This window comes from Leucopleurus acutus (genome assembly GCF_964270905.1).
Source record: "Leucopleurus acutus genome assembly, chromosome: 14".
Lineage (NCBI taxonomy): Eukaryota > Metazoa > Chordata > Mammalia > Artiodactyla > Delphinidae > Leucopleurus > Leucopleurus acutus.
Window position 1 is genome coordinate 84,480,445 of NC_139156.1, and position 72,089 is coordinate 84,552,533.

A 72,089-nucleotide genomic window follows, 5' to 3' on the forward strand; every position below is an offset into this window, starting at 1 on the left:
ATTCCCATGTTGGCTTATCAGCCAAAACTCTTCATTGTGTTGTTTCAGTGCTTTAGGATTTTTTTCTTAAGATTTTATTTTTTTAGAGCAGTTTTAGCTTCGAAGCAAAATTGGGGCGGGAAAAGTAGGTAGAGTTCCCACAGACCACCTGCCTTCACACATACACAGCCTCCGCCATTATCAACGTCCCCACCAGGTGGTACACTTGTTACAGCTGATGAGCCTACACTGACAATTCATAACCACCCCAAATCCATAGTTAAATTACAGTTCACTTTTGTGTTCTATGTTCTAGGGGTTTGGACAGATACATGATGACGCGGATCCATCACATGGTATCATACAGGGTCTTTCCACTCTCCCCAAATCCTCTGTGCTCTGCCTATTCATCCCTCCCATGCCCAGCCCCTGATCCTTCCCGTCTCCATAGTTTTGCCTTTTCCAGGATGTCACATAGTTGGAATCATGCAGTATGTAGCCTTTTCAGATTGGCTTCTTTTTTTTTTTTTTGGCCGCACCGCATGGCATGTGGGATCTTAGTTCCCTGACCAAGGCTTGAACCTGTGCCCCCTGCATTGGAAGCGCAGAGTCTTAACCACTGCACCTCCAGGAAAATCCCCAGATTGGCTTCTTCCACTTAGTTATATGCCTTGAAGGCTTGACAGCTCATTTCTTTTTAGTGCTGAATAATATTCCATTGTCTGGATAGACCGCAGTTTACCCATTTGCCTTCCGAAGGACATCCTGTTTGCTTGCAAGCTTTGGCAATTATGAATAATGCTGCTATAAACATCCATGTGCAGGTTTTTGTGTGGACATAAGTTTTCAACTCCTTTGGGTTAATAGCAAGGAGTGAGACTGCTGGATCATACAGTAAGAGTATGTTTAGTTTCATTCATCTATCTACCTACCTATCTACCTACCTACCTACCTAATGGTTTTACCCGTGTTATACGACTGACAGTTTAAACATTGATTATAAACACGTCTTGCTAATTTATTTATTTTTAAGCATTACTCTTTTTTTTTAAATTTAATTTTTATTTTTGGCTGCGCTGGGTCTTTGTTGCAGTATGCGGGCTTCTCACTGAGGTGGCTACTCTTGTTGCGGAGCACGGGCTCTAGGAGAACGGGCTTCAGTAGTGTAGCATTCGGGCTCAGTAGTTGTGGCACATGGGCTTAGTTGCTCCGCGGCATGTGGGATCTTCCTAGACCAGGGATCGAACCCGTGTCCCCTGCATTGGCAGGTGGATTCTTAAGCACTGCGCCACCAGGGAAGTCCTAAGGTTAGTTTTATAAGAAAATGCCAAGCTGTCTTCTAAAGTGGCTGCACCATTTTGCATTCCCACCAACAATGAACAAGAATTCCTATTGTTCTACATCCTCATCAGCATTTGGTGCTGTCCGGGTCTTGGACTGTGGCCATTCTAATAGGCTTGTAGTGATACCTCATTGTTTTACTTTGCTTTCTCCTTGATGGTATATGATATGGAGTATGTTTTCCTATACTTATTGCCATCTGGGTATCTTCTTTGGTGAGGTGTCTGTTAAGGTCTTTGGCCCATTTTTAAATTGGGTTGTTTGTTTTCTTACTGTTGCGTTTTAAGAGGTCTTTGTGTATTTAGGATCAACAGTCCTTTATCAGGTGTGTGTTTCACAAATATTTTCTCCTGGTCTATAGCTTGTCTATTAATTCTCTTGACATTGTCTTTTGCAGAGCAGAAGTTTTTATTTTTCATGAAGTCCAGCTTACCAATTATTTCTTTCATGGATTGTGTCTTTAGTGCTGTGTCTAAAAAGTCATCACCACACCCTAGGTCATCTACATTTTCTTTTATCTTCTAGGAGTTTTATAGTTTTGCATTTTACATTTAGGTCTACGATCCATTTGGAGTTAATTTTTGTGAAGGGTACAAGGTCTGGTATGTAGGTTCATTTTTTTGCATGGATGTCCAGTTGTTCTAGCACCATTTGTTGAAAAGACTATTTCTGCTCCATTGTATTGCCTTTGCTCCTTTATCAAACATCAGTATGTGGGTGTATTTCCGGGCTCTCTATTCTGTTCCACTGATCTACTTGTCTATTACTTCACCAATACCATACTGTCTTGACTACTGTGGCTTTATAGTGTTTTGGAGTTGGGTAGTAACAGTCCTTCAACTTTGTTCTTCTCCCTCATTACTGTGTTGGCTATTACGGGTCTTTTGTCTCCTCTCCACATAAACTTCAGAATCAGTTTGGTTTTCCTCATATAGATGTTGTTAGAGTTCTACCTATTTCCTTTTTGGGGGGATGCTAATGTGAAGGGTATTGTGTTTTTCATTTCGAATTGCACTTGTTCATTGCTGGCACAGAGAAAAGTGATGGGCTTTTGTATATTAACCTTGTATCTTGCAACTGTGCGATATAATCATTTTATATAGAGTTTGTGGACTTTTTGGATTTTCTACACAGATTATCATCAGCCAACACAGTCAGTTCATTTCTCCCTTCCCAGTCTGTGTACCTTTTATTTCCTTTTCTTACTGCATTAGCTAGGACTTCCAGTACGATGGTGAGAGGGGACCTCCTTGCCTTGATATTAATAGGAAAGCTTCAACTTTCTCACCATTAAGCAGGATGTTAGCAGTAGGTTTTGGGTAGATTTTCTTTATTAAGTTGAGGAGATTCCCCTCTATTCCTACTTTACTGAGAGCTTTCATTGTGAATGGATATTGGATTTTGTCAAATGATTTTTCTGCATCTCTTGATGAAATCATGTGATTTTTGTTCCCTGTTGATATGACGATTACATTAATTGATTTTGGAATGTTGAACCAGCCCTGCATACCTGGGATAAATCCCACTTGGAAGGATGTAATTCTTTGTTTACATTGTTGGATTCAATCTAACATTTTGTTGAGAATTTTTGCATCTATGTTCACAGGAGATACTAGTGTGTAGTTTTCTTTTCTTGTAATGTCTTTGTCTGGTTTTGGAATTAGGGTAATGCTGGCCTCATAGAATGAGTTAGGAAGTGTTCTGCTTTTGTTCTGTGAAAGAGGCTGAAGAGAATTGGTATAGTTTCTTCCTTAAACGTTTGGTGGAGTTCACCAGTGAACCCGTGTGGGCCTGGTGCTTTGTGTTTTGGAAGATTATTAATTATTGGTTCAATTTCTTTAATAGATATAGGCCTATTCAGATTGTGTATTTGTTCTTGTATAAGTTTTGGCAAATTGTGTCTTTGATAGAATTGGTTTATTTCATGCAGGTTATCAAATTTGTGGGCATAGAGTTGTTCATAGCATTCCTTTATTATCCTTTTAATGTCCACAGAATCTGCAGTGATGCCCCCTCTTTCATTTCTGATATTAGTAATTTTATGTGTATATTTTTTCCCTTAGCCCGGCTAGAGTCACTGATTTTGCTGGTCTTTTTCGAGGAGCCGGCTTTGGCTTCGCTGATTTTTCTCTATTGATCTCCTGCTCTAATTTTATTACTCCTTTTCTTCTGCCTACTCTGGCTTTAATTTGCTCTTCTTTTTCTCATTTTCTACGGTGGACACGTATATGATGGTACTTAGACCTTTCTTCTTTTCTAGCACATGCACTCAATGCTATAAATTTCACTCTAAGTACTGTTTGTGTTGAATCTTCCCAAATTTTGATAAGTTGTGTTTTTTCATTTAGTTCAAAATATTCTTACATTTCCCTTGAGATTGCTTCTTTCACTCATGTGTTATTTAGAAGTATGTTGTTTAATCCCCACGCATTTTGGATTTTCCAGTTAGCTTTCTGTTACTGATTTCTAGTTTAATTCCACTGTGGTCTGAGAGCAGACACTGGATGATTTCTATTCTTTTAAATGTGTTCAGGTGTGTTTTATGGCCCAGGATGTGGTCTGTTTTGGTGAGTGTTCCGTGTGAGCTTGAGAAGAATGTGTGAGCAGAGATTCTCACTGCTGAGAATCTCTAACTTTTAATTATGCAATCACCTCTCCTTTTCATAACGCAGCTGCAAAAAGCAGTGACAGCCTCCACCTCTAAGCCTGTGCGGGGCTATGGGTAGCAAACAGAGGGCGAGGCCGAAGGCGGCAGGGTGGCCACGACGCAGGCACCTACCTGTGCACCCTGCACTGCTTCAGCAGCCACACTCCTGTGCGCTCGGGGCCTGTGCGCGGCGTGGAGACCGCAGCTGTCTCAAGGCCGCATCTCCATACTGAATACCTGAGCCCATTCTTTCTGGGTCCAGCTCACCTGAGGACCAAGCAAGTCTTTAGAAAAAGTTTTCATGTTTCTGTGATCCCCACAATATATTAAGTGAAAAAAGCAAAGTGCAGAACACTGTGTATATACAACACAATTTTGAATACAGAGGAAAAAACACACATGTTTGCTTGTATGGGCATAAAAACCTCTTTGGACGGATACATAAAGAACTGGTAATAATGGCTGACTTCAAGAAAGAGCTCTAGATAGCTAGGGGACAGGAGACGGGGTAACAGAGGGTGACTCACTCTATCCTCTTCTGCACTTTCTGGATTTGGAATTATGTGAATATATTACGTATACGAAGATTTAATTTAAAATTAAACCACAAATCAAAAAAGATACCATTTTTCACTTATGAGACTGGTAAAAACCCACGTATGATAATACACCCTGTGGGTGTGGCTTTAGTGAAATAAACACCTTCATTCACTACTAGTGGGATGATAAACTGCTACAACCCCGATGGAGGAATCTGACAGCTTCTACCTAACTTCCAAATGCTTGTGTTCTTTAACGCAGCAAATCCACTTCTGGGAATTTATCCTATACACACACTCACACACATGTGAAATGATATACAAAAGGTTATTTACTGCAACATTTTTTGTTACAGCAAAATACTGGCAACAACTCAAATGTCCAAAGTAGACTGGTTAAATAGATTATGGCAATACACAAAATTGAACACTACGTACACACACACATGATGTGTGCACATATACATTAGCATATATATATGTACATGGAAGTCTCTAAATACTGATTTGTCATCACTGGTAGGTAGAGTAAGTGCAGAGTTCATAGTATGCTAACTTTTGTATAAAAAGGAGGGGAGAAAATAATGGTTTTTGAGCCATATGAATGTACTGCCTCTTTAGAAAACTAAAATTAAAAAGTACTGCTGAAATGGATAAACAACAAGGTCCTACTGTAGAGCACAGGGAACTATATTCAATATCCTGTGACAAACCATAATGGAAAAGAATATGAAAAAATATATATATGTATAACTAACTGAATCACTTCGCCGTACAACAGAAATTAACACAACATTGTAAATCAACTATATGTCAATAAAATCTAAAAAAAAAAAAAAGTACTGCTGAAGAGTTCTAACATGTCCTTATAGTTTTCCATCTGACGTAACTATGATTTGGATGATCTCAGAAGAAAAAGATCCTAAAAGCTTTATATGAATGAACTCACACACACTGTATTTATGGGTGGACACCAAAGGGGGAGGTAAGCTAAAGAAAAGCTCGTGTTGAGCTTGCTAATACTTAACATCACACCAATTTTCATGACAACTACTGATGCTCTAGTCTTTAAAAATAACAGTTCTGTACCAGCTTGAGTAACTTTTTGCTGCTGTTTTCAGGTCAAAAGACCACACAAGGATGAAGCGGCCCTGTTCCTGCTGAGCCCAGCCCGCCGTCTGGGACCCTGGTGCTCTCCCACTACCTCGCCCGCCCCTACCTTCTCCGTCCGCTCCCCTCCCGCCTTCTCTCCTTTCCGTTCCTCTCTCTCCTCTCGCGTCATTTACTGAAACCTCTCGTTAAATTAACCCTCCTCCGGGGAGGCGCCAGGCTCCGCTTCCTCACCCCCTCTTGGCGCTCCGCTGCCTCCTGTCTTCTCCTTGTCATTCTGCTGGTAAAGATGACTGGTGACTTCCTACTGCCCGCCCCACCGGACACTCTTCAGCTCACGTCTTGGCTTATGAGACTTTCCTCTGATGCATTTGATAATGAACAACCCTTTGGCTGAAGCTCAGCTAAAGTGATACACACGTTCCCGGATCTCTTCATATACCTTCACATACCTATGACTTCCCCCTCCTCTCTCTCATCCTCTGGCCTCCAGGGCTTCGCTCCGGGCCACTGCCCTTCCCACTCTCCACTGATCGCTGCGTGGTCTCGCTCCTTCCAGAGCTGCCACTACTCCTACAGACTGATGGCTCCCAAGCAGACTCCGCCAGCCAGGAATTCTCCCCACAGCCTCCTGCATGCCTCCTCACGTTTGTTCCAGTGACGCTGCCCAGGGAACACTCCAAAACAGAAGCATCTGGATTCCCTTGAACCGGCTTGCCCTCTGGCTCTGCCATGACCCTCTGGGTCCCCGAGTTACCCAGGTGTGACACCTCCTCCCTTCCTGACCCCACCTCTCAGTCCCCTCCCCAGAGGCAAGGGCCCCGCCCCGCTAGTTAGCATCTGAGTCAGGACGCCACTGCCAAAGCGTTTCTTGGATTCATCTATGTCTCTTCATCTCCGCTTCCACACCCTCGATAAAGCTTTAATCAGGCATCTTTTTTCGGATTACTCAAAGATGCCTTTGTTGCTATCCTGGCCATCGGCCCTGGGCTCCCTCCAGCATGTCCCTGATGTGACCACCCACACACACGATCTGCCTCCAGCCACAATCTGACCACGTCATTCACGGCCCCCGCCCCTGAATGGCCACTCACCCCTACCGCAGTGCTCAGTCGTGGACGAACATCAGAATTAATCACACGAGAGAGCGTTTTAAAATCTGATGCTGAGGGCCTAATTCAGCATCTCTAGAGGCGGGTCTTGGAATTCAAACTTTTATGCATCCCAGGAGGCTCTAGCATACAGGCAGGGTGGAGACTCGGTCACCCTTTACAGGGTAAAGTTCTAGGTCCCGGATCACGATCCCTGGCCTGGCTGCTGCCTCTCCTCAGCCTTCTCTCCTGCCATTCCCCGCTGTGGTCCGTCTGTTCTAGAAACTTCAACTTCTCCCCCAGTGTCTACTCGCGCTGTCCCTGCTGGCCTCCCCTCCTCACACTTGACAGCCTGAGCTCGGCCGCCACCTCCTCCTGGAAGCCCTTCCTGATATCACCTCCTAAGCAGGTAGGTTCTCCTTCTTCGTATGCCCCAAGATCCTGTGTGCTTCTCAGTTACTGTATCGACCACACCGTATTATAATTATCTTTTGACTGCTTCCCATGAAAGAGTTTCTTGAGGGCAAGGGTTGTGATTAATTTTTTTCTGTATCCCAGCACCTGACAAAGAACAGGCATTCATATATTTGAATGAACCAATTAAAAACTGAATGTCCACATATAATTGCGGTGATACTTAATAAAAAGTAACTCTAATAAATGACAACTACATATTACTTTGTCAGCTGCCTAAATTAGGGGTATTGTAAATTTATTTTTACTGAAGCAACAAACAGAACAATGATGAGACAGGTTACTACTGAGGCACGCTCAGTGAGCTTCGGGAGTAAACTCTCCCCGATGCCTGATCTAAACCAGTGGCACCCCGCGAGGTGCCCATAGATCACATCAATCCACCACACACGACCGCTGGCCCAGCAGAACCCGAGGTGCTGACGGAGCGCGGACAAAGGTCCGTTCTTCCTGAAGTGATGGCTCCAACAAAGGCTGTGGTTCTAAAAGCAAACGCACCCTGACACCCTGACTCTGTCCCTTCCGTCACTGGGGCCAAGGAGGCCGCCGTGAAGGAGGCATGGGCTCCCACCTCAGCAGCGGACAAGACCTTCAAGCCTGTGAGTGGTGACTGCAGGTCGGCAGGGGGAGAGGCCACTCTGACCAAAGCACTCCTGGAAGTACTGAAAAGTGACACTACTGAGCTAGAGAGGAAACGACGCTAAAGGAAAGTTTATGAATGGAAAGCCTTTTACCTGATTCAATTTTGTTAAGTATTTTTCTCGCACACTGTACAAAGGCCTCTTCCACGTTCTCCCCGGTTAGTGCGCTCGTTTCCAGAAACATCAGCTCTAAAATCGACATCAAACAAAACACGAAGCCATATTTAGAAGACAATCACGATTATTCGACTCATAACTGCCAGCTTACTACACTCTTTAGAATAACAGACGAAACAAATTTAGTACTTAAAACCAGGTATTTCTGCAAATATGAAATCAATAAATGTCAAAATATTTTTTTAAATATTAGAAGAAATCTAACTTTTTCCAAAAAGTAACTAGTATTTTGTGCTAGCACTTAAATGTGTTGAAGAAACTAAGCAAGCAGGACGCTGGTAAGGAAGCAGGCTGGCTGAAGGCACCCGGCTGTTGATATAAGACAAAGTAGCAATTGCCTTTCCAATAGTCTCCACGTCACCACAGATACAACCTACAAGTGCTGACATCTGGTGTGCCGCCCTGACAGTGAGGGGATCTTCCACGAACGAGCCCTCTTCTTATGCACCAGCTGGTGACTCAAGCAGCAGAAGGCTGCTCTCCTTGCTTTTGGGAGCAAACCACAACCTCTCCAGACCCTTGTTTCCTTCCTTGTAAAAATGAGTTTCACTTAAATGACAAATAAATTCCTTTCGACCTTTAACATTCTAAGCGTGCATGTTTCTAAACAGCTTCTTTACAAACTCATGAAGGCTTCTGTTTATTTTCCTAGCAGAAACCCTGCTCGTTTGTGAGAGTGTAAGTGGGTGGTCCTGGAGTCCAACTGAAAGGTGATAGTAGGATATTTTAGTTGTTGATTGCTTCCAGAAATTAAAGTTATTTTAAAATGTCTGAATTCTTTTTTTTTTAAACCTAAGCTATGTTTTTCTAAGTATCTGTTTTCTTTTTTTGTGGGATAAGTGTTTTTTTTTACATCTTTATTGGAGTATAATTGCTTTACAATGGTGTGTTAGTTTCTGCTTTATAAAAAAGTGAATCAGTTATACATATGCATATGTTCCCATATCCCCTCCCTTTTGCGTCTCCCTCCCTCCCACCCTCCCTATCCCACCCCTCTAGGTCACAAAGCACTGAGCTGATCTCCCTGTGCTACGCAGCTGCTTCCCACTAGCTATCTACCTTACGTTTGGTAGTGTATATATGTCCATGCCACTCTCTCACTTTGTCCCAGCTTACCCTTCCCCCTCCCCATATCCTCAAGTCCATTCTCTAGTAGGTCTGCATCTTTATTCCCATCTTACCCCTAGGTTCTTCATGACATTTTTTTTCTTAAATTCCATATATATGTGTTAGCATACGGTATTTGTCTTTCTCTTTCTGACTTACTTAACTCTGTATGACAGACTCTAGGTCCATCCACCTCATTACAAATAGCTCAATTTCATTTCTTTTTATGGCTGAGTAATATTCCATTGTATATACGTGCCACATCTTCTTTATCCATTCATCTGATGATGGACACTTAGGTTGTTTCCATCTCCTGGCTATTATAAATAGAGCTGCAATGAACATTCTGGTACATGACTCTTTTTGAATTATGGTTTTCTCAGGGTATATGCCCAGTAGTGAATTCTTCTCATTCAGCTGTCTATAAGCAACCATTAATTTTACGTGTCATCCTTATGTATTCTATACGGAAATTCAGAGAAGTTTCAAAGGCATCTTTAGCCAAATGACTTAAATTTAATGTAAGTGAAATACAGCCAATTAGTCCAGTATGTCTTCTACTGCTTCCCTTTCTATTTACGTCTAATATTTCACTAACTTAGCTTCAAATTCCATTTTATAAAAGATGACATCATCTGATTAGGGCCTTTAAAGATTGTTATAAATTTCACTTTAAACCAAGACCTGTGATATCAAAGATCCTAGACTGAAAAGTCACCACAGAATGCTAAGAGATTAGCTTTTATCATCATAGTAACCTCTTTTTTTTTTTTTTGGCCACACCACGCGGCATGCGGGATCTTAGTTCCCTGACCGGGGATGGAACCTGCGCTCCCTACAGTGGAAGCACAGAGTCTGAACCGCTGGACCACCAGGGAAGTCCCTCATCATAGTAACCTTCGTGGGCAGAATGCAATAGGGTGAGACTATGTTAAATGCGTCTAATGCACAGTGAAAACAGCAGGAAGTTCCACACTTCCTAACTACAGCTGCGTCTTAAACCTCCAGCAGGTGTGACAGGTGCAAGGCCACTTGCCATTTTCCTGAGCAAACCGGGAGGCTTCTAGGAAAGTGACTTCCCGATCGGGGTCCAGGTCCTTCTTGTTCCCACAGAGGATGATGACGATGCTCTGACTCGCGAGCATTCTGGCATCTGTTAACCAATTAGTAAGCGCATTGTAGGTTTCTCGGCTGCGTAATATAAGATTGTGAAAATAGCACATGTATTTTATAAAGCTAGCAACTCTTTCCAGTCACTCACACCACTCACAGCGCTTCTACACACGCAGGGCAACGCCCACAACCTTTAAGGTGACTCAGATGACCTGATGCCCCAGGTGTACACCACACCAACAGGGTGCATTTCATCTTGTTTCCATGAAAATGAGGCAACAAGTCAGAAGCTTGCTGTCTGTTGTCTGCCCAAGCAGGGTCAGTATTTACTGGGCTCTCAGTTCATGCAACATGCGAGCAGGAACTAAGGCTAACTGCTGCCACTCAGTGGATCCATGTGATGTGCTGGTACTTCGCTTCACACGAATTTAACACACTGATTCTCTGTAAGGACTCTGTGACACAGACTCTTATTATCTCCTGTTTCCACAAGAAACCTGAGGCCCAGAGAGACTAAGTTGCCCAAAGTCACACAAGCAGCCAGTGGCAGAGCCAGGACTGGGTCAGGTGCATCCACCTTCAGGACTGTTTTCAGCCCTCATCTATCTAAGGATAAATCCCTCGTATATTCTAAGGACTGACCGAGGAACTGAATTTTAAATTTAATTGTGATACCTGGGTGATAGCTACACGCAGGACAGTGCACTCAGATCCTTACGATGGGCCAAGAGCTCTATGTGAACCAAATCAACCGCCCAACAACCTCACGAGTATTACGTGGTCATTACTCCATGGAACAGACAAGGAAACTAAAGTCCAGACAGCGGAGCACCTCGCCGGAGGACTCACACCGCTGGTGACGGCAAGTGGGCTTTGAACCCAGGCCGTCCCAGCCTAGAGCCTGTGCTTGATGGAGGTCCGTTACTTCTAATAATTTACCACACGCAAAGCTTCACTTTGCAAACCTTAAGGAAAGCATCAAAACATCATGTTAAGAAACATGACACTGGGGGTGCTTATCTGTCTGAAGCTTGGGAACATGCTGCTTTACATGGTAAAGTGGTGGAAGGGGCTGCTTCGAAAACGCCCAAGACCCCCAGGGAAAGGGCTGAGGGGCTTCCCGCCCCACAGCCCTGCCACCGACGTGCCCAGCACACCCGCGGGGAGGCTCGGACCTCGGGGAGCACAGGCCGGCGAGGGGTGTCATTACCTGGTGATGTCATAGACGAGCAGCGCCCCTGCCGCACCCCTGTAGTAGCTTCTCGTCACAGACCTGGAAGAGTTACAGGCTTTCACTTTCCACCACGCAGAGCCCGTACCCCTGGGCACCATCTTCCCACACAAAACACCCATTTTTGCCTTGGAAACCACAACATAGGGACGGAGGTGGCTTTAAAGAGAAATGATTCAAAGTTATCTGAACATGGGCCTGAAGGGCTGTCCTGCCTGAAATCGTATCACAGGAGCGATAGGGAGGTGGGGACGTGAGGCTGGGATGAGTGTCATCCTCCCTGGAGGGCATGAGGCTGCCCCGCACAACTAAGGGTGCCTTTGAGAACGTCGGGGGAGGGGCAGAAAGGGGGCATCACAGAGTCCCAGGGCACGAAGCCCTCGGCAGCCCCTCTGCTTGCCCGGGATCCGTGCCTTCCTGTGGACGAGGGACTGCGCGTGGCTGCGCCCCCCACGCCCGGCCGCGCGGCCTCACCTGTCTTCAGCGAGCCCCCACCCGAGCGCATCTCGCCCGTTCCCACAAGCTCCAGGATTTCTCCTGCAGTAACACACCTTCTCCCCTGCATCTCGACTCTCTCCCCGCGCGAAGACTTCCCCACTCACAGAATACAATGGGCTCCGGCACCTCCCATCTTGGACGAGAGCCAGGCAGGCGGTGCTACGCTCCCGCTGCCATCCCATCGTGGGCCCCTCGCGCACCCACACGTCTCAGGGGCTGCTTCACCAGCACCGCCTCCTCCTGCCCCGTGGACCCCGCGGCACCTGCCCTCCCCTGCTGCCTGGACCCCTCCCCCCGCCCCCAGGCCGCAGCCCCACTCCCTCCCAGTCTCTTCTCACACCAGCTACTCCGGACGGGACCGTTCCTCTGAATCTGCCCCGCTGGTCCTGGAGCTCCTTCCCCCAGGCTGGGTCCTGGGCTCTCCCTTTTTTTTACATCTTTATTGGAGTATAATCGCTTTACAATGGTGTGTTAGTTTCTGCTTTATAACAAAGTGAATCAGCTATACATATACATATGTCCCCATATCCCCTCCCTCTTGCGTCTCCCTCCCTCCCACCCTCCCTATCCCACCCCTCTAGGTGGTCGCAAAGCACCGAGCTGATCTACCTGTGCTATGCGGCTGCTTCCCACTAGCTGTTTTACGTTCGGTAGTGGATATATGTCCATGCCACTCTCTTTTCTCCCAACGCTCTCAACTCCAGTTTAATCCTCAGCTCAGCCTACTTCCGTAAGAGCCATCCGCCAGCCCGGCAACTCCGTGTGACCACAATGCATGCATCACAGTCAACATCTCAGGCAGAACTCTGGCTCCTGGCCTACAGGCCCCTCCGGGAGGCGGCCCCACCACCCACTCTGTTTACACAGCCAGGAATCTCTCCACCCACTCTGTGCCCATCACAAAGTGATGTGACGCAACGTGTCCCACAGTGGACACATCCGTCAGGACCCGTCTCACCAACTGGTCAGGTCCTACACCGTGCACGTCTCTACACCTTCACCAGCACCGTCCTGATCCGAACCACCAGCTCTGCCTGGAGCCCTGCCACGCGCGTCCCCTCTGTCACCTGTGGCCCTCAGCCCCTCCTCCAGGTCTTCCTCGAGGCCTGCAAGGCCCTGGTGCTCAGGGACCGGGGCTCAAGTTCAACCCCCAATGGTCAGTGATCGAATCGATCGTGCCTACGGACTGGAACCTCCCTAAGGACCCCTAAGAAATGGGGCTCAGACAGCTCCCGCCACCTCCCTGTTCCCCAGGCTGGGGTCTTCCTCTCTTGGTTCCTCCCTTGTGCTGGTGAAGCATATCCTCCTGAAGTTTCTAAGGGAGAACATATGAAAGGCAACCTTTGTTTCCCTCCATTCTTGTATAACTGAAGGTATTTCTGATTTTATTCTCACACTTAATGGAGAGTTTGGCTGAGTTCAGAATTTTAGGTTGGAAAAAATTTTTCACGTTGACTTTTGAAGGCAAGGCTTTAGTTATCTTCTAGCTTCCAAGCGTTGCTGCTGAAGAGTCCGGTGCAATTCTCATTTTCGATTCTTGATATGTGATTTGCTCTTCCCTCTTGGAATCTTTTGGCATCTTCACTTCATCCCTGGTGGTGTGAAATTTTATGTGGCAGACCTGGTCTGGATTTTTCCCCCCTCATCTGTGTTTGGTGTAAGGTGGAATCTTACAGAGTCTCATTCCTCTAGTGGAAAATGTTCTTCGATTGTTTCTTTTACTGTTTCTTCTGCTCTTCTGTCTTCGGGAAGGCTTAACTGGTAAGGCCTTGAGCTTCCTGGACTGACTCTGTATGATTTCTTATGTTGTCTCTTTTTTTTTTTTTTGCGGTACGCGGGCCTCTCACTGTTGTGGCCTCTCCCGTTGCGGAGCACGGGCTCCGGACGCGCAGGCTCAGCGGCCATGGCTCACGGGCCCAGCCGCTCCGTGGCATGTGGGATCTTCCCGGACCGGGGAACGAACCCGTGTCCCCTGTGTCGGCAGGCGGACTCTCAACCACTGAGCCACCAGGGAAGCCCTTATGTTGTCTCTTCCCTTTCTCAAGTTTACCGTTTCACTTTCTGGAAGGGCACTACTTTATTTAATATATTATTTTAATTTTGCTCTTTTTAAATTATAAGTTTGTTCTCATTCCCTGAACGCAATATCTACTCTTATTGGTGAGGATACTGTAGTTTTAGTTTCTGTCTATTCCCTGAAAGTTTCTATTTTCTTTATTTTGGGCTCTTTCTCTTATCCTAAAAACTTTCGTCAAGTGTCTGCTGATCCTTGGTTGATCATTTATATTCAAGAACAAGGATGCCAAACTCTAAAAGACACTCTTTATGTGTGGGCTATTCACTGTGAGATGGCTGGACAGAAATTGGGCTATTTCATTGGTGAACCAAAATGTTAGTATCTTTAAGCCTTTTCTTTGGGGCTATTTTTCTGCAGATAAGAATCGTTTCTCCTGCCTGAGACATACACACTTGGCTGCCAGCAGCTAAGGAAGAGGTGGGGGAAGAGGGTGAGGGTCAGCAGACTTTCACTTAATTTCTGTCTTTCCAGTCCTTGCCTCACTCATCCCTGCCCTCGGCTGGGCCTCTACCTTTAGTTTTTAGAGGAACCTCCATACTGTTCTCCATAGTGGCTGCATCAACTTACATTCTCACCAACAGCACAGGAGGGGTTCCCTTTTCTCCACACCCTCTACAGCATTTATTTTTTGTAGACTTTTTGATGTTGGCCATTCTGACCAGTGTGAGGTGGTACCTCACTGTAGTTCTGATTTGCATTTCTCTAATAATTAGTGACATTGAGAATCTTTTCATGTGCCTGTTGGCCAACTGTATGTCTTCTTTGGAGAAATGTCTATTTAGGTCTCCTGCCCATTATTTGATTGGGTTGTTTGGTTTTTTTTGATATTGAGCTGCATGCTGTTTGTATATTTTGGAGATTAATCCTTTGTCAGTTGGTTTGTTTGCAAATATTTTCTCCCATTCTGAGGGTGGTCTTTTTGTCTTGTTTATGGTTTCCTTTGCTGTGCAAAAGCTTTTAAGTTTAATTAGGTCCCATTTGTGTATGTTTGCTTTTATTTTCATTATTTAAGGAGACGGATCAAAATAGATATTGCTGCGATTCATGCCAATGAGCGTTCTGCCTCTGCTTTTCCTGCAGGAGTTTTACAGTACCTGGTCTTACATTTAGGTCTTCAATCCATTTTGAGTTTATTTTTGCATATGGTGTTAGGGAGTGTTCTAATTTCATTCTTTTACATGTAGCTGTCCAGTTTTCCCAGCACCACTTATCGAAGAGACTATCTTTTCTCCATTGTATATTCTTGCCTCCTCTGTGGAAGATTAATTGACCATCGGTGTGTGGGTTTATTTCTGGGCTCTCTATTCTGTTCCACTCACCCATATGTCCATTTTTCTGCCAGTACCACACTGTTTTTTTTTTTTAAATAAGAAAGTCCTTCTAAGTCTGTCCAAGGTACTTTCTCTTTTTAAAAAAATAAATTTATATATTTATTTATTTATGGCTGTGTTGGGTCTTCATTGCTGAGCGTGGGCCTTCTCTAGTTGCAGTGAGTGGGGGCTACTCTTCGGTGTGATGTGTGGGCTTCTCATTGCGGTGGTTCCTCTTGTGGCAGAACACAGGCTCTAGGTGTGCAGGCTTCAGTAGTTGTGGCACGTGGGCTCAGTAGTTGTGGCTCGCAGGCTCTAGAGCGCAGGCTCGGTAGTTGGTGGCACACGGGCTTAGTTGCTCCGCGGCTTGTGGGATCTTCCCAGACCAGGGCTCGAACCCATGTCCTCTGCATTGGCAGGCAGATTCTTTTTTTTTAAAATTTATTTTTATTTATTTATTTGTTTATTTTTTTGGCTGTGTTGGGTCTTCGTTTCTGTGCAAGGGCTTTCTCTAGTTGTGACGAGCAGGGTCACTCTTCATCGCGGTGCGCAGGCCTCTCACTATCGTGGCCTCTCTTGTTGCAGAGCACAGGCTCCAGATGTGCAGGCTCAGCAGTTGTGGCTCACGGGCCCAGCTGCTCCGCGGCATGTGGCACCTTCCCAGACCAGGGCTCGAACCCATGTCCTCTGCATTGGCAGGCAGATTCTTAACCACTGTGCCACCAGGGAAGTCCTACCATGCTGTTCTGATTACAATAGCTTTATAGTAATACTGTCTGAAGTCTAGTTATGATACTTTTTTTTTTTCTGCGGTACGCGGGCCTCTCACTGTTGTGGCCTCTTCCGTTGCGGAGCATAGGCTCCAGACGTGCAGGCTCAGCGGCCACGGCTCACGGGCCCAGCTGCTCCATGGCATGTGAGACCTCCCGGACCGGGGCACGAACCCAGGTCTCCTGCATCGGCAGGCGGACCTCTCAACCACTGCGCCACCAGGGAAGCTCTAGTTACGATACTTTTGAAGCAAACAATTATTGAGCATTTAAAATATTATACCTGACTTCAAGTGAAATGCTTGCACTGGGATTGAGTTTTATTTAACTGCATTTTGTAACTGTGAATATCTGTTCTGTTTGACTTTCTGTATCTATTCAAAAAAACACAACTAAAATATTAATCTACTTTCCTGCTTTAGTAGTTACAGAATATCAAACATGGAACCTATCTGCTGTGGACTGTGGTCATCATTCCAAACGTCGATCATGACTTCAGTGTAATGCAAGTGCTGAGGAGAGAATATTCTGTGGAATGTTTTAATGTAAAGCAAAACCAACCCCCAAAGAGGTTTTAAAAAATTCTCCTTTTAGGGCTTCCCTGGTGGCGCAGTGGTTGAGAGTCCGCCTGCCGATGCAGGGGACGCGGGTTCGTGCCCCGGTCTGGGAAGATCCCACATGCCGCGGAGCGGCTGGGCCCGTGAGCCATGGCCGCTGAGCCTGCGCGTCTGGAGCCTGTGCTCCGCAACGGGAGAGGCCACAACAGTGAGAGGCCCGCGTACTGCAAAAAAAAAAAAAAAAAAAAAAAAAAAAAAAAAAAAAATTCTCCTTTTAAAGTGAAATACAGAGAAAAGTTGTTTGTGCTACTACTTTGCCTTGATTTTAATCCAAAAGTAATGTGTGGAATATGCAATGCCGCGACCTCCTAATGTACCCACTAGGTCCCAAAGAATGAATTCGCTTCCAAATTAGGACACGTGCACTCGGAAGAGATTCTAACGTATTCTTTCGTAAATCAATGCTGTGTGGAGAAAAACTGACTTTTAGCTTGTCTTAAAGCTTCCAGAGGTGAACTTTCTAAAATCTGTGAGGGTGCGGGGAGGGAGGAGGGGACCACATACATTATGAGAATATAATTGATTATTTCAAACCCACTTTTCAAATATTTTTATTAAGTTAGAGAAAAAGCTACCTGAATCGCTCTTGGCCTGCCGTGTCCCATATCTGTAACTTTACATATTTACCACCAACATTTATTATCTTTGAGCCAAATTCCACTCCTATTGTGTGATTTGAGTCATCTTTGACTGAAAAAGAAAAAGAAATTTTATTTTAGAACATTAGGGAAACAGGCTTATAGATTTATACAAGTAACACTGAAATCAAGAGTGCTGTCAATGGAAAATGTAATTTACTGTCGCCATTCATTTCTCCAACAGTCAGATGCTAATAAGCACTCACTGTTTTAAACAGAATACACACAGTTCCTGTTCTCAAGGAGACAATAAAGCTTTTTCTCAAAACACCTAAACAAGCCATGTATTTAAAGCTGAGGCTTGGTGGCCACGCCATGGAAGACCACATCTACCTGACCACCGCTAAGGTTCTCGTGAATGGCAACTGCACAAAATACTGGGTGCCATCTTGGAGGGCTTACTGCCCAGTGACAGACTGCAACTTGGCCAACGATAGTTTCAACTATGCGGACGAACATTCTAAAGAAACAGAAGTAAAGGGAAGGAGAGGCACCGTGGCCCAAGAAAGAAACTTGATGCTCACCCAAGATTAAGGGACAAAGAAGAAAAGATAGAGTAAAAACCTCGGAGCAAACACACCCCAGCCCAAGACCCCTATGCACATTACAGCTGCTGAGTTTCATGAACTCGAGTATTGTGTGTGGCAATCATTTGGAATGAATTCGCTGGAGAAATCAATACTGTCTGAATGGGCAGGGAGGTTGGCAAAATAAGTAGTTTGCTAAACCCAACTGGAATAAGCTGTCTTATAAAAGAAAATTTCTGTGATGTGAAAGGAAACGAAAAAGCAAATCCCCTGGCCACACAGTCCATGCACTGGCTTGTATTTTCTAACTAGGGCAAAGCAAATCCCCTGGCCACACAGTCCATGCACTGGCTTGTATTTTATAACTATAGGGCAAAGCTAATCCCCTGGCCACACAGTCCATGCACTGGCTTGTATTTTATAACTATAGGGCAAAGCTAATCCCCTGGCCACACAGTCCATGCACTGGCTTGTATTTTCTAACTAGGGCAAAGTCTAATTGTGCCAGAAGCCGGGGCGCATCTGGCAGCTGTGCTTGTTCATTGCTCCCTGGGGGCCTGGGGGAGGAAAGGGTCTGATTCCAGCAGCTTGTCTCAGGCCCAGACAGTGCAGACCGGCGTGGACATCCGCTGGTGTCCAGCTACTGGGCCAGCCTGGCGGGAGAAGCCTTCGAAGGCAGTAACGAAAGGCCAAGGGCATCCTGATTAAGACACAGCTACGAGAGCAACACAGTGAAGCCTCCTTACATCATTACTGTGGTCGTGAGGGGGGAGGGGAGGATGTGAAGGGAGAGTGGCCGCCGAGGCCGGGCACCTGGCCCAGCGTCCCCTCTTCTGGGATGGAACAATGCAAAGTCTGGGTAACTCGTACAGAACCCCAGGCCGCCCAGCGGGTGAACGCCTGTCAAATTCAAGAGGGGCTGAGCCACGCTGGGTCCGTGTCACTACATGAAGGTTCCAACAAGCTCCTGGTCGATGGAAATGGAAGCAGCAGAAAACACTTTTAGAATCTTATTCTTCAGAGCTCTTTCCCAGGACACCCTTTGCTGCCTCTGTCTCCACCGCCCGCCACCTAATGCATCTCACGCATTCTTACTTAAGAGGCGCTTCATTAAGTGAGATTAATTTTCTGTGCTCGGGCCTTCACCTGACTACCTCTAGATAGACAGGTCATTCTCCACAATTCTTTCCATTACTATATAAGCACGGCTTAATTTAAGGGCCTTTCAAACCTACCGTCTTTTACAGTAGCTTGTAATACAAAATTCAACCTCTCTCACCAACACAGGGCAAGTCAACAGCACAAGATATTTTCTGTGGTCGAAAGGCCTGGGTTTGAGTCTAACATGCACCGTTCCTAGGTGACCATCCCAAGTGCACACACCAAGTCCTGTAAACCTCTGTTTATTTACCTGTAAAACAGGACTGATGACGATAGCTGCCTTAAGGACAATACAAGGCTGCTGGGGAGCAAATGCTATCTTATCCAAAATGTACAACTAGGGTTCTCGGGCCACTCCTGCCAGGAAACAGAATTCCACAGCATCATACTGTACTTTAGTGTCTGGAAAATGTACAGGACAATGCACTACATAATGAACAATGACCCACTACGCAACTGAAATGCTAAATAAAAAACCAGATTACTAAACGTTTAATAACATAAACTTTTTATGTCATTTAGAAATATTTTTAAACTACGACATTTTCCCTGGAGACGTATTCGGAAGTTTTGTCCTAAACAAATCTGCACAAGAGTGCGCTCTCGGGAGAAGACATGCAAGAAACACTGACCATGTGACGTCACTTACATTTGTTTTCAATAAACTGATGAAGCAAGCAAGACTTGCCGGTCCCCGCGTTCCCAATAACCAAGAATTTAAACAAAAAATCTGAAAAACAGAAAGAGACCGTGAAACAGAACTTTAGAGCAGGTGCCGCGAACTTAGACTACAATCATAAAATTTAATGAAATCTCAGTTAATATAAAAAAGAGGTAACTGAATATTTTGTGAAAATGGCAATAAACACACTGACTTACCTTTCCACCTTTTCGATACATGGCTTATATGCTAACCCAGTGCCTTTTCAAACTGCTCTGGGGACAATTTCTTTTGATACTGGAAGTTTGGAAACTCCTCTTGTAATGACTGAAATCTCTTTGCTATTCAAATAAATACACATACAGTGACAAGCAAAAATCGCCTAGAAATTGCAATTTTTCTGTACAGAAGAAAAAACCTGGTAGACTTATAGGCTTTGAGAAGTCCACTCCTTTCTTCTTTCACAAACAGGTGTTAAGTTCTCCCTGCACTTGCAGACTTCTGTGGCCGTGCCTTCATTCCTGTGTCTATGACCTTTGGGAAGGCCGGCCTAAGCCCAGGGGTTTGGGTCAGTACTCCGCGTGTGATATTTGTTCCATTCAATATAGAGAGAGCTCTTCACTTCTTCTTTACGCAGGGGAATAGATTTAATTTGGGATCCTACTTTCCCTAAACTGGAACTAGAGGCTTCTAGAATGGAATCTGTGAATCGGAATGATGGGGCATCGGTAGCCTGACACTGGCTTGGTGATTCCTTTTGCTTTTTCTGTTGGCGAAGAACTCTAGCTCTGTTCAGCCTAGCGCTGCAGGCACCAAGCCCCTCTCCACCCTCACACTCTGACCCCGACCCACGTCTGCTGACCCCCGGCTGCCAGGCTCAGCCCGTGGCCCTGAAGGGCCTGCTCCACATTCCTGGTTCTGTCGGGGGCACCTCTGAAGGTGTCACCTCCACACTCCTGTTTCAGACCCGACCACGCGCTCCCAGCCCTGGTTCCTTCCCCCACCACCCACCCAGCGAAGCACAAACGGTCAATTTGTTTGCTGGTGCTTGGTCCAGCCCTGTTCCTAAGAACTACATTCCTTATCACCCAAAGTCAAGCCTATTCAACCTCTCGTGCTTTTCAAATAGTTACAGGCAATTAAACTTGCAGGCTAGTGCTATTCACAATTGTTAGCATTTAAAAATACCTACAGTTTTATGCACCTCACTGCCTGTTTTGAAAGCATGCCACACCAGTGTTCATAACAGCACTAGTCACAGTCACCAGATGGAAGCCACCCAAATATCCACTGACAGATCAACGATAAACAAAATGTGGTACATACATGCATTGGAATATTATTCAGCCTTAAAAAGGAAGGAAATTCTGATACAGGCTACAACATGGATGACCTTTGATTGTGCTAAGTGAACTAAGCCAGTCACTAAAGGAGAAATACCAGAAGAGTCCATTTATATGAGGTACCCAGGGTGGTCGAACTCACAGAGACAGAACGTAGAAGGCTGGCTGCGAGGAGGCTGGGAGAGGGGAAATGGGGAGTCAGGGTTCAACGGATATGCGTATCGGTTTGAGAAGATGAAAAGGTTCTGGAGATGGATGGCGGCGACAGTTGTACAACAATGTGAAGGTACTTAAAGCCACTGAACTGTTGATTTTAAAATGACAAATCTCACGCTACGTATATTTTACCACACATACAAAATAAAATACGCGGGTCTCATCATCGTCACTGAACAGCTTTCACAGCCCAAGAAATTAAGATTGCCAGGTTAAAATGAAAATACTGGAAGTTCTCAATCTTGTTCAATATCCTCTTCTGTTTAAGAAATAAAGCCCAATACATTACATAGGTTGTAAACACTGGAGATGAGAACCAGGTAAAGATGCTGCCAATAATATAGGCAAAAGTAAGTCTTGAGAGCAAAAATGATTCATATATACAAATGCGAGTGTTCCTCATGTTTTACACGCACATGGCAAAAGGAGTTTCACAAGTCCATCTAATCCTGAAACAAAACCTCACAGATCTAAGCACAGTCTTGGGCTTAATGCTTGTTCCATTATTATTTTCTGCTTTGCAAGTTTTGCTCTATTATGGTAATCGCTGTCCAGATTATACCACAACCTCAACAGGTAAAAGGGTAACATATCAACTGACTTGCACCTTGCTGGACAAAAGACAAGTAAGATGTGTAATTTCCATATGTAAAAATATTTAATTCCTCCAAAAAACTCTTCACACTCTGAATCTTGTAGCTCCAAGAGGTAAGTTTTCATACTTAAATAGAAAACCCTATTTTTGAAAACCCTCTTGGGTTAAACAACTAGAAATGCTGGAAAAAATATATCATATTAAAAAAAGACACATAGCTGACCTTTTAGGAAAGAAAAGGAAATCTCTAGACGCTTGGAACTAGAAAAAGCAGGAGGGGCCCCAGATGGAGGGTTGTCAGTATTGAGTTTTAACAGCTGTGGGACAGGATTCAAGAGCTTGTGCCCATGTGAAGGAAGGAGTAGAGAGCTGAATCTGAACAAGTGAAGGACAGGCTGGAAAAATCCTCTCACCAGCTCAGGAGGACAAGGAACCTTCTCTGACTCTGCCCGACCTCTCAGCAGGATCAGCAGAAAAACATTACGCTCTGAAGATTTATCATGGGCTGGCTCCACAGGTGAGTGTGAAATTCAAACTTAAAAAACATGTCGACAGTGAACCTCCAAGTCAAGAAAGTTAAAACAATAAAAATGGCCTTAGAAAGTGGTATCAACAGGATGCCTGGAAGATGCAAATGCAGGTCACTCTGGAAGGACACATCCTCAAACCGGGATACATAGGAGACCCATGCTTACAGCTCCTCTGAAGACGCGCAATCCTCACAATCTAAAATTACAAAACATTCAAACAACCCATCATGAGTGAGTTAGCAATCCAAAGACATGACAATTTCAAGAATTTGATAAAAAAAGAACCTGACAAAGTATACTCAGGATGATTAATACCATAAAAAAGGAACTGAATCCATACGAAAAGATGAATCCATAAAAAATGATATAAAAGAAAAGGTAGATTTCCAGAATGTGTCTGTCTAGAAATAAAAACCGCAGTCATTAAAAATAAATAGTCAGTGGGCGAGTTAAAGAGTAGAATCAACAAAACTAAGGAGGAAATTAGTGAACTGCAATCCAGACTGGAGAAAATTACTAGGAGGCAGAACAGAGACATGAAGAGAGAGAAAATATGAGAGTTTAAATGCAGAATTGAAGGAAAAGGTCCAACATATAGGTCTAGTACATATTCTGGAATGGAAAAAAAAAAAACCCAGAGAATGAGGTAGAGTCAATATTAAACTGTAAAAGCAATCAGCAAGAAAGGAAAAACTCCCTATTAAGAAACAAGGTCCCTTAACCCCAAAGGTCACCATCTTCACAGTGCTGGGGCAGGAGCACAAAAACAAGGAACTGTCTGATGTAGGATCCGATGTGCCAAAATGGCCCTTGACACCAAGGTGGCCTTCTGCTTCCAAGAAGATGGGGTAGAAGCACTTTCCCCACACTGCCTGCTCAGCACAACTTAGAACCCTAGACACTACGCATAGAAGAAACATAAGAAGACTTTGAAAAGTGCAGAGAAGGGGGCAAACTGCCCAGGGATCTTGGGGGCTGAGGAATGACACAGTGATGAGTCCCCTGGGCCTTTCCTTTTCCCTCCTATTGCCCAGACTTGGAGCTGAACAAGCTGGCAGCCTGGAAATGCCAATGGAGGCAGATTTTAAGAAGCCCCAACAAAAGCCTGCTCTCTCAAGTCATCGAACCAGGAAAGGGCAACCCAGCAAGAGAGAAACCTTTTACACAGAGCTGCTCTACTCCAGACAAACACTACAGGAAAAACTGTGGCCTCACGCCACCAATGCCAGCAAAGGCTGAGTGGGGAGCCCGGACCACCACCCTTCCGAGGCTGCAGTGAGGTTCCCTGACGCCCCCAGCAGGGTGGTGTCCCAAGGCCAGGTACGGAGCCACAGTGCCCGTGGGGACATGTGGTCCTGGGGTGTGGGAGGCCGGACACCGGGGCTCTCACCCTGGCCCAGCGGTACAAGGAACAGCCCTGGCCCTGGGTGTCCATGGGAGCTCGGCAGGCAGCCTGGGCTTCCACCTCACCCGGCAGTCACAGAGCAGCACCCAAGAGCAGAGACGAGTTAAACAAGAGATTTAAATAAAAATCTAAGGTCTCATAACACAATGAAACAATGCCCAGAATTCAAACGGAAATCCTTCACTATATGAAGAACCAGGAAGATCTCAAACAGAAAGAAAAAATATTATCAACAGATTCCAGTGCCAAGATGATAGAGACGTCTGAAAAATCTGACAAAGACTGTAAAGCAGCCATCATGAATGCTTCAACAAGCAATAACAACATGACTGAAACAAATGAAAAGCAGAAATCTTCAGCAAAAAGAAAGGCTTAATAAAGAAAAGGAAGATATAAAGAAGAACAAAATGGACGTTCTGGAATTGAAAAATACAATAACTGATGTATGTAGCTCAGTGGATGGGCTCAAAACAAAATGGGACACAGGAAACAATCAGTGAACTGGGCTTCAAAATGATAGAAAATATCTAATCTGAACAACAAACAGAAAATAGCCTGAAAATATATTAATAGAGCCTCATGGAGTTCTGAGATGATAAAAAAAAAAAAAAACAAATCTAACTTTCATGAGTCACAGAAGGAAAGAAAAAAGAGGATGGGTTTGAAAAAGTATTCAAAGAAATAACGGCTGAAAAATTCCTAAATTTGGCAAGACACATAAATCCAGATTCACAAAGCTTACTGAATTCAAACAGCTAGATTCTTCCAAACAAGAGTCCAAATACATCCATGCCAAGATATATAATGAAATTTCTAAAAACTAAAAACAAATAAACAAAAAAAATCTTGAAAGCAGCCAGAGAGAAATGATACCTTACCTACAGGAAAAAAACAATCCAAATGACAACAGATTTCTCATCAGAAACCACTGAGGCCAGAAGTGGCACCAATATTTTTCAAGGGCTGGAAGAAAAGAACTCTCAATCCAGAATCTTATATCCTTATACCCTAAAAATATCCTAGGATGAAGGAGAGATCCAGACATTCGTAGAGGAAAAAAAGAACTAACAGAATTTGTCACCAACAGATCTACCCTAAAAGATGGCTAAAGGAAGCTTTCTAAACCAAAAGGAAAGGAGTTCCCTGGTGGCCCAGTGGTTAGGATTCCGGCCTTTCACTGCTGGTGCCCGGGTTCAACCCCTAGTTGAGGAACTAAGATCCTGCAAGCTGCACAGCATGGCAAAAAACAAACAAACCTGAAAGGAAGTGATAAAAGGAATCATGGAACATCATGAAGGAAGGAAGACATGGTAAAGAAAAATATGGGTAATTACAATAGGCTTTTCTTCTTCTCTTCTTGAGTATTCTAAAGTGTGTTTGGGTGTTTAAGCAAAAATGGTAACACTGTTTGATGTGACTAAATATAAGAGGAGGAAATATTTAAGATGACTATATTACAAGTGGGGGAGGGTGAACGGATGCACAGGTCTACCCCAGAGATACTGCGGGTTCAGTTCCAGACCACTGCAATAAAGCAAAAATCACAATACAGTGAGTGACACAAATGTTTTGGTTTCCCAGTGCATATAAAGTTATGTTTACACTATCTTGTAGTCTATTAAGTGTGCAATAGCATTCTGTCTAAAAAAACAATGTACATACTTTAATTAAAAAAATACTTTATTGGTAAAAAATGCTAACCATCATCTGAACCTTCAGCAAGTCATAATCTTTTTGCCACAGGAACATCAAAGATCACTGATCACCATAACAAATATAATAATAATAAAAAGTCTAAAATATTTTGATTATTACCAAAACATGACCCAGAGACACAAAGTGAGCAAATGCTGTTGGAAAAATGATGCCAACAGACTTACTCAATGTAGAGTTGCCACAAACTTCAATTTGTAAAAAACACAGTCTCTGTGAAGCACAATAAAACAAGGTATGCCTATAAGAGAAGGCAAGGTTTTTATATTTCACTCGAACGTAAAATGATGACACCAGTAGACTGTGATATGTATATATAATGTGATACCTAGCGCAACCACTAAAAAAGCAATGCAAAGAGATATACTCAAAAACATTATAGGTAAATCAAATGGAATTCTAAAAAATGTTCACATAAACCACAGAAAGACTAGAAAAAGAAAAGAGAAAATGAAAAACAGAACAGAAAGCAAAAATATAAAATGGCAAAAATAAATTCTAATAGATCAATTATATTAAGTGCAAACTATATAAATATATCAAGTAAAAGACAAAGATTGGCAGATGAGTTGAAAAAACATGACCCAACTATAAGCTGCCTACAAGAAACTCCCTTCAATTATGATGTTCAGGCAGGGTGAAAGTGAAAGGATGGAAAAAGGTATATCACACAAACATTAATCAAAGTAAATCATTATCATTATCAGCTACAACAGTCTTCAGGGCAAAGGAAATGACCAGAGAAAGAAAGTGTCACTATATAATGAAAAAAGGGTATTCCACCAATAAGACATAGGAAGCCTCAATGTGTGCACCAAAAAACAGAGCTACAAAATACATCAAACTAAAGCTTGATAGAACTGAAAGGAGAAACAAACGCACGATTATGGCTGAGACTTCAACACCCCTCTCTCAACACTGACAGAACAACTAGACAGAAAATCAGCAAAGACACAGAAGAACTCAGCTTAGTCAACCAAGAGGATGAAGTCAACATTTACAGAACACTCTGCCCAACAAGAGCAGGACACATATTCTTTCCAAGGGACAATGGAATGTAAATCAAGATGGACTATACCCTTGGCCATAAAACAAACCTCAACAAATTTAAAGGAATTGAAATCATATAAAATGTGTTTTCCAACCACAAGGGAATCAAACTAGAAATTCATAATATAAAGACAATAGGAAAATCTCCAAATACTTGGATACTAACCAATCCATGTCTAAATAACCCATGATTTAAAGAAGTCTCCTGGGAAATAGAAAAATACACTGAGCTGAATGGAAATGAAAATATAGCTTATCAAGACTTGTGGGTTACAACTAAAGCAATGCTGAAAGGAAAATTCAGAGCACTAAATGCATGTATTAGAAAAGAGGAAAAGTCTCAATCAGTTATCTAAGCTCCTACCCTCAAGAACACAGAAAAAGAAGAGCAAAATAAGTAAAGCAAGCAGAAGGAAGAAAATAAAGAGCAGACATCAATGAAACTGAAAACAGAAAGACAAAGAAAATCCATAAAACAAATAACTGGTTCCTTGAAAAGATCATTAAAATTGATAAACCTCTAGCAAAACTGGTGAGTTCAAGGTCTGGGGCAGACCAAGGAAAAAGACAGGACCTTGAGATGGTCACAGCACACACCGCCTTCGTTTGGGTAGCACTTTGACTGGCTGCATGGGAGGGAAGCCAGACAGCACCTGCTAGAGGCCTGTCACAGCCCCAGTGTGTCCAAGCAAAAGTTTGCAGATGAGAGTGCGGCTTCACAGGGTATTCAAAGCAGGCAGCCTCTGAATGGCTAAAAATATGTGTATTGGGGCTATATTTAAAGCACCTGAGTGTGTAAGAATGGAGTTTGGTGCTGGCAAGGCTTTGAACTAACGTCTCAGCTTGCTGTGAAGAACGCCACAGAGAGGCCAACATGAAGGACCATCTTTAACTCATTTATGTAACAAAGACTCACAACAACAACAACAACAACAAAGGGAGGACACACAGAGCCAATTTCAGGTCACAGCACTACAGACCCAGCAGGGTAACAAAGGAGTAACAAGAACAGCTCCACATACTTTAATTTGACTTCTTAGATGAGATGGACCCATTCTTCAAAAACACAAAGTAGTACAACTCAGCCAATAAAATAGATAACTAGCCATATAACTTAAGGAAACTGAATCTGTAATTTTAAAACTAACAAAAAAGAAACATTTAGGCTGGATGGTTTTACTAGAGAATTCTATGAACATTTAAAAAAAGAATCAACACCAACTCTATATAACATCTTTGAGAAAACTGAAGAGGAGGGAACCCTTCCCTAATTATTTTATGAAGCTAGTATTTCCCTGATACCAAAGCCAGAAAAAGACAGCCTTAAAACAACACAAATGACAGAGCAGTATCTCTTATGCACATTAACAAAATATTAGCAAAAAGAATTCAGTTTTACATATATAAAAATTATACACTAAGAACAAGTGGGCTTTGTTTCAGGGACGAAAGGCTATTCAACATTTGAAAATCAATCAATGTAATTTCTCTACTAACAGGCTAAAAGGAAAAATCACACGATTATATCAACTGATGCAGCAGAAGCATTTCGTCAAAGTCAACACTCATTCATGATAAAAACACTCAAAAAAACAAAAAAAGACAGCAACCCAGAGAGGAACTCCCTCAACGGATAAAGAGCATTTAAAAAATTCTACAGCTAACCTTACACTGAGCGGTGAAAGACTGCTTTCACGCTAAGATCAGGAACAAAGTAAGAATGTCCGCTCTCACCACTCTATTCAATATCATACAGTAAGTTCTAGCCAGTGCAGTGAGGCATAAGGAAACAAAGGCACACAGATCAAAAAGGAAAAAATAAAATTGTTCCTATTGGCAGACAATATGATTGTCTACATAGAAAATCCAAGGAATCAAAAAAAGAAACAAAAACAAAAAAACCCAAAACCCTCCTATAACTGATAAGTGAGTTCAGCAAGGTCCAGATTGTAGGATATAAAAATCAATCGTATCTCTTCATACTAATGACAAACACATGAGCGTCAAAATTTAAAATATAACACCACTTGCAATCACTGGAAAAAAAAACTCTGGCATAAGTCTAACAAAAACATGTAAAGGGTTTCTATGATAAAAAATAGTGCACAATGCTGATGAAAGAAACAAAAGGAAATCTAAATAAACAGAGAGACATACTGTGTTCATGGATTAAAGACTAGACAAAGTAAAGATGCCAATTCATTCCTATTTCTAGCAAGACTTTTTGGTACATAGAGACAAGATTATTCTAAAATTTATATGGAAAGACAAAGGAGATAGAATAGCAAGAACAATTTTGAAAAAGAAAAACAAAGTGGAAGCAATCACCTTACCTGAGTTATTATGTAACTACAGCAATCACACTGTGAGGGACTGATGGGGGAGACACATAGATCAATGGAACAGACCAGAACTAAGAAGTAGACCTACATTAATACGTCCAACTGCTTTTGAAAGTGCAAAAATCATTTCCCAGAAGAAAGTGAGCCTTTTCAACAAATGGTGCTGAAGCAACTGGACATCCATGGGGGGGAAAAAAGAACTTTGACCTAAGCTTCATATCTTATGCAAAGTTAACTGAAAATAGATCACGGACTTAAAAGGTAAAACATTACTATGAAACTTTTAGGAAAAAATAGGAGAAGAGCTTCAGGATCTATGGCTAAGCAAAGAGCTCTTAGACTGGACACCAAATAAATAAATAAATAAATAAATAAAATAAAATAAAATAAATAATAATAAAAATAAAATAGGGGCTTCCCTGGTGGCGCAGTGGTTGGGAGTCCACCTGCCGATGCAGGGGACACGGGTTCGTGCCCCTGTCTGGGAAGATCCCACATGCCGTGGAGCGGCTGGGCCCGTGAGCCATGGCCGCTGAGCCTGCGCGTCCGGAGCCTGTGCTCCACAACGGGAGAGGCCACAACAGTGAGAGGCCCGCGTACCAAAAAAAAAAAAAAAAAAAAAAAAAAAAAAAAAAATAAAATAAAATAAAATAAAATCCAGAAAAGGAAAAACTGATAAATCTGACTTCACCAAAATTGAAAATTTTTGCTTTGTAGAAAACCTTGCTAAGAGAATAAAAAGACAAGCTACAGACTGGATGAAAAGAGCTGCAAAATATCCAACAAAGGACTAGCATCTAGAATATATTCATCAATTTAAAAAAAACCCTCTCAAAACTCCACAGTAAAAAAATTCAAACAACTCACCATTAGAATTAATAAGTGAATTCAGTAAGGTAGCAGGATACAAGATTAAATACATAAATCTGTTGCATTTCTTTACACTAATGATGAAATATCCGAAAGAGAAAGTAAAAAAAAAAAAATCCCATTTAAAATTTCATCAAAAAAATATCTAGGAATAAACTTAACCAAGGAGGTGAAAGACCTATACACTGAAAAATATAAAACATTGATAAAGGAAATTGAAGCTGATTCAAAGAAATGAAAAGATATCCCATGCTCTTGGATTGGAAGAATTAATATTGTCAAAATGTCCATACCACCCAAAGCAATCTATAAATTTAGTGCAATCCCTATCAAATACCCATGACATTTTTCACAGAACAAGAATAACAATCCTAAGATTTATATGGAACCAAAAAAGACCCATAATTGCCAAAGCAATCCCGAGGAAAAAGAACAAAGCTGGAGGCATAACCCTTCCAGCCTTCAGACTATACTATAAAGCTATAGTAATCAAAACTGTGGTATTGGCACAAAAACAGACATATAGCCCAATGCAATAGAACAGAGAGGCCAGAAATAAACCTACAGTCAATAAATCTATGACAAAGGAGACAAGAATATACAGTACAGAAAACAGTCTCTTCAACAAGTGGGGTTGAGAAAGCTGGACAACTACATGTAAATGAAATCAGAACACTCCCTCACACCATATACAAAAATAAACTCAAAATGGTTTAAAGACCTAAATATAAGACATGACACCATAAAACTCCTAGACGAGAACATAGGCAAGACATTCTTGGACATAAATGGTTGCAATATTTTCTTAGAAATAAGAAATAAAAGCAAAAATAAACAAATGGGACCTAATCTATCTTAAAAGCTTTTGCACAGCAAAGGAAACCATCAATGAAATGAAAAGATAACCTACAGACTGAGAGAAAATATTTGCAAATAATGAGACCAACAAGGGGTTAATCTCTAAACTATACAAACAGCTCATGCAGCTTAATATCAAAAAAACAAACAACCCAATCAAAAAATGGGTGGAAGATCTAGATAGACGTTTCTCCAAAGAAGACATACAGATGGCCAACAGGCACATGCAAAGATGCTCAGCATCACTGATCATCAGGAAAATGCAAATCAAAACCACAATGAGGTACCACCTCACACTGGTCAGAATGGCCATCACCAAAAAGTCTACAGAAGGGGGCTTCCCTGGTGGCACAGTCGTTGAGAATCTGCCTGCTAATGCAGGGGACACGGGTTCGAGCCCTGGTCTGGGAGGATCCCACATGCCATGGAGCAACTAGGCCCGTGAGCCACAACTACTGAGCCTGTGCGCCTGGAGCTTGTGCTCGGCAACAAGAGAGGCCGCGATAGTGAGTGGCCCGCGCACCGCGATGAAGAGTGGCCCCCGCTTGCCACAACTAGAGAAAGCCCTCGCACAGAAACAAAGACCCAACACAGCAAAAATAAATAAATAAAATTAGTAAACTCCTACCCCCAACATCTTAAAAAAAAAAGTCTACAGGAGGAGCTTCAAGACGGCAGAAGAGTAAGATGCGGATATCACCTTCCTCTCCGCAAATACATCAGAAATACATCTACACGTGGAACAACTCCTACAGAACACCCACTGAACGCTGGCAGAAGACCTCAGACCTCCCAAAAGGCAAGAAACTCCCCACGTACCTGGGTAGGGCAAAAGAAAAATGAATAAACAGAGACAAAAGAATAGGTACGGGACCTGCACCAGTGGGAGGGAGCCGTGAAGGAGGAAAGGTTTCCACACACTAGGAGCCCCTTCGCTGGCGGAGACTGCGGGTGGCGGAGGGGGGAAGCTTCAGGGCCGTGGAGGAGAGTGCAGCCACAGGGGTGCGGGGGGCAAAGCGGAGAGATTCCTGCACAGAGGATCGGTGCCGACCAGCACTCACCAGCCCGAGAGGCTTGTCTGCTCCCCCGCCGGGGCGGGCGGGGCTGGGAGCTGAGACTTGGGCTTCGGTCGGAGCGCAGGGAGATGACTGGGGTTGGTAGCGTGAACACAGCCTGCAGGGGGCTAGTGCGCCACAGCTGGCCGGGAGTCCGGGAAAAGCGTGGAGCTGCCGAAGAGACAAGAGACTTTTCTTCCCTCTTTGTTTCCTGGTGCGCGAGGAGAGGGGATTCAGAGCGCTGCTTAAAGAAGCTCCAGAGACGGGCGCGAGCTGCGGCTTAAAGTGCAGACCCCAGAGACGGGCATGAGACGCTAAGGCTGCTGCTGCTGCCACCGAGAAGCCTGTGTGCGAGCACAGGTCACTATCCACACCCCCCTTCCGGGGAGCCTGTGCAGCCCGCCACTGCCAGGGTCCCGGGATCCAGGCACAACTCCCACAGGAGAACGCACAACGTGCCTCAGGCTGGTGCAACGTCACGCCGCCTCTGACGCCGCAGGCTCGCCCCACACTCCATGCCCCTCCCTCCCCCTGGCCTGAGTGAGCCACAGCCCCCGAATCAGCGGCTCCTTTAACCCCGTCCTGTCTGAGCGAAGAACAGACACCCTCCGGCGACCTACACGCAGAGGCGGGGCCAAATCCAAAGCTGAACCCCGGGAGCTGTGCGAACAAAGAAGAGAAAGGGAAATCTCTCCCAGCAGCCTCAGGAGCAGCGGATTAAAGCTCCACAATCAACTTGATGTACCTGCATCTGTGGAATACCTGAATACACAACGAATCATCCCAAATTGAGGAGGTGGACTTTGGGAGCAACGATATATACATTTTTTCCCCTTTTTTTTTTTTTTGAGTGTCTATGCTTCTGTGTGTGATTTTGTCTGTATAGCTTCGCTTTTACCATTTGTCTGTTTTTTTATTACTTAAAAATTTTTTTTCTTAATAATTATTATTTTTAATAACTTTATTTTATTTTACTTTATTTTATCTTCTTTCTTTCTTTTTTTCCTCCCTTTTATTCTTAACCGTCTGGAGGACAGGCTCTTGGTGCTGCAGCCAGGAGTCAGTGCTGTGCCACTGAGGTGGGAGAGCCAACTTCAGGACACTGGTCCACAAGAGACCTCCCAGCTCCACGTGATATCAAATGGCAAAAATCTCCCAGAGATCTCCATCTCAACGCCAAGACTCAGCTCCACTCAATGACCAGCAAGCTACAGTGCAGGACACCCTATGCCAAACAACTAGCAAGACAGGGACACAACCCCATCCATTAGCACAGAGGCTACCTAAAATCATAATAAGGCCACAGACACCCCAAACCACACCACCAGATGTGGACCTGCCCACCAGAAAGACAAGATCCAGCCCCATCCACCTGAACGGCACTCATCCCCTCCACCAGGAAGCCTACACAACCCACTGAACCAACCTTAGCCACTGGGGACAGACACCAAAAACAATGGGAACTACGAACCTGCAGCCTGTGAAAAGGAGACCCCAAACACAGTAAGATAAGCAATATGAGAAGACAGAAAAACACACAGCAGATGAAGGAGCAAGGTAAAAACACACCAAACCTAACAAATGAAGAGGAAATAGGCAGTCTACCTGAAAAAGAATTCAGAGTAATGATAGTAAAGATGATCCAAAATCTTGGAAATAGAATGGAGAAAATACAAGAAACGTTTAACAAGGACCTAGAAGAACTAAAGAGCAAACAAACAGTGATGAACAGGCAGAAGAACGGATCAGTGACCTGGAAGATAAAATAGTAGAAATAACTACTGCAGAGCAGAATAAAGAAAAAAGAATGAAAAGAATCGAGGACAGTGTCAGAGACCTCTGGGACAACATTAAATGCACCAACATTCAAATTATAGGGATCCCTGAAGAAGAAGAGAAAAAGAAAGGGACTGAGAAAATATTTGAAGAGATTATAGTTGAAAACTTCCCTAATATGGGAAAGGAAATAGTTAATCAAGTCCAGGAAGTGCAGAGTCCCATACAGGATAAATCCAAGGAGAAACATGCCAAGACACATACTAATCAAACTATCAAAAATTAAATACAAAGAAAAAATATTAAAAGCAGCAAGGGAAAAACAAGAAATAACCCATAAGGGAATCCCCATAAGGTTAACAGCTGATCTTTCAGCAGAAATTCTGCAAGCCAGAAGGGACTGGCAGGACATATTTAAAGTGATGAAGGAGAAAAACCTACAACCAAGATTACTCTACCCAGCAAGGATCTCATTCAGATTTGATGGAGAAATTAAAACCTTTACAGAGAAGCAAAAGCTAAGAGAATTCAGAACCAGCAAACCAGCTTTACAACAAATGCTAAAGGAACTTCTCTAGGCAGGAAACACAAGAGAAGGAAAACACCTACAATAATAAACCCAAAACAATTAAGAAAATGGTAATACGAACATACATATAGATAATTACCTTAAATGTAAAAGGATTAAATGCTCCAACCAAAAGACATAGACCGGCTGAATGGATACAAAACCAAGACCCATATATATGCTGTCTACAAGAGACCCACTTCAGACCTAGGGACACATACAGACTGAAAGTGAGGGGATGAAAAAAGATATTCATGGAAATCAAAAGAAAGCTGGAGTAGCAATTCTCCTACCAGACAAAATAGACTTTAATACAAAGACTATTACAAGAGACAAAGAAGGATACTACATAATGATCAAGGGGTCAATCCAAGAAGAAGATATAACAATTGTAAATATTTATGCACCCAACATAGGAGCACCTCAATACATAAGGCAAATACTAACAGCCATAAAAGGGGAAATCGACAGTAACACAATCATACTAGGGGACTTTAACACCCCACTTTCACCAATGGACAGATCATCCAAAATGAAAACAAATAAGGAAACACAAGCTTTAAAGGATACATTAAACAAGATGGACTTAATTGATATTTATAGGACATTCCATCTAAAAACAACAGAATACATATTCTTCTCAAGTGCTCATGGAACATTCTCAAGGACAGATCATATCTTGGGTCACAAATCAAGCCTTGGTAAATTTAAGAAAATGGAAACCGTATCAAGTATCTTTTCTGACCACACTGCTATGAGACTAGATATAAATTACAGGGAAAAATCTGTAAGAAATACAAACACATGGAGGCTAAACAATGCACTACTTAATAACCAAGAGATGACTGAAGAGATCAAAGAGGAAATAAAAAAATACCTAGAAACAAATGACAATGAAACCACAATGACGCAAAACCTATGGGATGCAGCAAAAGCAGTTCTATGAGGGAAGTTTATAGCAATACAATCCTACCTTAATAAACAAGAAACATCTCAAATAAACAACCTAACCTTACACCTAAAGCAATCAGAGAAAGAAGAACAAAAAAACCCCCAAAGTTAGCAGAAGGAAAGAAATCATGAAGATCAGATCAGAAATAAATGAAAAAGAAATGAAGGAAATGATAGCAAAGATCAATAAAACTAAAATCTGGTTCTTTGAGAAGATAAACAAAATTGATAAACCATTAGCCAGACTTATCGAGAAAAAAAGGGAGAAGACTCAAATCAATAGATTAGAAATGAAAAAGGAGAAGTAACAACTGACACTGCAGAAATACAAAGGATCATGAGAGATTACCACAAGCAACTCTATGCCAATAAAATGCGACAACCTGGAAGAAATGAACAAATTCTTAGAAATGCACAACCTGCCGAGACTGAATCAGGAAGAAATAGAAAATATGACCAGACCAATCACAAGCACTGAAATTGAAACTGTGATTAAAAATCTTCCAATAGGCTTCCCTGGTGGCGCAGTGGTTGAGAGTCTGCCTGCCGATGCGGGGGACACGGGTTTGTGCCCCGGTCTGGGAGGATCCCGCGTGCCGCGGAGCGGCTGGGCCCGTGAGCCATGGCTGCTGAGCCTGCGTGTCCGGAGCCTGTGCTCCGCAATGGGAGAAGCCACAGCAATGAGAGGCCCGCACACCGCAAAAAAAAAAAAAAAAAAAAAAAAAAAAAAAATCTTCCAACAAACAAAAGCCCAGGACCAGATGGCTTCACAGGTTAATTCTATCAAACATTTAGAGAAGAGCTAACGCCTATCCTTCTCAAACTCTTCCAAAATATAGCAGGGGGAGGAACACTCCCAAACTCATTCTATGAGGCCACCATCACCCTGATACCAAAACCAGACAAAGACGTCACAAAGAAAGAAAACTACAGGCCAATATCACTGATGAACATAGATGCAAAAATCCTCAACAAATACTAGCAAACAGAATCCAACAGCACATTAAAAGGACCATACACCATGATCAACTGGGGTTTATTCCAGGAATGCAAGGATTCTTCAATATACACAAATCAATCAATGTGATATACCATATTAACAAACTGAAGGAGAAAAACCATATGATCATCTCAATAGATGCAGAGAAAGCTTTCGACAAAATTCAACACCCATTCATGATAAAAACCCTCCAGAAAGTATGCATAGAGGGAACTTTCCTCAACATAATAAAGGCCATATATGACAAACCCACAGCCAACATCGTCCTCAATGGTGAAAAACTGAAACCTTTTCCACTAAGATCAGGAACAAGACAAGGTTGCCCACTCTCGCCACTATTATTCAACATAGTTTTGGAAGTTTTAGCCACAGCAATCAGAGAAGAAAAAGAAATAAAAGGAATCCAAATTGGAAAAAAAGAAGTAAAGCTGTCACTGTTTGCAGATGACATGATACTCTACATAGAGAATCCTAAAGATGCTACCAGAAAACTACTAGAGCGAATCAATGAATTTTGTAAAGTAGCAGGATACAAAATTAATGCACAGAAATCTCTTGCATTCCTATACACTAATGATGAAAAATCTGAAAATGAAATTAAGAAAACATGCCCATTTACCTTTGCAACAAAAAGAATAAAATATCTAGGAATAAACCTACCTAAGGAGACAAAAACCTGTATGCAGAAAATTATAAGACACTGATGAAAGAAATTAAAGATGATACAAATGGATGGAGAGATATACCATGTTCTTGGATGGGAAGAATCAACATTGTGAAAATGACTTTACTACCTAAAGCAATCTACAGATTCCATGCAATCCCTATCAAACTACCAATGGCATTTTTCACAGAACTAGAACAAAAAATTTCACAATTTGTATGGAAACACCAAAGACCCTGAATAGCCAAAGCAATCTTGACAATGAAAAACGGCGCTGGAGGAATCAGGCTCCCTGACTTCAGACTCTACTATAAAGCTACAGTAATCAAGACAGTACGGTACTGGCACAAAAAAACAGAAATATAGATCAATGGAACAGGGTAGAAAGCCCAGAGATAAACCCACACACATATGGTCACCTTATCTTTGATAAAGGAGGCAAGAATATACAGTGGAGAAAAGACAGCCTCTTCAATAAGTAGTGCTGGGAAAACTGGACAGCTACATGTAAAAGAATGAAATTAGAACACTCCCTGACACCATATACAAAAATAAACTCAAAATGGATTAAAGACCTAAATGTAAGGCCAGACACCATCAAACTCTTAGAGGAAAACATAGGCAGAACACTCTATGACATAAATCACAGCAAGATCCTTTTTGACCCACCTCCTAGAGAAATGGAAATAAAAACAAAAATAAACAAATGGGACCTAATGAAACTTAAAAGCTTTTGCACAGCAAAGGAAACCACAAACAAGACTAAAAGACAACCCTCAGAATGGGAGAAAATATTTGCAAATGAAGCAACTGACAAAGGATTAATCTCCAAAATATACAAGCAGCTCATGCAGCTCAATATCAAAAAAAAACCCAAACAACCCAATCCAAAAATGGGCAGAAGACCTAAATAGACATTTCTCCAAAGAAGATATACAGATTGCCAGCAAACACATGAAAGAATGCTCAACATCATCAATCATTAGAGAAATGCAAATGAAAACTACAATGAGATATCATCTCACACCGGTCAGAATGGCCATCATCAAAAAATCTAGAAACAATAAATGCTGGAGAGGGTGTGGAGAAAAGGGGACCCTCTTGCACTGTTGGTGGGAATGTAAATTGATACAGTCACTATGGAGAACAGTATGGAGTTTCCTTAAAAAACTAAAAATAGAACTACCATACGACCCAGAAATTCCATTACTGGGCATATACCCTGAGAAAACCATAATTCAAAAAGAGTCATGCACCAAAATGTTCATTGCAGCTCTTTTTACAATAGCCAGGACATGGAAGCAACCAAAGTGTCCATCAACAGATGAATGGATAAAGAAGATGTGGCACATATATACAATGGAATATTACTCAGCCATAAAAAGGAATGAAACTGAGTTATTTGTAATGAGGTGGATGGACCTAGAGACTGTCATACAGAGTGAGGTAAGTCAGAAAGAGAAAAACAAATACCGTATGCTAACACATATATATGGAATCTAAAAAAAAAAAAAGAAAAAAATGATCAGAAGAACCTAGGGGTAAGACGGGAATAAAGATGCAGCCCTACCAGGGAATGGACTTGAGGATATGGGGAGGGGGAAGGGTAAGCTGGGATGAAGTGAGAGAGTGGCATGGATATATATACACTACCAAACGTAAAATAGATAGCTAGTGGGAGACAGCCGCAAAGCACAGGGAGATCAGCTCAATGCTTTGTGACCACCTAGAGGGGTGGGATAGGGAAAGTGGGAGGGAGGGAGATGCAACAGGGAAGAGATATGGGGACATATGTATATGTATAACTGATTTACTTTGTTATAAAGCAGAAACTAATACACCATTGTAAAGCAATTATACTCCAATAAAGATGTTAAAAAAAAGTCTACAAATAACAAATGCTGGAGAGGGTGTGGAGAAAATGGAACCCTCCTACACTGTCGACGGGAATGTAAATCTGTGCAACCACTATGGAAAAAAGTATGGGGGTTCCTCAAAAACTAAAAATAGGGCTACCATATGATCCAGCAATCCCACTCCTGGGTAGATATCCAGAAAAGACAAACTCTAATTTGAAAAGATACATGCACCCCAATGTTCATGGAAGCATTATGTACAATAGCCATGATATGGAAGCCACCCAAGTGCCCATCAACAGACAACTGGATTAAGAAGATGTGGTATATATGTACAATAGAACATTCCTCAGCCATAAAAAAGCATGAAATATTGCCATTTGCAGCAGCATAGAGAATAATACACTTAGTGAAGTAAGTCAGACAAATATTATTGTGATATCACTTGTATGTGGAACCTAAAGAATAGTACAAATGAATCTATATACAAGAGAGAAACAGGCTCACAGACATAGGAAATAAACTTATGGTTATCAAAGGGGAAAGAGGGAGGGAGAGGGATAAATTAGGAGGTGGGGCTTAACAGATACAAACTACTATACGTAAAATAGATAAGCCACAAGGATTTACTCTATAGCACAGGGAACTATATTCAATATCTTGTAATAACATATAATGGAAAAGAATCTGAAAAAATATATAAATGAATCGCTTTTCTATACACCTGAAACTAATACAATATTGTAAATCAACTGTAATTCAATAATTAATTAAAAAATCAAACAACCCAGTTAGAAAATGGGCATAAGACATGAAGAGGCATTTCACTGAAAAGGAGATACAAATGGCAAATAAACACATGAAAATATATTTAAGGTCATTAGCCAATAATTAGAAAAATGTAAATAAAACCATAATAAGGTATCACTACACATTAACAGAAAGGCTAAAATAAAAAGTAGTGACAACACCAAATGCTGGCCAGGCTGTGCAGAAACTAGATCACTCATACGTTGCTGGTAGAAATATAAAATGGTGCGGTGAACTGGAAAATAGCTTGACAGTTTCTCAAAAAAACTAAACAAGCAACCACCAGATGACTCAGCAACTGCACTTCCAGGCATTTATCCCAGAAAAATGAAGACTTATGTTCACATAAAACCCTGTACATGAATGTTTGTAGCAGCTTTATTTGTAATCGCTAAAAACTGGAAAGAACCCAGATGTTCTTCAACAGGTGACTGGTTAAACAAATTAGTACATTCAGACCAAGGAACAGTACTCAGCAATAAAGAGGAGTGAACCGTTCACACATGCGATAAGCTGGATGGACCGCCAGAGGATTATGCTGTGTGAAGAAGTCAATCCCAGAAGATTACACACTGCATGAGTCCACTTACAGAACGCTCCTGAAACAGATGAACAGATGAGCGGTTGCCAGGGCCTAGGGAGGGGTGGGGGCAGGGAGGAAGAGTATGAGCCTTTAAAGGGTGCAGGAGAGATCTCTGTGCTGATAGAAGTGATCTGTATCGGTAGCCATGGCAACATCAAAATCCTGGTTATCTTACGACCATTTTGCAACGTTCCCACTGCGGGCAACAGGGGAAAGGGTCCGTGAGATCTCTATTTTTTCTTAAACCTATGAATCTATCATGATCTCAAAATAAAAAGTTCTATAAAGAAATGAAAGAATAGGTGGTATTATCAGACAGTGATTCTGTAAGTTGACTCTGCAGATCCCACACTGAAAGGACCACTGAAGGGTGTGCTTCAAGGAGGACGTGGTACCAGAGGGAGGGACCGGCAGGTGAGATGCGAGGCTGTGTGTCCTGTTATTTTCCGTCTGGAGATACATGTGTTTGGTTGACACAAACACGACCAAGCACCACAACCGGCAATGACTTATTCCCTGTAGGTGACAAGGATCCAACTTACGAAGAGTTTCCGTTAAACTCCTCCTGTTGACGAGGGGCTCTGGATTTCACAGGCTTCCTCGGAGCTGAGTGGCATCATCTACAAAACCTGGCACTCTCTCCTCGGGGCGTGAGGTTGGCTGGTTTTTCACAGCAGTGAGGCTTTCACTCACGAGGCCCATATCCATGGGTTTGGTAGAAAGTACGCTCGCTGGCTTTACTGATTTCTTTTGTTTTTATGATCTGCGGTTGTTTTTTTTCCCCCCTCTTTCCTTGCTGGAAGTTGGATGACATACACATTGCATATCATGTATGTTTTATATGACAAGTGTACAGTGCTTAACAGCTACAAAAAAGGCTTACCAGGAGCAGGTAACTAGGCATGTTACAGAGTAATTTATGGGGGGATGTGTAGGGCACATTGTTAGGTTGTATATGATAACTAATTGTGAGCTAAGTAATCATGTCTACTTCAGTTGGATGTGATGTTGTTCTACTACAGTCGATGTCACTTTGCTCAAAATCACAAAGAAATTTTTTGCATCCGACTTATGATCATTATGAGGGTTTCCTCAGAATGAGCTAAGCTTGAGGGTGGGGGAAAGAGCATATCCCAAAATAGAAAACCTAAAAGGGATATACGCTACTAATGTATTGTTAATTTTGCATGAGAAATGTTAAATGAGGTAACAGGAAAGGTATTGAATAATTAGAAACCAGTCTTGGGCAAAAGTCAGTCATTGAGGAACACGGACAAAATTGGATCAGGAAAAAATGGCCTCCGCTGAAGCAGCTAACACAAAGCCAAAGGATTAACTCCATGGGGGAAACCTCATTTGGAACCTACTGACTTTTCTTTTTTTTTTTTGCGGTACGCGGGCCTCTCACTGTCGTGGCCTCTCCCGTTGCGGAGCACAGGCTCCGGACGCGCAGGCTCAGCGGCCATGGCTCACCGGGCCCAGCCGCTCCGCGGCATGTGGGATCTTCCCGGACCGGGGCACGAACCCGTGTCCCCTGCATCGGCAGGCGGACTCTCAACCACTGCACCACCAGGGAAGCCCTACTGACTTGTTTTTACACTCATTTCAAGCAACCTCCAATTTCCCGGACCACAGCAGATCGGCAGCACATGCTACAGTATGACTGTGGCTACAGGGACAGTAACGAGTGATGGGGAGCCGGGCACCGGGCCAGAAAGGGGCACTAAGAGCCCCGCACATCCGCTCCACCACTGACCTTCAGCCTCAAGAAAATCAAGTCACGCTGAGTAGACCAGATGGCCTCTGCCTTCCTTGTTTCTCCAAGTACTGGTTCTGCTTTTAAGGTTTCCAGAGGTCAGAAAGGAAGCAAAGGTGGATGACAGCCTTGACTGCGGGATTCATTCCGTGTATTCCACTTCCTGGCAGAAAAGGCGCTGGGACAGTGGGTCGGTCATCTGAGAAGGGGTCCTGGGTTTCCGGCTTAGGGACCAGCTGGTCAGTGATACCAACAACTGAGGTAAGAAAGCCTGAAGGTTCTGAGGACGTATCCATGTTGTGGGTGCAGATTCAGAGATCACACTTCAAATGCCGACGACCATGGAGGAGATCTGGGCAGGTGGCTCCTCTAAGTGCTGTGAACGGAAGCTCGGTAAGGTCACCCCCAGCACCCCGAGGTAAGCCAGGCCACTGGAGCTGGGGCCAAGGGTGGGCTGCTGAAGGGCGGGGGATGCGAGAGGCTGCAGATAAAAAGCGCTGGCAGCTCTGACCAGAGCTTGGCTGGGATGGAAAGAAGGGCCAGGTCAGTGAGGGGAGAGTGCAGTGTGGATGCCAGCAGGTGGGAAGTGACCAGCGGAAAAGGGATGACTGGTGACACACGTCCCTAAGCCTTGAGAGATGAGGTGTGAGGCAGGAGGCAGGGCTTAGTGTCCGCCGCGACAGAGACCTCCTTTCTTGAGTCAGCAGGACCAGGGCTAAGGTGAGGTGTGGAGGTGAAGACAGGCGGAGAAGGGGCGGCAGGGCAGGGAGTCTCCTCGGCACGGCACCTTCCTCTTCCTGTCACCTGGTGGAGGTGAGCTGAGGGCTTGAGATCAACGAAAGTTTAAAACAGCAGATGCAGAGGAAAAGCGAGCCAGCCAGGAGAGAGGGAAGGGTGGCCAGGCACCCTGAGCACCCAGCCGGATGCACAGGCCATCCGTCTACAGAGGTCTCAATCGGAGAAGAGCTTTGCCCGCAGTGCAGCGGGCAGGGCAGATGGTGGGGAACCAGGGCCGGGTCACAGTGCGCGCGCAGCTGAGGAAGAGGCGAAGGAAAGGCGTGGGCGCACGTGGGTGCTCATCGCCCCAAAAGAAGAGGCTGGGAGCCCGCAGCTCCTAAGGGGGAGGGCGGGGGAGGGTGACCGGGACGGGGCATGTGACAACGTCCAGAGAGCAGCCGGGGACGTGAGGGCCTCAAAGTGGGGGCAGAAGAGAAGGCGGAGAAGGGGACAGGCAACGACATCGAGGAACTGAGAATCCAAGCAGGGACCCCGCCGTCGCCCAGGGTGGACGAGGGGCTGTAGTAGAGAGCGGGACCCCAGACCAGGGGACCTTGGGGGGTAAGGAACAGCCCCGGGGACACCAGGGAACAGCAACAAGGAGGACAAAGTGCCGCACAGAACATCAGATGACATGTAGTGCTTCCAAAAAAAACCAATTCTGGTTCACTGGGCAGCGGGAGTCAAGCAGCAAAACCCTTGGTGGAGCGTTGGCTTAGGCGAGGCAGCCGGTCTGGGTGGCAGGAGAGCAGTGACCTATGGATGGCGGCGCGACAGGTGGCGAGCAGCCTGGCTGGTGGCAGCGGCACTGGGGCTTTGCCTGAGCCTGAGTTAAATGACGGCAGAGAGGAGCTGTCACACGGTGGGTTTAACATTCTCAGCACAGACCCCAGGGGCTGCTCAAGGTCACGGACAGGCTCTGAGACTGTGCGGACACGCTCGTGTGGGTCAGACCCACTGGGGGCCTGAGGTTCCTTCGCAGGTGAGTGAGCCTGGCCAGCGACCCAGCATCAAAACCGCAAGTTCTTAGGTGATACCTACTTGATGTAATAATATGAAAAAAAAAAAGAAAAAAAGAAAAGGAATTCTTCTCCTAAAGTAGAAACTGCCCAGAAAAGGAAGTTGGCGTCCAGTGAAGCAGACAGAAATGAAGAGACCTAATAAAAAAACAATTATCCTTAACCAGGAAATAAGTTTGAATACTTTAAAGAGTAGAATGTTAAATCTGATTGAGGTATACGAGAGGATAAAATTATATGAAGAAATAAGGGCAAGCTGTTTGTCAAAATGTTTCAGAGAACACTCCAACTGGGGTAATGAAAAGAGAAAAGTTGAACAGTAATTTCTGTATTTGAGGATTCATACAGAAAACGTGTCTTTCTGAACTACAACTTTGGAGAAAGCCTCGAGTACCATAATAGTATCTGCAATTTTAGAGATTACACAGCAATGAAAGCACCCCATGTGAACGGGAAAGGTCTCCGGCATTAGTTCAGAAGGTACCGGCTTCAGCGCCCACCTCCCAATTGTGTCCTGAGTTAGAGATCGATTCTGACTCGTATCAAACATCCAGTGTGTGTCTAGCACATGCACTAGAGCAATGAGATCCAGGGGGTCATCAGTGATCAGAGACGAAATGGAGGAGAAGGATTTCAAAATTACGTACAAGTTTATGACAAAATTACTCAAGGTGTTAATTTATGAAAAGCGGGGAAACAGCAATGGCCACCAAATAACTGACTTCCATTCCCCGTCCCCCCCCCCCCCCCGCAAAGTATGAGTGGTTCTGAAGGTAAATGGTTAAAGGTAAAGTGGTTCTGAAGGTAAATGTTAGTCTTCAAAACACCAAATATTTTTATCAGCTTCACAGAGACAATGAGAACTAAGGTCAAAGGCAAGTATATTGTGTCTGCAAAATAACAAGAGAAATTTCGCTCTTCCTAAGAAGATCAGGTTTTCCCATCTGTGCTCGCCCACGGTGGAGGTCCGTGCTCTTTCCACAACTCTGCTGCGTCCTCCCCATTGGAGAAGGGACATCTAAGTCTGTCCTCTACTTCAGGAAAATCACTAACTGGAAGAAACAAGTTCAAACTGAACCACAGCTGAGATTTTTTGGAGACTAGGAGGCACTGCTGCGGTAGATGTTGTCTGCCTAACAGCCTTCCCGCAAGGAGTCACAGTAACGTCGGGAAACAGGACCCCAGAACTCCAGGACAGGCACTGTTTTTATAAACCGATTCCCAGGCCCCTTCTCCCTTCCTGAGACTAGATTAGAAACACAGGTTTCAGCTAAAGAGAGCAAGGCATTACCCTGCCTGTAACTGGTCCAGGGCAGGCACTTGACCTAACTTGGTCCAATCAGATGGGGATGACTTTATTTCATAAACATGGGAAAGTACTCCTCTTTTCTATGGATGTAAACAAGGAAGGGTACCCAGATTACAAACAGTAGCCGTTTTCTGGCTCAGGGGATGAGGATAATACAGCCAGAGGAGAGAGATGTTAAAAATTTAGGTCCTTGCTGACATGGCTGAGCTTCTGAATCAACCAGCCCTGAAACCTCATCTATAGCTATTTTCAAAAATACATGTTCAAACTCAACAAGAAGAGTGCACTAGAATGAATTCCGACAGACCAATACCTGAATAAAGTGCTCTAAAATGAAAAAAAAACACTTTCATATTACCTATGCCACTTGCAGCTGGAAACCTTCCACCTGAGAAAATGACCAAAAGAGCTAACAATCCATTATCTATTGAACACAAGTTTTCTTTTAAGCATAATTTCTAAAAAATTTTATTTTTGATCATGTAGAGTCAATTTATAATCAGAAGGTGGTTAAGTAAACATGGATTTAGAACCAGGGGAGTGCATTCAACGAATGTATTTAATAACTACCAACTGCCGGGCATTTGAATGTTTGGTGAACACAGATTCCGGTCACCTGGTGTCTGTCCCCAGGGTGGGAAGAAGTCTGCCTGGGCCCAGGGCAGGGTGCCAGCCTCCCTGAAGTGCCTGATGGACACACTGAGGCTTGCCCCTGGGCTCTTGCACCTGCAGGCCAGCCAGCTGCCATACGACCATCATGTTCTCTCTGCAGGTGCAGTTACGTTCAAATGGGCAGCGGTCAAGGGCTACTGCCCCGGAAACAAAGCAATGGTGCCTCTGCAGCCCTCAGCTCCAACCGCTGGGAGCTGATTTCAGATGTGACTTCCCAAGGGAAGTCCATTCTCAAAAAGGATGCCTGTGTGACCTCTTTGGAGAGGTTTTAATTAGAATTGCATTTATATTACATACAATGTAAAAAACTGGTAGACTTCTACCATAAAGAAAAGAGTTAAACTACATCTTCCAGTCAGCTTTTCTATTCATCCTGACATTTTGTTTCACATCCTGTAACTGAGAGGAAAATATACCACCTCCCCAGTGGAATCAAAGTGAAGGTTCATTCAACATTCCCTGACGGCTGTCCAGGGGCTGGTCACAGCATGGGGGACAGAAAGTCATGCAAGCAGTCCCCTGCTTTCAAAGAGCTTACGGTCTAGTCTTGAAAGAGATGTGCTTTGCCACCATCAAGAGTTGACTGAATTGCAAAATCCATCCGCCAGTCCCCACAGGCAGCAAAGCTGGGTGTTTATTTTATGAGGACTCCTATCATAACCCGTGTAAGCAAGTGAACCAGAGAAACTTCTGTAACGAAGCGAGCACGTGGCACGTAACAGTATTTTAAATTACAACGAAGGAGGGAAAGATGCTGTGTTTTTAAGTCCGCAGTCTCTTCTGGAAGATTAAAACTTCACATTTGAAAAATGATAAACCTCCCTCTAAAATACATCGTCTCATTCATAAAGTATCAGCACTTTATGAATGGTGTCCCTCCCCCCCATTTCTAAATATGAGCTGCTTTTTACGACTTCTTAACTGCCCAAAACACAGCATATAAGAGAAATAGGAAGACTCAGAAGGCCGAGGTCACTACGTGTTGCCATATAAGCAATTACTGCTCTGTAGCGTAGTGCAGGGTTGCATCTAGCTGTGGCAGAGCAATCAAGCATGATCCCAGGTGTCACAACCGTCATCATCAGGGATTTAGTTATTGGCCAAACCTCTCTCAATGTAAACTTATTTTTGTTTAGAAAGCTTAGTGGGGATTACAAAGGAAGACAATTTGTAGACAGACAGTGCTCGTTTGACTTATGTGTTATGCTGTAGTACCCTATCCTCTACAACTGCCTTGCTTGATACGCCTTTAGACAATAGTATCCTGCCCATCATTTTAGCTTTTGATTCATATTCACAGCTACAGAGAAGCAAAAGTCTTCTTTAAACACATGGAACTCAGTCCATTACCAAGATGAGACTGGCAGAGAAAGCTGTGACGTCCAAAGACAAGAGTTACAGACAGGACACAGAGGAATCACAGGTTTTCCCTCAAGCTATTTCCACTGGCGAGTATTCTAATGGATTTGTTAGAAATGGGGGAAAAAATCTATTACATCAGTCTGAGCAATCTCTAATGGATGGTTTAGGAGAAAAAAAAAATCAAAGAAACTTCAGCTTTCTTCTCATTCCAAAAAAATATTCAGAGCAAAGATCATCTCTTAGGCAAATGGGTACCTGGGGAATAGCAACGGGTAATTAGTTGGGTTTGGGACATGGGGTAGGCTACCTCTAGGCCATCCACATGCAATAGGTAGGTAGGGAGTTGAAAACAAGGTATTTAGCTTGAGGGACTGATGTGGCTAGAAATATTTAGGAGACTTCAGAGAAAGGCAAATGACAGGCAAGGATTGGAATGCTTTATAGTTCAAATGACCATGAAAAATTCTCATAAACTTCTGATTTTCCAAAGAACAATGTTTTCAAAGTTCTAGGGCCTGGAGGCATTGTACAGAATAGTGTCCTGATATGCAGTTGTGGTCCTTGGACCAACAGTGCATGCACAGCCTGGGAGCTGGGCAGGTGCAGAAGTGAATATGCAAAACCAGAATCTGCATCTTAACACACCAGGGGGCTCGGGGCACATGAGGTTGAGAACCACGGTGGTTGTAGTGTTCCCCAAACTTTGGTTCTTGTTCACCAATTTTCAATGGTGAGAAAAAGAAAAATACAAACATTTAAAACGATAAATGTATTCAATTTAGAGAAATGTTCTTTATTCTGATGTTACATGCTTCCTTTGTTGACATTTTTTACATGCCCTGTCTAACAGAACACAGTAATGGCAATTTAGGTGATTTCCCTAACAGCAAGTTTTTTCACACTTCATTGGAACCAGATGACTCTGAAGACGTTATTTCCTTTGCCTAGAATGTTCTCCTCACTCCACTTTGCTTTATCAAGCCTGAATTTCTCCCTGAATCATATTTTGACTACCAACGCCTATGTATTAGTTTCCTACTATGGCTGCTATAACAAAATGCCACAAACTGGATGGCTTATTTTGTAGTATCATAGTTCTAGGTTAGAAGTCCAAAGTCAAGGTGCTGGCAGGGCCAGGCTCTCTCTGAGGATGCCAGGGAAGGACCCTTCCTTGCCTCTTCCTAGCTTCTGGTGGCTGCCGGCCATCCTTGGTGGTCCTGGGCTTGCAGTCACATCACTTCGACTTCAGCCTGTCTTTACATCACATTTTCCCTCCATGTGTCTATATCAAATTCCTCTCAACCTATAAGGATGCCAGTCATTGAATGAGAGCTCACCCTAATCCAACATGACCTCATCTGAACCTGATTACATCAGTAAAGACCCTATTTCCAAATAAGGTCACATCCACAGGTTGCCTGGGCTTAGGACCTGAACTTGAACATACCTTTTAGGGGACACAATTCAACCCACAGCAGCCTATAGTGATAACATTCTAAAAAGAACATGTCCTGATAATTCTCAAAGTTACATGTCAAGTGTTGTAATACTTTCAAAATAAAGCACAAAATAAAAATATTGAGTATATACTGTATCACTAATAAAACTAGTATATGACCAACAATTTGTGTCCTGGCTTCATAAATTGTTGTCACTGTAGAACGCATAAAGTCCAGTGTGTACAGAGATTTGGCTTAGACTTTTCCTCACTCTCAAACTGCCTCGGCCCTTACTTTTTTTTTTTTTTTAATTTCTAGCATCTTCTACACCAGGGGTCCCCAACCCCAGGGCTGCGGACCATTACCGTCCGTGGCCTGTTGGGAATTGGGCGGCACAGCAGGAAGTGAGCGGTGGCGAGCAAACAAAGTTTCATCCGCAGCTCCCCATCGCTCCCCGTCACTCCCCGGTGCTCCCCGTCGCTCCCCGTCACTGGCATTACCGCCTGAACCCTCCCCGCCCCCTCGTCCATGGAACAACTGTCTTCCACAAAACCGGTCCCTGGTGCCAAAAAGGTCAGGGACCGCTGTTCTACACCACTTACGCTTCTCAGCTCCTTTCTGAACATCACTGCTTGATACTACCTATTCAGTTCGTTCGTTTTGTCTCACAGATCTTGGTATCAGAAATTAAAGGCAATTTCTGATCAGCCAGTCTGGAGCTCCTTGGGAAGCCCCAAGCCATACTAAGTGGCCAGAGCATTAAGAATGCTGTGGATCTAACAATGTCTGGGAAACACTGTTTCGGTTTAGGGATATTCAGAGGGAGGGTTTCAATCAGAAACCTATGTGTTCGAGATTTCAATGTTGTATTACAATATTAAGTAAAGTATTACATAACATATGTTATTCATGTGGTTGGTGCTTTCAGAGCAGCAAAATACTGAACACTATTCAGTCCCTGGCAGGTGAAATACTGCCTTAATAAGCGAAAAGGCAAGTAGACAGAGCTCATTAACAGTACACTGGTAAGCAGTGGTTCTTTATGTTTCATCGTATACCTGTCAAGCTAGAGAGACTCCTCTTCCAGAAGGGAGAAAATGAGCACAGAGTACAAAGGAATTTAAAGATTAGGCAAAACATTCCTTTACCAGCTACCTAACAGGCAAACGTCCAGAAGCAGGGAACCTGACTGTTTTCCTTTTGGGAACCAATGCTGTGCCAATCTACCAATGATAAGTGAAGGTGATAGCTTAGGACTTGGTTTGGGGTGACTTTTATTTTGGGTTGGCACTTTCAAGTGCCACATTTGCTCTTCCTAAAACTAATTTCTATGAGTTTCTTCTACTAGAGGGAAGGATTAAATTCAGTTAGTTAAAAGTAAAAAACAGGGCTTCCCCGGTGGCGCAGTGGTTGAGAGTCTGCCTGCCGATGCAGGGGACACGGGTTCGTGCCCCGGTCCGGGAAGATCCCAAATGCCGCGGAGCGGCTGGGCCCCGTGAGCCACGGCCGCTGAGCCTGCGGGTCTGGAGCCTGTGCTCTGCAATGGGAGAGGCCACAACAGTGAGAGGCCCGCGTACCGCAAAAAAATAAAAAATAAAATAAAAATAAAAAACATATTTGGCAGGTACCATGAAATAAGAACACTAAAGGTCAAAGCCTGATGAACAGAATCTGATCAGTTAACCCGTGATGCTTGATGAGCTCTGTCTGAAGTGGAGATGCCAGATTTTACCAACGTTATTGCTTCATATGACACAACTGAAGAACAAAATCTCTAGCTTCCCATATTCCTCCTAACTCATAACCCCACTTGGTTTCCTACTTGGACTTTCCACCCCTCCCATGTGCTCCTTTCTCCGGGTCAGAGGAAAAAACAAAGTGTGGGCAAAGGAGCGCTTGAAAATAAAGAAAAAGCAAAAGCATAACCAAAACTTGCTGGAGAAATGGATTTTCTTTAGGAAACCTGACTGTGGTTCTCTACAGACAGAGGCAGACCACGTGGATGTGACAGGTGCTGTAGCATCAGAAGCTCCCATGACACTGATCCTTACAAGCCAGGGACGTCCTGTCGGACTTCCTAAGCCTTCTAGGAACAGCCATCCTGCTCCCAGCGTTACCAAGAACAGGGCAGGTACCAGTCACAGGAGTGGCTGAAGGTGAAGCAAATGCCCAGGGGCCAAGGGGCCTCAACCACACTCCTCTAACAGGGACCCTGGATCCCTCAGGGCCTGGGTATGTGCGCACTGGTTAACGCCTCCCTGGCCTGGGTCTGGGTCAGGTTTCTTTCTAACATACCTTCAGAGACCACATTCCTTCAGAACTCCTGCCTTAAGTTTTTAACATTCATTAGTATCATACCTGGATTAACATTGTATCCCCCCCTGGACCGTAAACTCCCTGAGAGCAGCGCAGTGCCGGTGGGTACCTTGTAGTGTTGGAAACCATGCCGGCCCATAAAGCCGGTTCACACCTATCTGTTGATGGGAAAGGGGGCAGCATGTCAGGACACACGGAGGAGACACGACTGATTTGACGAGAAGTAATGGTTTTGAACTTGAGCCCCTCCCTGGGACTGTAAAGTCCAAATCAGACTTAATCTGAGAATGCACACATCTGAGAGTGATTCCAGACTGGTGAACACCTCATCAACCTTGATACAAAGCAGAAGTGTACTATGTTGTTTATTTTTACCACGCAGGACAAAAACAAACACAGTTTATGAATTGGGAAGGCTTTCGTTTATTTAAAAAAAAAATCTCTTTTGGGTGCCTTCAGGTGTGGGTGCTACAGAGGAAGCAAAGATCAAGCAGACTGGGCTGTGCTTCGGAGGTGCTTATGGTCTTAAAAAGACACGTTTATAAAGAGCCATCACGCAGCCTGAAAAGTCTCTGGAAATAGAAATGGATGAACTTGCCTATCGATAAGTCCTTGTAATTTCAGTGCAAAGGAAGACTTCCAATCTAGGAAAGCTCAAAGTGCAATAGCCGAGGAGCACACTCAACTGCAGGCGTCGCCTCAAGTCCTTCACATCCCTTGCTAGGGACAATATCGCAGATAAGCCGAGTCTCCAACTGGCTTCCCAAACCCTGACTACTGATATCAGACTAAGAAAGGGAAACCCTACCGGCGTGAACGCGGAGAACCAGCAAGAGGACACTCGGAGAAGCAGATCACGTAGACTGGCCACACTCGGCCGGCCGGCGCCCCGCCGCCCGCGCCCACCCCACCCCGGCCCGCAAGGCCGGGCCCCCAGCACCCCACCCTGGCCCGCAAGCCCGGGAACCCGCGCCCCGGCCCGCGCCCCCGCCTCGTACCGTAGGTCTCGGACATGGCCGTCTGCGACATCTTGGGAGCGGCTCCGCCTCTCGCGGGGCACCGTCTGCAGCTCCGCCGGGCCGGCGGCAGGGAAGCCGGGTCGTCGGCCGCGCCTTGGTGGGGAACGCCACGGGCAGAGGACCGGAGGAGGGAGGGGCCCGCGGTCCCCACGGCAACTGCCTGCCACTCCGCGGCTGCGGCCCCGCCAGACTGTCCGCTCCGCGCAGGCGCACGGCCCCGCCCCCCCACCGGTCAGGACGCGGCGGAGCGGGCAGGGGAGGAGGGAAAGGGCGCGAGGCCCGGCCCCCAATGTGGTCGCGCGTGCGCGCGGGGAGGCCGGGGCGGGGAGGGCCGATGGGCGCCGAGGATCAGGGTCGGCGCGCGGGGAGGGCGGAGCGCGGGGCGGGCGGCGCGCGGGGGGCGCGGCGCGCGGGGGGGGCGGCGAGGGGAGGGCGGTCCGCAGGCCTGGGGGTGACGGGGTGGGCACAGGGGCTGGGACAGCGGGGTCCTTCCTCGCGCAGAGGAGGCAAAGTGCCTGCACTGGCGAGGAAGGCAGCGCTTTACCAGGTTGGCCGCCTCGGTAAAGACTTGGTCGTCGTCATCTGGGGCGCTCGGCCGGGGAAGGACTTACTCCGCGCTGGAATGATCAACCCGGGGGACGGGTTGAATGTGTAACTAGGAGGCCGTGCGTGGCCTCAGGTGTCCAGCTGGAGGCCAGCCCTGCGGGCGGGGAGGCAGGCTGACCTGCCGGGGCCGTCGCCGCTGGGGCCGAGCTGGCTTCTGGGGGAAACTGACAGAAGCTTAGGACGTACCGGTTCCAAAAAGTCCCCAGAAGACTGTAGACGTTGGCCCCCCTGCACCTCACTTTAGGGAATGTGGCCTTTGGGCAGGAAGCATCTCTGGGCTCTCAGCCGCGGACGCATTTTTACGGGTACGAGTCGTTGGTTGAATATTTTGATTTAAGGAGCACAACTGAATTCAGAATCCCCTTCTGTTGGAAATGCAGCGATAAACATTTACTGAGAAGAGATTTTTGGTTGGGATTTTGCTCCATCGGAGCATGACCAGGGCCACGTGGTATCTCATAAGACCCAACCTTGTTCAAAAGACACAGTAGAATACTAAAAATATGCCCTGGCTAAGCTCCCAAGCGACTTGGATGGTGGGGAAAATGCCAGGAAATGCATTTTATTCAAGCCCATGTGGCTTTGTCCTCCAAATTGGCATCAGACCTTCCCGAGATCTTCCCCTCCCCTCCAAAGGCTATCTGGCTCGGCATTTTACTCTTCTGTCTGATGCTAGCAGAAAAGAGATATCCTTGCTTCTAAATCACAGAGGAGGCCCCATCCTGAAATGTGGTGGGAACTGTAATTTCCTGGAATTCTTTTGTATATATCCCTTGTTCAGTGGCTGGGACACTTTGTTGTTTTCTCATCTGGCTTTGTGCAAGTTAGGTTTGATTTGCACTCCTGTGTATAGCAGACTGACTCTGATTAGAGCTATTTCAGAAGAAAGACAGTGATCCCATTCTTTACATCTAAGGCTTCTTCCTGTCAGGAACTTCTGTGGATAATAAGAAAGGAATCACTGAGTTATCGAAACTGGACCTTGTGATTTGTGAAACCTGGACAGAGTGATAGAAATTAAGCGACTGTTTCAAAGCTGAGAGCAGTTTTCTTTACTGTGGAAAACGAATGCTTAGATAGGCCTATGGAAAAGACTATTTGTTTTGGAAAAACCACCCAGAGAAGCCATTTTTGTTCTAGTTTGCAAATACAAAGCCAAATATCACAACTTGAAAGGGAAGTACTCAAGAGCTGAGGTTGGAAGGAGCCCAACTTCCTTGAATAATAATGGGAAAGATGATTTGCATCTCAGCAGCATTGGATCTTTGAGAGAAAATACATTTCTCCTAAATATTCTTGGAGACTTCTTTGATTCTGAGGTACCCTTGATTGTGTGGAAGGGAAACTTACTGCAAAATTAATTTGTGTTCTCTCCAGTTATTTTCTCCTTTCTCTTCAGGGGAGCCTTCCAAAATCCTAGGCACATCGGAAATTTGTCTAATGGAAATGAAGGGAGAAGGATTTCTTCCAAAGTAGGTCTTGCCCACCCCTCCTCAGGTCAGTGGGCCTGGAAGCACCTGGTACTTTCCTTTTTGCTCCCTGGCAGTGTGTCACATTTGACGAGCAATTAGGAGCCTCAGGGGCTGCAGCCTCACAAGGAGTCCTATACCCCAGGACTGGCAGAGGCCCACATGGGTAGGGGCCGTTGTATCTCTGGAGGAACCAGTGGGGACAGATGGGCTCCTAGACAAGGGCCAGACCTAGAACGGCGGCCTGGTCCCCTGGAGGGGAGCCTTAGAAAGGGCTCGGGATGAGAATCCAGCATGACCCTGACATTCTGGGGGGCGGTGACACTGGGAACAAAGGGACGTGGCATCCTTGGCGGGGGCACTGGTCACAGTCTCTGTGTCACTGTGATTTTCCTTGATAACTGAAGGAGGTGGGGGACAGGAGCCAACCTGTGTCTGAGTATTCGGTGACTCAGCAATACCTGGGTGATGCTGTGAGAGGCATTGAGCTCTGCACAGGTCGGTGGAGGCTTGAAACGGAACCTTAGTTAGACACCCAGGCTGCTGACACTTGTGACACGTAATTCATGTCTTCAAGGTGGAAGAGACCTCGGAGGCCACTGGACAGGTTTGCCTTCTAGTGCCAAACAGAACTTCCACTGTAATGGGACCTGTGTGGTGTCGGGGTACTCAGTCAGGATGGGCTAAGTTAGCTGTAGTAACAAAGGTGTCCCAACATACATGCAGTCCATCGCTCACTCAGACTGCCTGCTGCACTCATGCTGGCAGAGGCTCAGCTCCACCTGGCATTGGTAGACCCAGGGTGCCCCAAGTCTCAGCTACACATGCTCCTGCTGTCTCTTGGGCACCACATGCATTAGCTCGTGAGGACCCCTTCAGGAACTGATAGAATCACTTTCATTGACATTTTGCGGGACACAGCAAGTGACGTGGCCACACCTAATGTCAGAGCACACAATGTCGTTACTGCTGCAGAAGGAGAGAAGGGGGTACGTGGAGAGATGTGACATCCCCCCCGCCCAGGAGGTCTCGCCTGTGCAGGCAGCTCATCCCGCTTTTATTTTAAACAAGTTGTTGAAGTGTAACTGAAATTTAAAGCACACGCTTTGATAATTTCTGGTATCTGTGTATACCTGTGGTCACTACGACTGGGGTGTCACTGCTTCCAGGCCTTTAAGGTGGACAGAAGCATTTTTTTTTTTTTGTGATTCTATTTTGCCTGCTGTTTGCTTATTAGGAATAACTGCTTGTGAGGTTATCTGAGTGGTTGTGTTAGAGCTTATAACCGGGTCTTCGCCTCACCACTGGCCACCTGCCATTCCTGGCAGCCCCCCCCCACCCGTGCTGCTGTGGCTCTTCTACCCCCATATTTCTCACACGCCCCACATATGCTGTTATTATTTCTGCTTTAAGCGGCAATTTCCTCTGTTTTTAAAATTGTGGTAAAATACACATAGAACTGACCATCAACCGTCTGCCTTGAAGAGTTCCGTTCAGAGGCATTCGGCCCCTTGGTGTCCGTGGGGGAATGGGTCCCAGCAGCCCCTGCAGATACCAAAGTCCACGGATGTTCAAGTCCCTTAGATAGGATGGCATGGTGCAGTTGACCCTCTGTTTCCGTAGTTCCACAGCCACAGATTCAACCAGCCACAGAGAGAAATTTCAGTCCATGGTTGGCTGAATCTGTAGATGCGAAGCCCATGAATATGGAGAGTCCACTGTGTATTTATGGAAAAAAATCCATGTATAACTAGACCCACGCAGTTGAAACCTGCACTGTTCGAGGGTCACCTGTATTCACATTGTACGACCATCACCACCCTCCATCCGCAGAACTCCTTCCATCTTGCGGAAATGTAACTCTGCACCCTCCGCTCCCATTCCCCTCCCCCTGCCTCCTACAACCACCGTTCCATTTCTCGGTCTGTAAATTTGACTGCTCTGGGGACCTCATGTGAATGCAATCACACGGTTGTCCTTGGTGACAGGCTTATTTCACGGAGCATCGTGTCCTTCAGATTCAGCCATGTTGTAGCATGTGTCAGAATCTCCTTCCTGTATATTCCACTGTATGTTTTTACCACATTTTCCAGCAAATTCCCTTTTCAATAGGTTTAAACAGTAAGACCCAACATCTCATATTGAGCCCATAGGTAGCATATCTAGGACTCCTCAGCCCTCGGTGTGAATGCACGTCTCCACTTGCTGTCATTTCCCTTTTGCCGGAAGGACTTCCCTCAGGTCTGTGGGTGATGAATTCTTTCAGCTTTTGTATATCTAAAAAATTTTTTTTTTTTTTTTTTTTTTTTTTTGGCATTATGCGGGCCTCTCACTGTTGTGGCCTCTCCCGTTGCGGAGCGCAGGCTCAGCGGCCATGGCTTACGGGCCCAGCCGCTCCGCAGCATGTGGGATCTTCCCGGACCGGGGCACGAACCCGTGTCCCCTGCATCGGCAGGCGGACTCTCAACCACTGCGCCACCAGGGAAGCCCTAAAAAAATATTTTTTTATCTCTGTTTTTGAATGATATTTTTGCTAAGTTTCAATTTCTAAATTAATGGGGTTTTTTTTACCCCTAATAAAATGTTTTCTGGCTTATGTTGTTTTTTGATCAGAAGTCTGCTGTCATTCTTACCTTTATTCCTTTGTATGCACGGTATCTTTTTATCACTGCCTGCTCTTAAGATTTTATCTTTATCTCTGATTTAAGCAGTTTGATTATGATGTGCTATGATGTGGTTTTCTTCATGGTTTTCGTCCTCCAGTTTCATTACATTTCTTTGTTTTGTTTTATGTGTGTGTGTGAGTTTATAGTGTTTATCAGATTTGGAAATTTTTCACCCATTATTTCTTCAGATAGTCTTTCTGCCCCTCCCCTCTCTTCTGCCTTGGTAACTGCATCACACACGTATCAGGCACTTGAATTTGTCCACAGTTAACGGCTACTGTTTCATTCCTGGCCAGTCTTTCTTTCAGTGTTTCATTTTGGATAATTTCTATTGCCCTGCCTTTAAAGTCACTAATCTTTCCTGCAGTAGTTCATCCGCTGTTAACCCCATCCAGTGTATTTTCCACTTCACATATTGTAGTTTCATCTCTAGAAGTTCACCTTGGTGTGTGTGTACCGTGTTCAGTGCTTGGTCTCACCTCTGGCGTCTTGAACCTATGGAATATGTTCTAATAATGGTATTCATGTCATTTTCTACTAATTTAAGCATCTGAGTCATTTCTGAAGCAGTTTCTATTGGTTGGCCTTTCTCCTTGTTGTGAGTAATGTTTTCCATGCCAGGTAATTTTTGATCGGATGCCAGACATTGAGAAGTTTACTTTGTTTATATATGTAAGTATTGCTGTACTTTGTTCTGGGATACAGTTAAGCTATTTGGAAAGAGTCTGATGCTTTCAGGTCCTGTTTTTAAGCTTTTGTGGGGGGCCTAGAGCAGCATTTTGCCCCATTACTGAGGCCAACACCTTCTGACGACTCCACCCAGTGTCCTTGAACTTGAGGACCCACTGTGGTTCGGGACTTAGGCGCTCTCCTGGGCCCTGGGTGGGTGCTGGGGATTCTCCCCTCCACTCTCCGCAGGTGACCCTTCCCCTGGCCCCAGGTAGCTTCCTCGCAGGCCTGTGCGGGTCCACAGATGAAGGCATGAAGGGACCCCTGGAGGCTCTGACCCCCTCTCTGCACAGCTCTGCCCCTTCCTCACTGGGCCCCGAGGACTCCCGCTCTGTCTGCCCAGCTCAGGGGTGCTGCCTCCTCCTCAGGCTGTGATCTCTTATCCTCACTCACTGCCTCATTATTGATCGCATCCAGTCGCAGGGCTTTAAATATCTGGTAAAGTTGATGCTGCCAGGTTTCCTTCTTGCCTGGGCTTCTGTATACAGTAGCTTACTTGATATCTCTTACTTGAACACCTATTAGGTTTCTCACTACTCACAAAATAAACCCCAAACATCCAAAGTTCTCAGCAAGCCTGTGCCCTCTGCAGGCTCTCCTGTCTCAGCGAACGGCAGTTTGCTCAGGACAAAACCTTGGAGTCCTCAGCTTCGCTCTGTCGCTCGTGCCCGTGTTTGGCCGTCAGCAAGTCCCCCTGGCTCCACCTTCAGAATCACCTTTGCCCACTGTGCTGCCCCCTCACCCACGTGCCCCTAACTGGCCTCCCTGCTGTCTGCGCTCCCACAGCTGCTGGAGCGAACCTATTAAAATGTAGATAAAAACAAAAAGAACAATCCTTTGAAGCAGCCAGGGATGGGGGGGGTGGTGGCCACGCTCTGCTCAGAACCCTTCCTCTCATCACTTCCCAGGGCTCTAGCTCTCCTCTGATGCTCTCCTCCCCCACCCCCACTAGTCTCATGGCTCTGATCACATAGGCCCTCTTATTGTGTCTTGAACACACCAAGCAGGCTCTGGCCCCAGGGACTTTGCATGTGTTGTTTCCTCGGCCTGGAATGCTCTTGCCCAGACGTCTATGTGGCTTGTTCCCCCAGAGCCTTCATGTTTTCTGCTTATATGTCACCTCATCCATGAGGCCCTCCCTTTCAGACATCAAACTGTGATCCCCTCTCCTCCTCAGCCCTTCACACGCTTCCTCCTTTGGTCTCCCCAGCATCTACCCCGTACATCATTTATTAGTATATCATCTGCTCCCCTCTAGGCTGTAAGCTCTGTAAGGAGAGGGGATGTCTCTATCTGTCTTATTCCTGCTCTGACCTCATGCCTAAAATAGTACTGGGCACATAGAAAACCCTCAATAATTAAGTAGCTGTTGAAGGAGGAATGAACGAAATAAAACTCAGCAGCTCTTTATTAATTTGGATTTAGTTTAATATAATAAACTTAATTTTAAACTTGTTGATTTATGGGAAATTTAAAAGTCAGTAGTTTCATATGCCACCATGTAATTGTGGAAAGGCTGTAATAAAACCATTTAAAAGTATCATCTAATACTATTTACTGAGGACTTAATTAAACATTAGGTATAGTGCTAAGTGCTTTACATGTATTATAAAACCCAGTCCTCACAACAAACTCCTAAGGTAGGTATTATCTCATTTTGTAGATTAGGAAACAAAGGTCTAGATGGATTACATATTTTGTCCCAGTTCTCACTGCTAGTATGTGTCAATGTTGAGATTTTTCTCTAAAGCCAAACTAAACAAGGCATGTCTCCTTTTTTTTTTATTGTATGGTTCCATTTGTACGAAATGTCCAGCAGTGGCAAATCCATACACACAGAAAAGATTCTACATTAGTGGTTGCCAGGGGTTTGGAAGAGAGGGAAATAGGGAATGACTCCTTAAAATGGGTGTAGGTTTCCTCTTGGTTGATGAAAATGTTTTGCAGCTAGGCAGTGGTGATAGTTGCACAACATTGTGACAGTAGTAAATTCCACTGAATGGTACGGTGAATTGTAAAATGATCCAAATGGTGGATTTTGTGTTATGTTCCTTTTACTACAATAAAAAGGAGAAAGAATTCGGGAAAGACTTAGAGTTTGGGAAACTAAGGTGAACTGGTCAAGAAAAAGACAGCTCTATTGTTCAGTTTTCTCTCAGCTCTCCCAGTGCATTAATCCTCAGCCAAAAGTAGCCTGAACTTGTAGATGATAGTCATTCAACACAGTCCAGGGAAAAGTAAATAAAATAAAACCCAACTCTTCTTCTTTAGCACATGTAGGAAAGGGTAGCTTGCTGCTCAGCCACGTGGACATTCATGAAGACGTTTCACTTTAGGTGTCCTCTACTTCAGTACTTTACTCACAGCTCATTCACACATGTAGGCAACAGCATTCCTTAATTGGATGGAATCTGCAGTGCTGGTTGTGATCGGTCTCATGAAAAGAAAAGGGAAGGAGGGAAAAGCCTCCACATTGGTTTGGTCGTCTTGGGATGAAATGGATGCAGAAGACAGCTGGATTGTCAAACTGGAAACTGTTATTTTCCTTTTCTTTTTATCTTTCCTATAAGGTCTTCTGTCCACTTCCCACCACCTTCTTTCAAACAGGAAAGACACTAATTAGCTGCTGGATTTTTTTTTTTGTTAAAACAACTATTGTTTTAGATTTCTTGTTGTCCGCTGAATGTTATTGTTTTTACTGCCAAATGAGCTTCGGTGGTTGATGTAGGGGGTCTTTTGGGAACTTAACTTTTTCAAGTTTAAGTGGAAAAGCGTTTTTTTTTAACATCTTTATTGGGGTATAATAGCTTTACAATGGTGTGTTAGTTTCTGCTTTATAACAAAGTGAATCAGTTATACATATACATATGTTCCCATATCTCTTCCCTCTTGCGTCTCCCTCCCTCCACTCTCCCTATCCCACCCCTCCAGGCGGTCACAAAGCACTGAGCTGATCTCCCTGTGCTATGCGGCTGCTTCCCACTAGCTATCTACCTAACGTTTGGTAGAAGGCATGTCTCCTTTTTATCTATAATATGTAAGAGAAAGAAAATGCAGTATAAAAACATCCAAAACACAGAGGTGTGACTTGAAAAGGCATTAAATTGTTGAAAGTAGGGAAACCTAAGAAAGCCGATGGCCTCTCTGGGTGCTTTCTGTCCCTTCCCTTGACCCTCACAACACCTGCCCAGGTAGCTCCCCTCACCCTCCTTTACAGCTGAGGATGCACCAAACCCAGGTTCTCCCGGGCACCACAATGCTGAATGTACAGAGATGTGAGTGGGAGACTTCCAGTTGTGAGATAGAAAACAACACTGCAATTAACATCCTGTTCTCCATGACCAAGCTCAAGGCCTTGGACCTCCTCTAAAAGCACATGGACTTGTGTACATGTGCGGAACATACCGCAAATGCTCAATGTGAGTACACAGTGCATAGTGTTCAGTCGAGGCTGGAGCTATGGGTACACTTCAGAGATGTGGTCACTCCCCCCCTTCATATTTTAATTTGAAACTTACCAGTGAACCGTCCATTAGTTCTAATAGGAACGCTTCTCTGCATATTTCTGCATTTAACAGCATTTGTATTCAGGGATTACTCACGAGTTCTTTGAATTTTTGTTCTTAACTCAGAAGAAGAAGATTGGGACTTCCCTGGTGGTGAAGTGGTTAAGAATCCACCTGCCAATCCAGGAGACACGGGTTAGAGCCCTGGTCCAGGAAGATCCCACATGCCGCAGGGCAACTAAGCCCATGCGCCACAACTACTGAGTCTGCGCTCTACAGCCCGTGCTCTGCAACAAGAGAAGCCACCGCAATAAGCCCACGCACTGCAACGAAGAGTAGCCCCCGCTCGCCGCAACTAGAGAAAGCCCGCGCGTAGCAACGAAGACCCAGTGCAGCCAAAAATAAATAAATAAATATTTTTTTAAAAAGGAGAAGAAAATTTTCTGGTTTTTGTTTTCTTTTTATTATATTTTCCATATCAGATTAACTATCTGCCTGAGGATATTAAAATACACGTGTTTTCATTTTCTGATAAAAATGCTATAGAATTATCTTTCTTCTATTTCTTTTCCATACCGTGTTTTAAATCAAATGGCCTATTTTTAGCCTGGTTTCTTGTTTAAAAGATGGTTTGCGGGCTTCCCTGGTGGCGCAGTGGTTGCGAGTCCGCCTGCCGATACAGGGGACACGGGTTCGTGCCCCGGTCCGGGAAGATCCCACATGCCGCGGAGCGGCTGGGCCCGTGAGCCACGGCTGCTGAGACTGCGTGTCCGGAGCCTGTGCTCCGCAACTGGAGAGGCCGCGGCAGTGAGAGGCCCGCGTACCGCAAAAAAAAAAAAAAAAAAAAAAGATGGTTTGCAAAAACAAGTGGTTTTTTTTCCTTTTCTTTTCTTCTTGGATTTTCTCTCTTATCACCACCAAACAAAATTAACCAGAAATTTCTTTCCTGGGCTGACTTTTCAGTTTAATCAGTTTTACTGAGTTATAATTTACATGCAACAAAATTCATCAATTTTTGTGTACAATTCAATGAGTTTTGACAAATTTTACCCTGTCGTGTAACAAACAACCACAACCATCATGATATAGAACCTTCATGTCACCCCAAAAGCTCTTTCATGCTCTTTCTAAATCTTCTCCTGGCTAATTTTTAAGAAGTTCTGATAGAAGTTAACTGGCTTTCCCATGGGAAAATATAATATGTTCCATGAGATTGGGGTGGGTTTTCCTACTGCGAGGACACCCACCATATCCTCTATTTCCAGCCTGCTTTCCCTCCTCCAAACTCTGTCCTTTCTGTTGGTCTCCACATCTTTATTTGGGCCCCAACTGTAGCCAATACCATTTCTTTTGTGACAAAGGACCACAGAGCGGGGGGCTTAGCAGACATTTACTCTCCCCCAGTCTTGGAGGCAACTCGACCAAGATCCAGGTGTGGGCAGGGCTGGCTCCCTCTGAGGCTGTGGAGGGGGATCTGTTCCCGCTGCTCTCAGCTCCTGGCGGTCACTGGTATCCCCGTGATCTCCGCCTTCATGTTCACGTGGTCTTCGCCCTTTGTCTGTCTCTGTGTTTTAATTTCCCCTTTTTATAAGGACACCAGTCACATTGGATTAAGTCCTAATAATCCTAACGACCTCATCTTAACCAATTACATCTGCAACGGTCCTGATCCTAAATAAAAGGTCAGTTTCTGAGGACCTGGGTGTTAGGACTTCAACATATGAGTGTGGGGTGGGGACACCATTCAACCCATAAATAACACTTTTCATCACCCAGATGCTCCACAGAGCTGTAAATACAGCACAGCAATGCTGTGTGTCAGTACAGGTCCTGCTCTCTCCTCCGAAGTGAAGACCAGTCTTCTGCAGAGTCTCTGAACGCCTGGGAGACTGGCAGAAGCACAGACTCTGGATCCCATCTTCAGAGGGTCTGATTCACTGATCCTGGCTCAGGGCCCAGGGATCTGCATTTTTTTAACAAGCATCTCAGGCTTCTGATGCAGGTGGTCCCCACACGTGAGGAATCCTGATGTGGGCTGGGGTGGGTAGCGCTTCATTGCTTAAGGACTGAGGCACTGACTGCCTCTGGGGCATGGAACGGAGGGCAGCAGAGGCTGAGTGGAACGGTAGGTGCGGTGGGTGTCGGGGCCTTTGTGTCTGTCAGTGAGGACGTCTGGCTGGGAGCTAGTTCTCTGGTTAGAGGTATAGACGGGTTGGAAATCCATGGGCTAAAGTTCAAGCTATCCATATTGGGGGCAACTCCCTCCCCTTCAGGGCTCCCCACCACTGCCCCAGTCAGCAGAGCTTCTCTCCAGGGATGAAGCCGACACCAGCCGTCAAAGCTGGGGGGACCGGGTGGGTTGCAGGACCCCCTCCTCACTCCCTCATCTTTCTCAGGAGGCTCTTGACTCGGGACTTTCCCTGATCCCCTCTGCTGAGATGGTCCATTTCCTTCTTAAAGCCCAATCTCTTCGGTTCCTTTCTTTCTTTTACTCTCCTGACCCCATGATTGAGCGATGGCTCAGGGTCAGCCTGGCAGGAAGTCTGGAGCCTCTGACCCAGTCAGAGCACTGGAGAGCTTTTCAGATGCCCCCAGATACGTGTGGGATGAGCGAGTGGATGAGTGAAAGCTGGTGTCACCTGCGTGGAATCAGTAACGACGGCCACGGAGATGATGATGAGCCTTTAAACTGTCCCAGGGGAGCCCACAGTCTGTGCCGAGACTGCACACCAGCCTCCCCAGGACGGGTGAGCCACCCAGGCCCAGGGCTCAGGGATGCTTATTCTGAGGCTGCTTCTGTGGGCTTTCCTTCTGCCCCTTCTCAGACAGCTTACGAGTTTCGCTTTGTGTGTGAGTAAAGAGGGACCTTTTGTAACTGATGGCCCTCAGGGAACTGGTGATGTTGTTTGTGGGAGACGTGGTCTTGGAACTTGACAGCTCTTTGGGAACCAATGTGCAGTGGGTTTGGGGGCAAGTTTGTGGCACATGAGTCTGAGCGGGAAGGAGGATAGAGAGACGGGGCCCACGGGGAAGTGGTGGCCAAAGCAGACTTCTCTCGGGCAACTTTGCTGAGAGTTGAGATTACCTTAGCGAGACAGGAGCTTGAGCCAGTCCTGGAGGAACAGCCACCCTACGCCTCCCTGCATTTTTCTGTTCACTTGGATCTCAGAATCAGTGGGGGCTCCTGGCTCCTCTAACCGAGCTTATTCCAAGGGAGTGCCCAGTTAAAGGACCGAGGAGACCCACTGTCTGCCTGAAGAATCTACCAGCGCAGGGTGGCTCCAAGTCCATGGCTACAAGCGTGGGTGCAATGAGTTTCAAAGCTGCTCAGAAATCTGTGATCGGAAAACCAGTAAATCCTTGAATCTCTCTGGACCAGCAAATCTGAAGATCATAATTCAAGAAATAAAATTGAGAAACAATTCATGAAGGAATTTAATAAACCCGTAGGTATTTTGGAGTTACTGTCTGGTCAAGTGGTGCCCCCTGGTGGGCACTTCGTGGACTCGCCCAGGCTGCTCGAGCCCCAGGCTGCACTTTGGGGCAAAGCAAGGACAATCGCGGGAATTCCCAGTTTAGGCCCAGTTGGATGATTGTCTATGGATTGTCTACCAGGAAAGCATGTAACTTATGAAGGTTTTCTGGGTTAATTTGTGTCCCCCCAAAAGATATGATGAAGACAGCTCCTGGTACCTGTGAACGGGACCTTGTTTGAACACAGAATCTTCGCAGATGTAGCTAAGAAGTAAGTTAAGATCAGGTCTTCAGGGTGGGCTCTTAATCCAATAACATTGCTGCCCTTATAAGAAGAGGAGAGAGACACACCAGGAGAGAAGGCCACATGGGGATGGCAGCAGAGATTAGATGGTGCAGCCGCAAACCAGGGGACTTGTGGTAAAGGCTGCCACCAACCCAGGAGCTGGGGCGGGGTGGGGGGAGCACATCTTCCCTCAGGGCCTCCAGAAGGACTTTGCTGACTCCTTGATTTTGGACTTCCAGCCTCTGGATCTGGGAGCGAATGCATTTCTACTGTTTTAAGTCACTCCACTTGCCCTATTTTGTTACGGCAGCCCCAGCAGACTAATAGAGAGAGGCGGGGATTTGGAATCAGAAGACCTGTTTGGAATTCCAGCTACCACGCACTACCTCTGTGACCTTGGGCAAATCACTTCAGTTTCTTTGAGCCCCATTATTTTAAACTACAAAATGGAGAAATGCAAAAGTGTTTCCTTACCCCAAGGTTCCCACGAGGATGAAGGGTGATGCTGCATTTTGTAAGCTGTAGAGCTCTGCGCAAGTGTTGCATTATTATGCAAGGGAAGCTGGGATGTCGTGCAGTGCAGAGGCTAAGAGCTAGGCTCTGATGTCAGTTTGCCGTGGTCCATGTAGGGAAATATCATAAGGGAGAATATCATGGAAACTGGATTATCAAGTGAGCCAGAGGCAGTGATGCCCAGGAAAGCTGGAGAAAGTTAAAGGAATCTGTCATTTATAGCTCTGTGACGAATTACACCAGAACTAGGGTCTGAATACAATAACTGCGTATTGCTGCACACGGTTTCTGTGGCTCAGGAACCCGGAGCAGTTTAACTAGGTGCTTCTGGTCTGGGGTCTCTTGTGAGGCTGCAGCATCTGGAGTTTAGACTGGGGCTGCGGGCGCACTTCCAGGACGGTGCCCTCACGCGGCTGCTGGCCAGAGGCCTCAGGTCCTCGCTCTGGTCCCTTCCGGAGGTCTGCTTGAATGTTTTCATGGCATGGAAATCCCTCCCACTGCCCCTTCCTGCCTACCTCACCATCTCCTTCCCTTCCCAGTGGTTCTTGACCGTCACGGGCCTGCAGACTCACTGAGACCTAAAGAGACCTATGGACCCTCCCTCCAGTGAGGTCCATAACCCATGTACACAGAATGTCCTAGAGAGAGTTTCAGGAGGCTTCAAGGTCCACAGAGAGCTCTGTGAAACACAACTCTAACTGTGTAACTCCCTGTTTAAAATCCTTTCATGACTCCCAGTGCCCCAGGATAAAAACCCCTCAGCACATCCTAATCTGACCCCAATTCACTTTTAACAACAACAAGAACGCTAACATCATACTGAGTGTCTTCTGTGTGGCAGGGACTTTCATACTCTGTCTCATCCTTCAAAGGCCCCTGCAAGGACCGGATTTTAGTATTCCATTTTGGAGAAAAGGGAAATCTCGGAGCTGAGATGTGGCTGGTCCAAGGCCACATCTTCGAAAAAAGTCAGTTTGGGTTGTGTTGTCCAGTAGAAAAAAAAAATAGTCTGAGCTAAGGAGGCAGACACAACGCGGGTTCCTCTGTTCACTCACATCTGTGCTGACGGTGCCCTTTGCTGCTGGTTCTGTTCATTCACCTGGTTAGCAAACATTCTCCACATGCCCGCCAATTCCGGGCTCCGTTCTGTTCCTGGGGCTGCAGCAGTGGACAAAGCCACGTTCCTGCCTCCTGTCTCCAGACAGAACTTGAGGGAATTAATAAGTAAATGTGGAATATGCCAGGAGGGATACGTACAGTGGAAGAAGGGAGGGTGGCCCTGCGTGCTGGAGAGCGGGGGCTATTGCCACCATCCCCCAAGATGATGAAGGCTTGGGGGTGGGGCAATGAGGTAATAGGAAGGACTCTGGGTGTATTTTGAAGGTAGAATCGACTGGATCTGGATCTGAGACGTGAGAAGAGAGCCAACAGTGCATCCGGTACTGGCCTGAGCTGTGGGGTAAAGGGCGGTTCTATCATCTGAGAAAGGGAGCCTGCGCGGGGAGCAGGTTGGAGGTTCCAGCTGTCTATCACTGAGGGACAGACCATCCCAAAGTCAGTTCTGGTCACAAGTCTGCCGTGTGGGCAGAGCTCAGAGCGGACCTCGTGGTCGCTGCGGCTCACACGCTGGCTGGACCATCTGAGGCTCTGTGCACGTGCCTGCTGTTGATACTGGCTGTGGGCAGGACCCTCAGCTGAGACCTTCGGCCAGAAACCCCACATCTCACCTCCCTCACATCCTGGGGGCTGGGCTCCAAGACTGAGGCTCCCCAGACAAGGTGGAAGCACATGGCGTGTTAGGCCCCAGCCGCGGAAGTCCCTCAGCTCATTTCTACTGTCCTCTATTGCTTGAGGGAGTCTCAAAGGTCGGCCAGGTTCAAGGGGAGGGGACACGGACCCGGCTGTCCGTGGGAGGGTGTCAGCATCACTTTGTAGAGGAGTGTATGGAATGGGGATACCCTGGCGCTTATCTTTGGGAAACAGAATCTGCCACGTGAGGGATGTGGAGACCAGGATCTGTCAAGTGTGAGTGGGGATGCTGAGTAGGTAGGTGGATGCACGAGTCAAGTGAGGTCAAAGTCAGAGAAATACAATGTGGAGGCTGCCATATACAGCGGGTATTACAGCCGGCGGGGATGAGTGGAGAGAGGGAGAGGAAGGGGACTGTGAAGCATGGCATTACTTACCACGCACTGAGTGGATATATAGACTCTGCAACGTGGGAGACATGTTGTGGAGACCATGCAGCTGGGCTCCCTGCTGATATTAGCGTCCATTTCAGCTCAGTTTCTGACTCTGCACTTTTTTCTCCCTCCCAGCTGACCCTGGTGCCGGAGCCCCACGGTCAGATCTCACACAGTTCCTTTTGTCCCCAGGAAACTGGCCTCTGTGCTGTTTTTTGCAGTGCCTTTGGGCTTCCCCTGCATAACAACAGCCATGAGTATTCAGATTTGTAGAAAACCTTTAACCTTCACCAGAGGTTAAAAAAATGAAAAATGAAAGAAAAGAAATGAGTGAAGAAAGCCACTTTTCATCCTTAAGAGAACAGATGAAGCTTAGAAGCAAAGCTCTAGTGAAGCATCAGGAGATCTTTATTTTGTGATCAGACTAAATGCCAGACTATCAAAAAAGGGTGAAACCCAAGCTTCTTAGCATGGTGCATAAAGTTGTCATAATCTGGCCCTTCCCTTTCCCACCTCATGTGATACCAACCCCCATCATGTTCTGGTTACTCCACTCAAATCCCCAAACCTGCCACACCTGCTCACCTCTCCAGGGCTTTGCTGCCCTTTTCTATTCCTGGCAAACTCCTATGCATCCTTCAAAGTCCAGCTTAAATGTCCCCTACCCTACAAAACAGGTGTCCCTAGTCTTTGGTAGTCCTTTTGTGCTTATCCCAAGCAGAGAGTCAGTTCCTTCAGGGCTGTAATCCAGGGTACTCTTTTCTGCAGCTCTGGCACCCAGCAATGCCAGACACAGAATTGATAATTGCTATACTTTTTGCTTTTGGAATGGATACTCTAAAACTTTAATGCTGCACTTTGGTGAAGAAAAGCACTTCGTTTCCCCTCTAATTTCTTGGTGTTCCTTCTAGACTTGCCTGAGTGGCTGCTGAGGGAGGTCTGACCCCACTGCTGAGGTCCCTCATCTGTAAGGCAGCCCCACAGCCTGGACAGAAGGACAGTGTTGTCCCCAAACTCGGCTTGATTTCTGCCTGCTTCACAGATGGGGGTGAGGGAGCCCCACCAACTCACCAATTTCCAGGTCACTTGGCAGGATGGCTCTTATCCTGAGCTGCCGTAGCCCAATGTCTGTTGACTCCTGTTCGTAAAACCTGAACTCTCAGGAGTCGATGGGCTGAACAAATCATTTTGACTAGCTAAATGCATGGGCTACAGAAGCTGGTCCTAGTGTAGTTTTAAGAAGCTTGAAGAAAAAGGGCAGAGGGATGTATACTGTAGTACTTTGTGAAAATGACATGGATCTTAGAACATGTGACCTTGCCTATAGGAAGCTCTGTTTGTTTTAAATTTTTTGATTTATAATGTTGTGTTAATTTCTGCTGTACAGCAAAGTGATTTGGTTATACATATTATATATACATTCTTTTTTTTATATTCATTTCCATTGTGGTTTATCACAGCATATTGAATATAGTTCCCTGTGCTATACAGTAGGACCTTGTTTTTTATCTGTTCTCTATATAATAGTTTGCATCTGCTAATCCCAAACTCCCAATCCTTCCCTCTCCCACCCTCCCTCCCCCTTGGCAACCACAAGTCTGTTCTCTATGTCTGTGAGTCTGTTTCTGTTTCATAGATGAGTTCACGTCATATGTTAGATTCCACATATAAGTGATAGCATATGATATTTGTCTTTCTCTTTCTGACTTACTTCACTTAGTAGGACCACCCCTAGGTCCATTCATGTTGTTGGAAAAGGCATTATTTCATTCTTTCTTATGGCTGAGTAATATTCCATTGTATGTATGTACCACATCTTCTGTATCCATTCATCTGTTAATGGACGTGTAGGTCGTTTCCACATCTTGGCTATTGTGAGTGGTGCTGCTATGAACATTGAGGTGTGTATAACTTTTTGATAGGAAGCTCCGTTTATCATAAGGGATGATGGCAGAAATCCCTGTGTGACAGTTACTGCAGACAGTTACTAGGACTTCCAAATAATATCCTCCGGTTGTGCATGGGTGGCAAGAGCCGTCTCCAGGAGACTGAAGATTTGTGGGAGGGAGCAGGTGTGCCAGAGACGCCCCCTTCCTGTGTCTCTCAATGTCTGTCACTACTAAGAAATAAAGAGATGTTTCTCTTATCCAAAGAGCAACAAGGAGTTCCCCTCCTCTGTGGTTGTCCTACAACATCAGTGAAGGGCTGTCTGAGGTACACAGACCCCTTTACAGCAATGCCAACATTTCTCGTCTCCACCCATGGGTCCTGGCGTGGGGGACGAGATCAACTTTCACGGTTCAGAAGGTACTGCATCCCTGCCTGCTCATTCCCTGGGCTCTCAGGGAACCTCGAGATCCTCCCTGGAGCCCTGGAGGCCCTCCATCCTCTGGGGTGTACGGCTCCCTGGTGGGGAGTTGCCAACCAACACGCTGGGAGACGCGACAGCCCACGTGATTCGTGAGGAGCCGGGTGGGCACGTGCAGAGCTAGGAAGCCAAGGGCCACGTGCAAGCAGGGAAGGAACTGGGGAGAGGCTGGAGGGAGAGAGTGAAGGGAGCAGGGGGTAGACTTGGAATCAGCGAGGCCAGAGCCGGTGGGAGAAGCTGGGGCCGGACATGAGGCTGCCCAGCATCTGCTCAGCAAGACGTAGCCTTGTCTTGACACTGATCTGATGCTAACGGGCAGAGGGGGTGGCCTGGCTTCTGGTGCCAGGTGGGCAGTCGTGTCCTGTCACGTCCCCGCCAGTGTTTGGGTTCAGCATCCTTTTCACTCCCTGGCAGCACGCTGAACTGGAGCACAAAGGGATAGGTGTGTGGACCCGACCGGGGCTGCGGAGGGGAGAGGCAGCAGCCAGCAGCCCGCGTGCTGGGTTGTTTCCTGCTGGTTCCTCCCATGAAGTCCTTGGACATGTCTCTGCCTCCAACGATACTGTGATCAAGTCCTGAGCTAGAAAATAAAACACGCTCGCCCTTCTACTGCTGTAGAGCCCTGTTTGAACCAGGAGGCAGCCAGCAGCTGAGACGCCCATCCTTACATCTGGAACAGCATCCCAGTCTGTGGATTGCTGCGTGCTCATGTCTAGACATGGGAGAGGCCTGGGACTTCCACACGCTGGCCTGGAAATGTCACGAGAGGCCCTGGGTCTGCTGCTCTGCCTGTATCTCCAGGGGACAGCTTGGCACCGGCTGCCCTGTGCTCAGTACATGCTACTGAATGAATGAATGACCTCCCTACCCTGACAGCCTCAAATGTTAGGACCTGGGCGCCTGTTTCCAGCAGGTGGGGCTCGTGATTGTGTTGAGACGTGTCCCCCAGGCCTCCCTACGTCGGTTTGCTGAGTTTCTTTCTCCCCTTCAGCCTTGTCCCTGAGCACAGGCAAGGTGCTGGGGGGTGAGGGGAGGAAGTGAATCTGCAGTCAAGACAAAAGAAAATAATCCCCACCTGCAGCCCTCATGCTGTCTCCCTTCTTTCTCTTGCATTAGTCATCTTGCTGTGCAACAATTTACCCCAAGACATAGCAGTTTGAAACAACAAATATTGTCTCACACAGTTTCCAAGGGTTTGTTTTATTATTATTCTTTGGTGGTTTCTTTAGGGTCTCCAATAAGAATCATACAACAGTCCATTTCTGTCTTCCATCTTTTCTGCTGTTATTGCTATGTATTTTATGTCCACATACATTATATAAATCCCGTAATCCTTTGGAGTTTTTTTGCTTTAGACCAGGGTTGGCAAACTTTTTCTGTAAAGAGCCAGATAGTAAATATTTTAGGCTTTGAGGGCTGGATAGTCTCTATTGCAACTATCTAACCCTGCCATTGTAGCACAAAAGCAACCGTAAGAAGTAAGTAAATGAGCATGACTGTTTTCCAATAAAACTTTATGTACAAAAACAGGCAGCAGACAGGTTTTGACCGGTGGGCTATAGTTTGTAACCCCTGCTTTAAATAGTCAAAACTTAGGTCTTAAAGAAGAAGATTAAAAAAAATTACTCACATATTTACCCTATCTGTCACTCTTCTTACTTTTTTTTTTTTCCCTTGAGATCCCAAATTCCCTTTGGTATCATTTTCCTTCTGCCTGAAGAAATTTAGCATTTATTGTACAGAAGGTATGCTAATAATGCATCATCTCAGCCTTTGTTTGTCTGAAAAAATCTTTAATTTGCCTTCATTTTTGAAAGACATTTTTGCTTGGTATAGAATTCTAGGTTGATAAGCTTTTTCTTTCATTCTTGTAAAGATGTATTTCATCTTGTTACCAAGTCCAAGCTCACTCTGCTCGCTGCATGACAGGCGAGGTGGTGAAGCAAGGAATATGACTTTATTCAGAAAGCCGGCAGACCGAGAAGATGGAGGACTAGTGTCCCCAATAACCATCTCATTGGGGTCTGCATGCCAGTTTCTCTTATAGAACAGAGATGGGGAGGGGGTGAGGAAGTAAAGTAAAAAGGCCATTAATCTTGCAAGATATCTCCTTGCTTGGCCTGCATCAGGGAGGGGATGTGTTAATTTTTTCTTTTCTGCAGCCTTTCACAGGTGGGCTGTGTTCCCTGTGGCAGGCCATTATGTATGCTTACAGCTATAGACAGCAACCTTTTAGTGATTATAATAACAAAAGCAATAAAAAGCAAAGGTTAAGGTAAAAGAAACAGATCCACATGGAGTCAGATTTTGCCCTTCCCTGTTACACTTTGTCTTCTGGCTTCCATGGCTTCTCAGGAAGGGGGCTATAATTTTTATCATTTCTTACCTTATGTAAGTAATTTTTTTCCCTAGCTGCCTTCACAATTTTGTTCTTTATCTTTGAATTTTTGTTACCGAATGCAAGTTCATGTGCCTGATGCACAGTGAGGCCAAACAACTGAAACATCAGAGTTTGGAGCAGAGAAAGGTTTATTGCAGGGCTGAGGAAGGTGAATGGGTGGCTTGTACTCAAAAGAACCTGAACTCCCCGATGCTTTTTGGAGAGAAGTTTTTATAGGCAGAATTTGGGGTGAAGACTGTAGGGTATGTGACTTTCTTCTGATTCGTTGTTAATGAGGTAACGGGGTGGGGCTCCAGGAATCTTGTGCTCAGCCTCAAGTTACCAT

General features: G+C 45.1%; 1 protein-coding gene across 2 annotated transcripts; it reads right to left on the reverse strand.

The window, feature by feature from the left end:
• Positions 1-4,118: 4,118 nt before the first annotated feature.
• Positions 4,119-51,637, reverse strand: RAB4A (RAB4A, member RAS oncogene family; the record flags this gene model as incomplete). Of its 2 annotated transcripts, XM_082853839.1 has the most annotated exons (7): positions 51,543-51,637; positions 19,698-19,778; positions 17,298-17,412; positions 11,430-11,492; positions 10,143-10,297; positions 7,916-8,011; positions 4,119-4,234 (listed from the first exon to the last, which is right to left on the reverse strand). In XM_082853839.1, the coding sequence occupies exons 1-7, from the start codon at positions 51,571-51,573 to the stop codon at positions 4,119-4,121; spliced, it is 657 nt and encodes a 218-aa protein (XP_082709965.1). In that variant the 5' UTR covers positions 51,574-51,637. The 2 variants fall into 2 exon arrangements, with proteins under 2 accessions (XP_082709965.1, XP_082709966.1); XM_082853840.1 differs by lacking the exons at positions 19,698-19,778; positions 51,543-51,637 and having other exon boundaries at positions 10,143-10,259; positions 17,298-17,410.
• Between the last annotated feature and the right edge of the window lie 20,452 nt (positions 51,638-72,089).